This window comes from Lolium perenne, chromosome 4, assembly GCF_019359855.2.
Source record: "Lolium perenne isolate Kyuss_39 chromosome 4, Kyuss_2.0, whole genome shotgun sequence".
NCBI lineage: Eukaryota > Viridiplantae > Streptophyta > Magnoliopsida > Poales > Poaceae > Lolium > Lolium perenne.
The window spans coordinates 19,309,106-19,381,194 of NC_067247.2; the positions used below are offsets into that span (position 1 = coordinate 19,309,106).

Sequence of the window (72,089 nt, forward strand, 5' to 3'; positions counted from 1 at the left end):
CCAGCCGATATTTGGTCAGGAGCATCATAACTCGAGAATTGCCGAGGGAATCGTCGTCTATTTTGAAAATTTCGACTGCGGTCCTCCTCCGGTGACCTGTGTCGCTTATTGTGGACATCATCTTCTCCATCTGCCCATCTGTTTGCTATCTCCATCAATGCTGACACTGTCCTTGGGTTAGTTCTCCCCAAGTCTTCGACAAAATCTCCTCGTCAAATTCCTGCTACGAACGCATCTATTGCTCTCTTGTCAGATATGTTCTCTGCCGAGTTTTTAATGATGTTCCACCTCTGGATGTACTTTCTCATTGATTCATCATGCTTTTATCGACACGATCTCAACTCTTCTAGTGATGCGGGTTTTTTGCAGGTGGATCGGAAATTCTTGATGAATACATCCTCAAAACTGTCCCAGCTGTCGATGGAACCTGGAGGAAGCTTCTTTATCCAAGATCTTGCGGCTCCACTCAGGTGTACTTGAATACTCTGCATGGCTGTTGCTCTGGTTCCACCTATCAGCTTCACCGTCTCGAGGTAATCGACTAGCCAATCCTCGGGATCTTGCAGGCCGTCAATTTTTTTGAAATTATCGGGTAACTTAAACCCTGAAGGGACCCGAGTTTTCCGGACCCTCCTTGTAAAGCACGGTAGCCCACACATATCCTCGTCATCTATCTCTGGGGAATGCCGATGTTCTCTTCTATTTTGTCATGCTCTATCTACCCGTGCTTGAATTGCTGTGTCTCTTGCCCCACTTGTTCTCTCGGGACCTGGTGCTGCTGCAGTAGGTCGTGGACTATTTTGCCTTGCTGATCCTTCGGGAGGCGAATTTATAAACGCCGTTCCCATGGCTCCAACTCCTGCCATGGCCATATTGTACAATGCTTCTCTTGGATCTCCGGGAGGTGGCTTGGATGCGAGGATGAAAGCCTGCGTCGCCATGTACCCAGCTTCTGGTGTCTTAGGGATAATGTTCCCCCTCGTGTCTATCGACATAAAGGACATGTCGAGGTTTTGAACCAGATTCTCCCTATCTGCCTCAGGTATATTCTGCAGCCGCGATCTTGCTCTATTTCGAGTTGCTCTGTGACTATCTCCCGAAGTGTCAGATTGTCGACTCAAATCCGCCCTTCGCCTGCTTGACGCGGAAGCCGCTTCCTGCCTCCTGTCCAACTCGGTTTTTTGTTTCTCGAGCTCCCGCCTGATACGTGCAAGCCTATATTGATATGCTTGTAACTCCTCAGGTGTCGCCGTTACAGTCATTGGTTCTGCCATCAATGGCTCTCGCAACTCTATCCCATACTGCCTGCGGAAATTGTATCATCTGCCGTGCTCCAGGCCCAACATATTTTGTTCCTAAACCTCGAGTGAGATCTGCAGGGTCGACATACGGATTTCCCGCATCGTCGAAATTCTCTGACGTCTCCTCCTGTGGGTGACTTGTTTCTCCAATGGCATAGATCTGATGATATTTTGGATTCTGAACTTTTTCGGGTTTGGTGACACCATCATATAGAGTGGTGAAGACCTTCCCCACAACATTGGATCTGTCGATGAAGTTGAAGCTGTCTATGTTGCTCGGGTCATCGCTTATATCAGAGTCCGCAGATAACTCGAAAGACATGTCGCTGAAGATCTTGGCGAGTTTTTCGCTTGCCACAGTACTGATGAAGCGTGGCGACGAAGTCTCCTCGTCGCCTGACACGATTGACGATGCAGAACTCAAAAAATCAGGATCGACCGCTGATAATTCCGACGAGATCGGAATTTCGAGACGATACGCTCCTTCTTTCTCGACGCGGAAGTGGAACTTTCCGAACGTCATCTCCATGGGCTCCTCAAGATACGTATATGCATCCAAACGGGAGGGTGGGTGAGGAACAAAATCAATTAGACCAGTTTCAATCTGTTTACCTCTGTCCATCGCGTTGCTTGCAGTTGACGAAGTCGACAATCTTGAACGTGCCATCGAGATCGGATCCTTGACACCTCCAATTCCCACAGACGGCGCCAATTGACAAGGGATTAACTTATCAATGCCTACGGATTGTAGACTAGGGTTTTAGCGGAAGTAGAGGGCAAGTAGATCTCGAAGGTTTCAGCTGAAAAGTACTCGACGATGTAAAAGCTAAGGTTGCGTGAAACAATGAATCGATCCTTTCTTTGTCCCTCGACTCCCCCTTATATAGGAGGTGGAGTCGAGGGATTCAGAATACACATGTTACAGAGTCCGGGAAGGTTTCTAAGTCATCCCGTAAGATTACAAGTATGTTTTTCGTAATACAACTCTAGCTTTCCTTAATACTAACTTGGGCTTCCGAATCTTCATATTCATCGAGTCGTGGGCCTTCAGTAAACCCCGGGTACCATCTTCGGCAGGCCCATTGGGGATGCCTATGTCACCCGAGTCCTTCTCAGGCTTCTCTTTTTTCTTCGGCTGCTTCGGTGTTTTCTTTGCCTTAGTTGATTTCTCATTTATCTCCTTCCAAAATATGCCAGGTGGTATTGGTAAACACTGTGACCCGATATTTTCCAAAGCATCGGCTTCATCTTTGCTGAGTCTGCTGATATGGTTCACTTCGCATCCATCAAAGAGTTTCTGGACGCATGGCCCCGCAGGTCAGAGCCTGGTGGGATCCTTCTGTGACAGTTTTGGTGGGTCCGGCATGCCAGAGATCTGTGGGGTCCACATGTCAGAGCCTGGTGGTCCCCAGCATGTCCGATCTTGGTGTGCCCAACCTGTCAGAGTGTGGACCGAATATGTCAGAATTTGTGGGCCCGTATGTTAGATCTTGGTAGTCCCAAGTCCCATTCCTGTCGGGCTCACATGTAGCCGTGGGACATTCTGGATTCACTAGGTGTCCCACCTATCAGCTACGCGTCGTGGTGTCCTTGGGACAGGTTGGCTGACAAAAGGCTCAAGGCCAATTTATTCAGGTCGAAACAAGACATGCAGAGGCCAATTTATTCAGGTCGAAACAAGACACGCAGAGAAAACTGCTGGGCCTAAATTATTTGGCCCAATTCCAATTTATTTAGGTTGAAACAAGACACACAGAAGAGCCCAGAATATATTCGAAGCCGAATAATGGGCCCAAGGCCTATTCCTGGAAAGTTAAATCCCGGCCTAGATCTATTCAGCTAGATTCAGGTTCTTCTCAGAACGACTCGGCATGCTTTGGTCTTGTCTAAAAATAAAAATAAAAAATCGTGCCCTGCAAACTGTATTCGGCGGGAGGGCTTTCCCCCAAATTTTTGAATTACCAAATTCAGGCGGGCCAGGGCCGGGGTTGCGTGACCTGCAGCGCCGCCCACAACTACCTAGCTAGCACGGCGACGCAAGGTAGATCCATTGCCACCTGTGCCCCGTACAACTTCGCCGTACTCCTCCACGACATCTGTGGATTCCCCTCCGTCCCGTATATTGCCGCCGCTGGCACCCGAGTGGATCCATCACCCTCGTCCACCATTGCTTGCACCTCACCACATTCTCCAGCGTCCAGCCTGCTCCGAATAACCACTTCTTCAGGCCGGCAGGTTGCAGCCACGGAAGGCTCTGGCCTCTTTCTCTTTTTTTGGTTGTGTGCATCCATACTACCATTAGGATGTTGCGTTATTGGAGACGCTGGGTGTAATTGGTATCTTCTAATTTTAATATATTCCCTTTATCGAAAAAAAATCTATAAAATTATCATCCATATATTACTACATCTGTCCTAAAATAATTATCTCCGAGTAATGTGCAATTTTAGAACGCGCTGGAAGTATTTTTTGGACAATTTTCTAAAATTTGAAGCCTCCGAATATTGTGCAGATCAGTGTCACTTGATGGATAGAACATGGGTGAGGCATGGTTCGTGTTTTTCGAAAGAATACGTGGAAGGTCTGATTGGATTTATGAACTTTGTTCGAGATAGATTCCGTGGGAACGATAAAATACTCTGCCCATGTACGTTGTGTTTGAATCTTAAGTATAGTACTCAAATTCCTGTGGAGTGTCACTTGTTTGTAAAGGGCATGGATCCTACTTACCAGAGGTGGGTACATCACAAAGAGCCCTCTGATGCAGTTATTATTGTACATGGTAACGAGTTGCCTGAAAATCATGAAGAGGTGAATATTTTAGAGGACTTCAATGCAGGGGATATAGAACATCTTGTGGTGCCTGATGATGGAAGTGTAAATCATGCACTATAATTAGATACGAAAAGCATTGAATATCCTGTCGAGCTGCCTGACAATAGTCCTGATCATGGATTGGTGAATCATGTAGAGGACTTTGATGCAAATGTGATTGAGCATCCTACCGAGGTGCCTGTCAACAATGATGCTTATCATGGAGAGGTGAATCATACAGAGGGATTTGCGGCTAATGTCATTGAACATCCTCTCGACGTGCCTGACAATGATGCTAATAGTGGAGGGGCGAATCATGCAGAAGAATTTCTTGCAGATGTTATGGAACATACTGCTGAGGTGCCTGTCAATGATGCTGATTGGTGTGATGTGTTTTTTGTAGACCTACAAACTGCAACTGTCTATCAGGGACATAATCTATACTGCATTAACGCATACCTAGCTCTGAGTAATCATTCAGGGCGTACAGCAAGAGGATATGCTGCTTTTGTTCAGTGTGACAAGAATTGTGTTTCAAATCATCCAAAAGACCAAATTGCAGCAATAATCGAGTTAGCTCTACATTTACGGGAAGAAGAGGCGATGCTCCAAGCTCCTCTCCAATATAGGTGGAAGTTCCCAGCCGAGAAGTGGTTGTATGCTATAAAGCATGGTGTGAGGAAAAGTATCGACCTTTTTGGGCATGGAGTTAGTTGTACTTCTGGAAACGATTATGGATATTTTAAAGGTGAAATTGATGAAATAGTGTGGTTTGTGTTGGACAGCTATGATGAAGTTGAGCAATACAGAGAGTATGTTATTCACATCTATTACTTGCGTACCTTTGAACATGCTTATCTAGCTATTGACTTATTTTCAAATTTTGGCAGAATGTTCAGACAAGAGTTGAAGCAAGGAGGGGTGCCAGCCATTCAAAAAATGATGGCTATAGGGTTTGCATCATGGTTCAGATGCTATGTTAGTTTTCATTCTCACATTGTAAGAAGTCTTGGAACAGAGGTTTTATCAGCACATGGTGATATATTTCTTTGCTTGTGTTTTGGCAGATACTGAAGATTAAGAATGGCAATCTGGTAGATGATGATCTCTTCGCATTGGCATGTGGTCCTGATCACAGAATCACGAAATACTCAGCATGTATAGTGAATGGGGTTCGATTTTGCACGGTTGTAAGGGGTGCGAATAAGAAGCGAGAGAACAGTGGAATCATGATAGCAAGCACATATGGTGAAGATGAAGACCTGATTGCTTGCCATGGAACCCTGAAAGAGATTATTATGTTACAGTACCATGGTGATAGGTCTGTGGTTTTGTTTTGATGTGCCTGGCTTACACCGGAGGATAAAACTGCTCTAAAAAAATAACAGATCTTCGAAAAACACACCTGCAAGAAGTCGATGGACCAAGGATGATACTTTAGTTCTAGCTATGCATGCTAAAATGGTGTTCCCTTTTTCTGGCACTACCAATGGTGAGTACTGCAATGACAATTGTAGTTATGGCGAAATGAATGTAGATAGTGATCAGGAATAGATTCCCAACAAGAAATTATCATCTTGTTGTAATCGCATAACTTGCATTCTGGCCATGTCTCAAACTTATGATAGGTGCATCAACGTTGAATGAGTGTATTTATTTGTTTGTCTAATTACGTGTAATACCCCAGGTTTAGAGGCAATAAAATGAGAGAACACCAAAGTGTGCATTGCATTCATGCATAGAAAATTCGGGGAATTTTCGCGCTTTCAAATAAAACTTGCCACAGTAACTGAAGTTTCACTTGACATGCTGGAATAGAAGTAGATCATCAAGTCAAGCGCTATAAACTTCACTGTGATCTTTACTAAAACCTTGTTTTGGGTAGAGATGATTTGATCTAGGGACTAGATCAAATGGAATTAGCTTTACAACAAACAACACCTTAAGTCAGAATCAACTACAAGAGCTTATAAAGGATCTCAATATGACATTCCTTACAACAACACATGAATATTGATTCAACTATAAATCAAAGAACACAATCAATTAAGAAACTATTCTTTACTTATCTTTTCCATGTCTTTTACTAAATAAATGTTCCTACCATGATTCACATGGTATATCTTTTCAAATACAATATGGAATCCAAGCCAAAGACATTCATATTCATTCTGCATCAACCCTTGACTATTCAATCTTGTTCATTCAAATCTCTTCCTATTAAACCTTAGAGAAAGGAGAGGATCATCTTTATAGGTGTACACCATCCATTGAGTAGAACTCTAGGTTAATATTCAACTCCTATCTAAGTAAGGTAATTGCTGACACTAACTAATGCTACAAGAAATATAAGTCAAGTACTAAACCCTACTTGCCCTAGCTAACATTTGATGGTAAGTAAGAACTTGTTGGATTAGTGATCCAAGAGAAGTAAGTGTTGTGATCATTACACCTTGGTAATGATCATAAACCCTAGAGGAACCCTACCTATTCCAGTGAGCAAAAGCTAAAGAGGTATACCCAAGTATATGGACTTATACTTGATCTTGGAGAGGAGAAACATAATTCATTAATAAACCATTATGAGGTCAATACCTTGATCATTACAATTTGGGTAATGATCCTAAACCCTAAGAATCTAGGTGAGTGTGATGAGAGGAAAAATAAAGAGTGATTAGTGGGGAATAAGTGTATCATGTCTAATGCATGATCATACCTTGTGAATTTAGATGATAAGCTAAACCTATATGATCAATAGATCCCATCTATCACAAGAAATAATAAATATATCACTAGTAGTTAACCCCAGGCCAATCCTCATGCCTTGAGTGGAGAAGTAATGACATGGTACTTAAACCTTGTTTATCCAAACACTTGAGATAACCCAGCATTGCCTTGATGCATGAATCCTAACCTAGTGAGGAGGATAACCCTAGCCAATCAAACATAACTATAGCTTATGCCCATACCCTAATCCTAGTTGTGTATCACATGGGTGATCACCACTAAAACCCTAGACCACATTTGAATTGCAATCCAGGTACCACTTGGGATCATGAGAAGAACCCTGCCATACCTCATGCCTATTTATACTCAATTGGTGAAGCATCACCAACAGCAGAAACCCTTTCACATAGGAACCACCCCACATAAAATATTATGCCTAACTTGTGTATCATGGATCACAAGTATAACCCAAGCCATATATACCTAAAGACTAAATGCCATTTAGTGATTAGTGTAAAACTAATATTAAACCCTACACTTCCATCTTAGTGCCCAGAGTTGTCAAGTATTACTTAACTCAAGTATTTATTTTGGAAAATGCAGAACCTATGAGAATCAAATATTTTGATTAGGAGTCTCAAATCAATGTGTTAAGAAAACCCTATTAGTAACCTTAGAATAAACATAAGCTAAATTCCTAAGTCCTTAGAAATAATTATATGCATAAAATCATGATTTAAGCACCATCCTCATTACCATTTTTCTAAATCTTTAGAAAATATAAGCACATGAAATCATGACCATAACATCACCTCTCAATTAAGAAACCAATTTAGTATCAGCTTATAAATTGTTATTTGTAAGTAAATACAAAATGAAACTAATACTATCACTTGGTAATTAAAGTACTTTTTGAAAAGTAAATTGAAAACTTCAAGATTTAAAATCAAATTATACCTATGGGGAACATTATCTTCTCATACCCAATAATGTTAATAAGTATATATAAGTATTCCAACAAAGTATCTGTAATGTCCCAGGTTTAGAGACGATCGAGGGGTAGATTTTAGAAAGGGATGTGCATTGCATAGTAAATTCTGGGGAAATTTCGCGCTTTTAAACGAAAACTGCATCGAAGGGGGACAAGTTTCTCTCTCGACACCTTACAGGGTTAGGGTTTCGAGAGTGCGACAAACTTGCATCTCACTTCATTAACTTAGGGTTTTAAGAAGATAGGGGAGAGTGCATGATTGAATTCTTGATAAGTGACAGGGTTGAATTTAAACCAATGTTGAATTTGAATTTCAAATTCAAACATTAAATAATAACCCTAAATAATTCAAATATGAGGAAATTCATTAAGTAATTATACAATAATAAATAATATGAACAATTATAATAAGGTAAAGCTCATTAGAGAAAACTTTGAGCTTTATTGATCATCACACAATTTACATTGTCATTACAATATTCATAAGTGAAATAAATGATTAATACAACACATTACATAAATGGGCAGAATAGAAGAAAGAAAAATGAAGCAAAATTACAAGTTAATGATCTATCCTAAACTACACAAGATGATCATCATGGAGATCTTGCCAAGAGGATCTTGATCTTTATCCAGAGCATCACATTGTTCCCTGTAATTACACAAACAAAAACCAAAGACAAGTGTTATGCCAAGTGGCATTGCCACTTGGCAGGTTAGCAAGAAAATGTGAAGTAGAGAGGATATTATCAAGATCAGCCGAGCTGATCCACCAAATGGACCAAGTTCCAACCAGGAACTACACAAGCAGCTCACAAGGCAGTGTGCATGTCCACCAGCACATACACAGCCAGGAAGAGTCACCAAAATGACCAGACCAAGCTGTCGACCAGAGAGAGCAAGAGAGCATCATATATAACCTTTTTGAGCCAAACCCTAGCTCATTCATCGACAGGCAGCTTGGTAAGTCATCAGAGAGCAAGAACACTTAGAACAGGAAGAACACACAGCCAGAACCTCATCCAGGAACAGCTCAAGCAAAGAACTGTTTCCTGTTGAGAAGTAAACCATGGAGTAGATCAAGCACAAGCCACAAGGAGGAGCAGGGCAAGCCAAGAAATCAGCACGTAAGCAAGACCTCTACACCAACACACTATTTCTAGGAGCTGGAGTGAGGTATACACATCAACATGAACAAACCAGATGGTTTTGTTCATAATTTGCACAGGCATGCTCTTAAACACACCACAAGGGTAGAAACCCTATATGTGAGTCATCATATGGCTACTGGCCAAATTGGTGCAAGTGAACCAGAGGGAAACAAATAGGAAAGTACCCTGGGAACATTGGCTATGCCAAACCAGTGACATAATCAAAGAAATCCAACAAGGGATGATCCTATTTAGCTAGTCAGTTTCACTTAGCACCTATAGCCACTACACCATCGCAGATAGACTATCAAGTGTCTATTCATGTTTATCAACATCAAAGGGAACTGGAAAAACCACAAGGATTCTTCCGTGAGATACTTCCCAAATCACAAGCCAACATAGGAAGGAGCAACCATTTCTAAGCAGACGAGCCTCGCTAGGGTCACAACAGCTACCTATCCACTTAAGACATTTACTAAAGCAACACATCATTATCCAGGGGATTCAGTATGATCTAGGGTACCCAACTAGTGGTTGGCATCCCTTTAGCTACATCAAGATCATTCATATGATCATTACTGATAAACAGTTCACATCATTTATTTATCCAATAAAGCAAGGAGTTACAGATAAATGAACCAGATAAGTAACCAAAGCACCAACATCTTGTCAGTGACCAATGGTTCACTGCAAGCATCTGATGATGCTTGAGTAGGCATTTACACACCCCAGCACAAGTATCGTTGTCACACGTACACCAGGATGAGCACCAGATAGGCCGACATTTAAGCTCACCAATTAATCAACAAGCCACTGTTGATCACATGCTCACCAGTGCTTGCTAACATTTGATACAGATGATATAAGCAAGCATAGTACCAGATAATTAACTAGCCACTCATAACCAACAGTTGCTTCATAGATAATCAAATGAATGATTTATAATTGTATCCAGAAGCACATCAAATACATGATGTATCACTGGATCAATCTAGACAAGGATGGCACACACACATAATCAAGCCATAACAATAACCAGAGCCAATAAACAAGTAAAGCACTTAGTGCTTATCACTGAATCATTGAAACATACAGTTAACCAGCAGTAATGCTCAACCAAGCTTACCCATGAAATTAAGCACAAGGGACAGCATATCAGTGCCCTGGAACTTGCAAATTGCAAGGATTACACATGGTAATCATGCCAGAGCAGCCAAAGTGAATACACATGAATTTCTGGCAAGAATAGTAAATAGAACAGAGGCACAGGGAAGGTTCCAAGCCAAATATGCAAGAATCAACCAGCATGTGGCTCTGAAACATGCACAGAACTGTGCACAATCATGAACAGCATGAGCAAGCATGGCAATAGCGACACAGTAAGCAGCATATGTAGCAGCAGTAAGCCAAGCGCAGTAAAGCAGCAACAGCAGCATGGCAGACCTCCACAAGGAGGAAAACCATGGCCAGAGCACATGGAAGAGAAGAAGGTAGAACAGATAACAGAGGAGGAGCAACTTACTGGCGTAGCAGATGAGCACGACCGTGGCGGCACGGCGGCACACGCCCAGTGACGGCGGCGCCAAGCCAAGCCAAGCCAAGCCTGGTCGCCACACCACCGCAACGCCGGCATCTCCACGGCATCACCACGGCGCCAGGGACGCCGATGAACAGCGAACCTTCACGGATCCGGGCGGCCGAGGCGCAGATGCGTTGGGGAAGAGTCGAGGTGAACACGAGCGTCAAATCGACGCGGACCACCATGTCCGCCGTCGAGAGGCGGTCCAGATCCGCACTAGATCGTCGCCGATAATGGCCGGAGGCGGCCGGAGCAGGGCGGCGACGGCGGAGGCGATTTCAGTGTCGCGGGAGCCGAAAGAGGAATTAGGGTTACGGGGTGGAGGATGACGAAGCGACTGGGTCGGTTGGACCGAGCCCACTGGGCTGGTCCAACCTAACCAGCTCGGCCGCCTGACAGGTGGGCCCGAGGGGTATTTCGGACATTTCCAAAATACCCATTCAAATGAAAATTTCCAAGAATTTTATAAAATAAAATACAGCTCTAAAAAAATAAGTAAAAATATGAAAATTAATCAGCATAAAATTCTCTATTTAAATAAAATATCAAAGAGAATTTTTGAAGACAATTAAGAATAAGTCCTATTTTGATGATTTAAATAATCATTTAAATCACACACCTAATTTTCTATAATGAAAATAAGTCCATTAATGTTTTTGGACTTCAAAAACACCTTGACAACATTTCAAGGTTGTATCTTACTTTAAATCAAGGATCCTCAAATTGTTCCTAGTATTAACCTCTTACATGAAATAATAACGACATCGGAAGGGGGGAACAAACCCTAAAAATGGAATCATGCATAACTGCTTCTTTAACCATTGCCCTTATCGGACAATGATGCTATTTTTCAGAAACAGAGGACAAGGGTCAGTCCACAACTTCCAACTGCAAAACTTTGCAGTGTTCAGGCAAGTTCATCACTTGCTCATGTCAATTGAGTATTTTTATCAAATTACTTGCAAAGTATTATGGTTATCACTATTGCACAAAAATCAAAACCACTACTTTCATAACTATGAATATGACTATGTGGTGGGCAATGGAACCATGGATTGTGTTGATATGGTGGAGGTTCCATTGCACGGGTTTATATCCATCTAGGATTAAACAACAAATGTCGCCAGTGATTCTTGTGCCGTAATAACCGTGTTAACCATAAGATCCGGAGTGGGACGGAGTAGTCAAAAGTGTTTCCACCTCTCGTTCATCAACGGATGCGCTTTACCGTAGACACTTGTATCTGTCAGGGCAAGCGGTTGGCTGGGGAAGCCTTAAGTCCCCACGGCATAGTCCGTAGACACTTGTCGCTTGAAGTGCAAGCGGTTGGCTGGGGAAGCCTTAAGTGCCCACGGTATTGCGGTCTATGATGGGTTGCAGCTACCGGCGAAGGAGTTTGGTTCGATCCCAAACTGTCGTCGTGGTCGGGGTCCACCCGTGAGTGGGAATAATGGGACCGGCGAGGACCCAGGGTCGGGGCATGCAACAAAGGGTGGGTGTTCGAGGTAGCGGAGGAACATGATTGGCTAGACCTTATACCGGGCCTCACACCGAAGGAAGTGTGGACGGGAAAGCTGCCCGGTTGGCACCAAGGTTAAGATCTCTTATGGGTAAAGCAACACACCTCTGCAGAGTGTAAAGAACTGTGACCTGTCACTCCCTGTTCCGGGATTGAGGAACTGCGAACGCGGCCGGAAAGGAACTCCATGAAGTTCTAGTAAACCGGTGAAGGCTGACGGACATAGCTCTTTGAAATAAAAGCAATCTCTTGAAGAAATGTTTATCAAAACTTGCATTGGTATTAGACTTTCTGGTCTAATATCGTAGCTAGTGCATTAAACACCTCTTATCTATAATGAACTTGTTGAGTACGCTCGTACTCATACCACTCTTAAATCCCATGCTTAGATTGTCTGAACCGTCTGGAGGAGGACTACGACGACAATGAAGGAGCCGAGATTATCGGCTATGATGAACCTGACCTCTCAGGAGGAGTTGAAGGCGTAGACTATCTCATAGTCTACGGGACCGGGGAGGCTTCCGGTGGAAATCAAGCCTAGAGGAACCGAGCAGTAGTAGCCGAGCAGCACGAACTCTTAATATTTAGCTGCTCGAGGAAATAAATGTATCACTTAATGAGACTTATATATTGTAAACTAAGTTGGGTTCACCTCGAACCCAGGAGTATTCCTCTGAGGACCCAAGAGGAGCTCCGTGAAGACATGTGTATGTTAACTGTAATAATATGTGAACGTGTTATGGACCTTGCTATGTTCTGTTGTACTACTCTGAGGGATGTAATATTTGCGGAATGGTACTTCGCGAATGTTATATCAACGACTGGCATACTACAACATGCAGTGGTATGCAGGGTCACCACAGTTGGTATCAGAGCAAAAGCTTTGACCTTAGGTTGAAACCTAGTAAATGGGACCAAACGTTAGGAGTCAAATAGGATTAGAAAAAGAATTCTCTAAAAATATGGTGTATATTCAATTGAGAATACCACAATCATATTTTTTAGTGCGATAATTCTTTATTATCTCTATTATGATGCATTATTACTAATCTTATAATTTTTCTATTTCTACAGCCAACATGGCAAGTTCACGACCGGGAAGAAACGTGAAAGTTATGGATTCCACACTGAACGAATACCAAGGAGGACTTGCTGATATCCTACGAGCCATGTTACTGGAATTTGGGTGTGATCTCCAGATTCCAGTAAAGAAGTACATGTTCTATGATGGTCCGGTGTTGGCCAAGTGCAGGGTAGGACTGCGACTTCCCGAATCTTTGGGAATGAGCGTAGTCATGCCAGCTGGAGAAGCTAGGACAACCAACACAGCCTACCATATAGCTGTTATGAGAGCCATAACCAACATACGGGAACATAAGACAAAAGAGCTTATGGATTCCGAGTTCTCCCATATTCCTCATAATCAGGAGGAAGAAGATCCCATGCTCAACCACTACAAATATGCCAAACGCAAACCCATAGCAGCGGCAAAATATATGGATAATAGCCGTAACTTCATATCATTACTCTTTCAGTTGAACCATCATCTGATAGGAGCAATTGATATGATGCTTGAGGAATTTACTGAACCCAAGGAGGAGAGTAGGGGGAAAGAACCTATGGAGAATGTAGTGCACACACCAGTTTATTCAGCTGGTGACTACATCAGTATTGATCCACTTGCACGTGAACCTACACCTGCTACACCTGGGAACTACCTGGGTAGTTCCTATGGGGGATACGAAGGCGGAGAGGAATCCAGAAACAACCAGCGTTCCGAGACTCCTATCGAGAATTCCAGGGGTTGGCGTTGGGGAGATGATACAGGAACTCATAGTACTTCTGTGTATTATGATGGGGATATGAATGATGATGCAACAACCCAGAACCAGAGCTATCCTAGTAATGAAGGAGTGGATGGTGGATATCCGACACAAGTTGAGTCGGGTATGAGTTTTGGTAACCCTTATGGTGGGGCTACAGGGGAGTACACCCGATGGGTGGACTATGATGCACTCAACGATCAGTTTGTGAACACTGATTTCTCCTTAGGATCATCATCTGATTCGGATTACCAGCCAACGGGGAGACCTTATGTTCCAGGGTCTATCAGGAGGACGACACGTTCGACCGGATGGAAGCCTGGGATGTACCGGGAGTGAAGATCGACTAGAGTCCACCAAGGGAGGCGAGGCTATAATACACAAGTACCACGTGTATTATAGTTTGTAATATTTGTATAAATTTGTACACATACTTTAATAAGTGAGTTTGCATACTCACATCGACTTGAGTATTGTAATAAGACCACTTATGTATGTATATACAGGGTATATGTTTTGTATGATTTGGATTTGCTTCTTGATTTCCATTGCGTGACTAGTTCTGTGCACAAAGTTGAGCTCAGAAAACTTGCGCATGGAGTAATTATGAGTATCAACTTGTGTTGCAGAACTAGGGGGATTATGTCGGGAACGTTAGGAAACGAGACTGAAGCGCAGCGCATGGAGCGCGAAGCAAAAGAAAAGGAAGAGGCTGAGGGTGCAGCCAGAGATCAGTTTCCACCACCACCACCACCCATGACGCAGCAAAACTTTATCCAGTACATGCAGCTGGTAGAGGAGAGACAGCGTGTAACGCTGGAGCAGCAGAATAAATTCTTTCAAGAGTTGCTGCAGCAGAACAGGGTGGAGAGACCTGAGAACCCGGGAGTCACATTAGCAGACTTCCAAAACACCAAGCCGATATCTTTCGCATACGCGCCCGAGCCAATGGACGCGGAAGATTGGCTGATGGATACCGAGCGAAAGCTCAACACCGTTGGATGTAACGACCAAGAGAAGGTTCGTTATGCTACCCATCTGCTATGTGGACCTGCCGCATCATGGTGGGACAACATTGTAGCCGTTTATCCGGCTGGAAAGGTATTTACCTGGGAGGAATTCACGAGGAAGTTCAGGGAATCCAATGTCCCTGAAAGTATTGTGGAGTTGAAGCGTCGAGAATTTGAAAGTCTCGAGCAGAAGGACAAGGCAATCCTGACCTATGTCAGGGAGTTCTCTAAACTGTCCCGGTACGCTGTTGAAGAAGTCAACACCGAGGACAAGAAGAAGAAGAGATTTCTGAGGGGGTTAAGTCCCCAGTTCAAAGTACAGCTCCGTATGATGAGAGCGACGGAGTTTCAAGAGTTGGTGGATGCAGCCATCACTCTAGAAGATGATTTCAAGCAATTACAGGAGGAGAAGAGGAAGAAGGCCAAGTTTGAGCCTAAAAGATTTTCCAATAACAAGCCCAATACCAGCTTGAGTTTCAAGCCCAGATACAACAACAACAACAACAACAGCAACTACTACGGTAGTAGGAAGAATCAAGCTTTCCAGACCGCCAACCCAATGGTCTGTCGAATCTGTGGACTTCCAGGGCATTTTGCCAAGGACTGTAGAAAGCCAAGGGTAATATGCTTTGGATGTCGCCAGGAGGGGCACATGCTGAAGGACTGCCCCAAGAAAAATAGTGGAGGAGGTCAGTCAGGAGGAGGAGGAAGTCGAGGAGGAAACCCCGGAGGCAACTGGAAGAATAAGAAGCCCTTCGGCAAGCTGAACTGTACCAGTCTGGAGGAGGTGGTCAACTCTGACCAGGCGGTGATAGGTACGCTCCAGATACTCACTCATCCTGGCAAAGTACTTTTTGATACTGGAGCAACTACATCATTCATTTCTCAACAATTCATCACCAAACATGGGATTAGTTGCACTAAGTTAGATACACCCATAACCATACTATCTGCGGGGGGAACGATAGTAGTAACCCATGTCAAACAAAAACAAGTCATTATGATCAATAAGTGCGCTTTTGATGCGGACCTGTTCATTCTACCGATGAAGGACATTGATATCATTCTTGGTATGAACTGGTTAGAAGCTAATGGAGCATTGATCGACTGTGTAAACAAGACGGTATCATTGAAAAGCCCCTATGGAAGTAGAATGATCTACCAAGGCGACAAACATACACATATTGAAGTGGAGCTACAGCTGAACAGTATGAAGGAGGTGAAGTTATAATGTATACCTGTAGTAAATGAATTCCAGGATGTGTTTCCTGCGGAATTACCTGGTATGCCACCAGATAGGGAGATAGAATTCACTATCGACCTAATCCCAGGAACAGCTCCGATTGCCAAAGCACCATATAAGATGGGGCCTAAGGAATTGAAAGAACTTAAGGAGCAATTGGATGACTTGGAACAAAAGGGATTCATTCAGGAGAGTGTTTCACCATGGGGATCACCTGTGATCTTCGTGGATAAAAGAGATGGAGGAAGAAGGATGTGCGGAGACTACAGAAATCTGAACAACGTCACAATCAAGAACAAGTATCCACTTCCAAGAATACAAGATCTATTTGATCAAGTAAGAGGCGCGGGAGTCTTTTCCAAGATTGATCTAAGATCCGGTTATCACCAGATAAAGATCAAGAAGGAAGACGTTCCGAAAACTGCCTTTGTCTCAAGGTATGGACACCATGAATACCTTGTAGTACCTTTTGGATTGACCAATGCCCCAGCAATATTCATGAATCTCATGAATAAGATTTTCATGCCATATCTAGACAAGTTTGTCATCGTATTTATCGATGATATCTTGATATATTCCAAGAACAAGGCAGAACATGCCGAACATTTGAGGTTAGTGTTGCAGACACTAAGGGAACATCAACTCTATGCCAAACTTAGTAAGTGTGAATTTTGGCTAGATCAAGTGGAATTTCTTGGTCATGTTATTAGTAAAGATGGAATAGCTGTTAACCCGAGTAAGGTAGCAGCAGTTCTAGAATGGGAAGCACCTAAGACTGTCAAGGAAATCCGAGGATTCCTAGGAATGGCAGGTTATTATCGGAGATTCATTGAAGGATTCTCTAAGATAGCAGGACCAATGACAAAGTTGCTAAGGAAGAACACACCATTCGTGTGGTCCGAGGAGTGTGAGAAGAGCTTTCAAACTCTAAAAGAGAAACTCACCACGGCACCGGTGTTAGCAGTTCCGGAAGTTGGCAAGGATTACACCGTGTACTGTGACGCATCCAAACATGGATTGGGTTGCGTACTCATGCAAGATCGGAAAGTAATATCCTATGGATCGAGGCAACTCAGACCTCATGAAGTGAATTATCCAACACATGACTTGGAATTAGCTAGCAGCTATCGTATTTGCACTAAAAACTTGGAGACATTTTCTCTATGGAGCGAAGTGTGAGCTCTATACAGATCATAAAAGCCTCAAATATTTCTTCACTCAGAAGGAACTCAACATGAGACAGAAAAGATGGCTAGAATTGATCAAGGATTATGACCTGACAATCAATTACACACCAGGGAAGGCTAATGTAGTAGCAGACGCCCTGAGTAGGAAGAGTACCGGTGGAGTGGAACAAGAAATATCACCGGAGTTGAGGAAGGAAATAAGTCAAGCCCAAATACAACTTTGGGAGAAGGAATCCCATGAAGGATTATCGGCGTTGCAAGTAGCCGATGAGCTTAATGTCAACCTGAAGAATGAGATAATGATGGGTCAGATGGACGATCCATTCATTGTTGAGGAGATCAGAAGAATAGATGAAGGAAGACCCTCAGAATTTCATCGCGGAGAATCTGGATCTTTATGGTTCCAGAAAAGAATTTGCGTTCCGGATATTGCTGAAATTAAGGAAGTAATACTCCGGGAAGCTCATCAAACACCATATTCCATACATCCGGGAAGTACAAAGATGTACATGGACCTAAAGGAACTATTCTGGTGGAATAACATGAAGAGGGAGATAGCACAATATGTGGCAGAATGCCATACCTGCCAGAGAGTGAAGGCTGAACACCAGAGTCCGGCAGGAAAGTTACAACCTTTACCTATTCCAGAGTGGAAATGGGAGGAAATAGGGATGGATTTCATCACCGGACTACCCATGACCAATAAAAAGAAGGACATGATATGGGTAATCGTGGACCGGTTGACGAAGAGCGCTCACTTCTTAGCGGTAAACCAGCAGGATAAAGGAGAGAAACTCATCGATCTTTACATCAAAGAGATCGTGAGTAAGCATGGAGTGCCTAAGAAGATAGTATCGGATCGAGGATCCGTGTTCACATCAGCATTCTGGAAGCAACTTCACGAAGCGTTAGGATCCAAGTTGGATTATAGTACCGCTTATCATCCCCAGACCGGTGGACAAACCGAGAGAACCAACCAGATCTTAGAAGACATGCTTAGGGCTTGTGCCCTAGACTTCGGAGGATCATGGGAAGAGCACTTACCACTAGCAGAGTTTTCATATAACAATAGTTATCAAAGCAGCATCAAGATGGCACCATTTGAAGCTCTGTATGGAAGGAAGTGTAGATCACCGATATGTTGGTACGAAGCCGGAGCAAGCAAAGAGTTCAATCCTGATTATGTCAAGGAAAAACAACAAATCATTGACATTATCAGAGACAGGCTCAAGATAGCCCAAAGTCGACAAAAGAGTTATGCCGATCAGAAGAGGAGGACATGGGAGCCACGAGTTGGAGACATGGTTTATCTTAAGGTAAGCCCGATGAAAGGACTCCAGAGGTTTGGAGTAAAAGGAAAACTCAGTCCTAGATACATAGGACCTTTCAAGATACTGAGTCAGAACCGAGGTTTAGCCTTTGAATTGGATCTACCGGGAAGGTTAGCTCAAGTTCACAATGTATTCCATGTGTCACACTTCGGAAATGTTTGAAGACCCCAGATGAACCAATATCACATGATGAGCTCGAGTTACAACCAGACTTGACATACATCGAGAAGCCAGCCAAGATTCTCGAGGAGAGCTGGAAACAACTCCGAAATAAAGCGATCAAGTATTGCAAAATACAATGGAAGCATCACCCCGAGAGGGAAGCCACCTGGGAAAAAGAGGAAGACCTGAGGAAAACATACCCCGAGCTGTTCAGGTATTACAACCACAACTTCGGGACGAAGTTTTCTTTAAGGGGGAAAGGCTGTAATGTCCCAGGTTTAGAGACGATCGAGGGGTAGATTTTAGAAAGGGATGTGCATTGCATAGTAAATTCTGGGGAAATTTCGCGCTTTTAAACAAAAACTGCATCGAAGGGGGACAAGTTTCTCTCTCGACACCTTACAGGGTTAGGGTTTCGAGAGTGCGACAAACTTGCATCTCACTTCATTAACTTAGGGTTTTAAGAAGATAGGGGAGAGTGCATGATTGAATTCTTGATAAGTGACAGGGTTGAATTTAAACCAATGTTGAATTTGAATTTCAAATTCAAACATTAAATAATAACCCTAAATAATTCAAATATGAGGAAATTCATTAAGTAATTAGACAATAATAAATAATATGAACAATTATAATAAGGTAAAGCTCATTAGAGAAAACTTTGAGCTTTATTGATCATCACACAATTTACATTGTCATTACAATATTCATAAGTGAAATAAATGATTAATACAACACATTACATAAATGGGTAGAATAGAAGAAAGAAAAATGAAGCAAAATTACAAGTTAATGATCTATCCTAAACTACACAAGATGATCATCATGGAGATCTTGCCAAGAGGATCTTGATCTTTATCCAGAGCATCACATTGTTCCCTGTAATTACACAAACAAAAACCAAAGACAAGTGTTATGCCAAGTGGCATTGCCACTTGGCAGGTTAGCAAGAAAATGTGAAGTAGAGAGGATATTATCAAGATCAGCCGAGCTGATCCACCAAATGGACCAAGTTCCAACCAGGAACTACACAAGCAGCTCACAAGGCAGTGTGCATGTCCACCAGCACATACATAGCCAGGAAGAGTCACCAAAATGACCAGACCAAGCTGTCGACCAGAGAGAGCAAGAGAGCATCATATATAACCTTTTTGAGCCAAACCCTAGCTCATTCATCGACAGGCAGCTTGGTAAGTCATCAGAGAGCAAGAACACTTAGAACAGGAAGAACACACAGCCAGAACCTCATCCAGGAACAGCTCAAGCAAAGAACTGTTTCCTGTTGAGAAGTAAACCATGGAGTAGATCAAGCACAAGCCACAAGGAGGAGCAGGGCAAGCCAAGAAATCAGCACAGAAGCAAGACCTCTACACCAACACACTATTTCTAGGAGCTGGAGTGAGGTATACACATCAACATGAACAAACCAGATGGTTTTGTTCATAATTTGCACAGGCATGCTCTTAAACACACCACAAGGGTAGAAACCCTATATGTGAGTCATCATATGGCTACTGGCCAAATTGGTGCAAGTGAACCAGAGGGAAACAAATAGGAAAGTACCCTGGGAACATTGGCTATGCCAAACCAGTGACATAATCAAAGAAATCCAACAAGGGATGATCCTATTTAGCTAGTCAGTTTCACTTAGCACCTATAGCCACTACACCATCAGACAGATAGACTATCAAGTGTCTATTCATGTTTATCAACATCAAAGGGAACTGGAAAAACCACAAGGATTCTTCCAGTGAGATACTTCCCAAATCACAGCAAGCCAACATAGGAAGGAGCAACCATTTCTAAGCAGACAGAGCCTGCTAGGGTCACAACAGCTACCTATCCACTTAAGACATTTACTAAAGCAACACATCATTATCCAGGGGATTCAGTATGATCTAGGGTACCCAACCAGTGGTTGGCATCCCTTTAGCTACATCAAGATCATTCATATGATCATTACTGATAAACAGTTCACATCATTTATTTATCCAATAAAGCAAGGAGTTACAGATAAATGAACCAGATAAGTAACCAAAGCACCAACATCTTGTCAGTGACCAATGGTTCACTGCAAGCATCTGATGATGCTTGAGTAGGCATTTACACACCCCAGCACAAGTATCAGTGTCACACAGACACCAGGATGAGCACCAGATAGGCCAGACAGAAGCTCACCAATTAATCAACAAGCCACTGTTGATCACATGCTCACCAGTGCTTGCTAACATTTGATACAGATGATATAAGCAAGCATAGTACCAGATAATTAACTAGCCACTCATAACCAACAGTTGCTTCACAGATAATCAAATGAATGATTTATAATTGTATCCAGAAGCACATCAAATACATGATGTATCACTGGATCAATCTAGACAAGGATGGCACACACACATAATCAAGCCATAACAATAACCAGAGCCAATAAACAAGTAAAGCACTTAGTGCTTATCACTGAATCATTGAAACATACAGTTAACCAGCAGTAATGCTCAACCAAGCTTACCCATGAAATTAAGCACAAGGGACAGCATATCAGTGCCCTGGAACTTGCAAATTGCAAGGATTACACATGGTAATCATGCCAGAGCAGCCAAAGTGAATACACATGAATTTCTGGCAAGAATAGTAAATAGAACAGAGGCACAGGGAAGGTTCCAAGCCAAATATGCAAGAATCAACCAGCATGTGGCTCTGAAACATGCACAGAACTGTGCACAATCATGAACAGCATGAGCAAGCATGGCAATAGCGACACAGTAAGCCAAGCGCAGTAAAGCAGCAACAGCAGCATGGCAGACCTCCACAAGGAGGAAAACCATGGCCAGAGCACATGGAAGAGAAGAAGGTAGAACAGATAACAGAGGAGGAAAGAGGAGGAGCAACTTACTGGCGTAGCAGATGAGCACGACCGTGGCGGCACGGCGGCACACGCCCGGTGACGGCGGCGCCAAGCCAAGCCAAGCCAAGCCTGGTCGCCACACCACCGCAACGCCGACATCTCCACGGCATCACCACGGCGCCAGGGACGCCGATGAACAGCGAACCTTCACGGATCCGGGCGGCCGAGGCGCAGATGCGTTGGGGAAGAGTCGAGGTGAACACGAGCGTCAAATCGACGCGGACCACCATGTCCGCCGTCGAGAGGCGGTCCAGATCCGCACCAGATTGTCGCCGATAATGGCCGGAGGCGGCCGGAGCAGGGCGGCGACGGCGGAGGCGATTTCAGTGTCGCGGGAGCCGAAAGAGGAATTAGGGTTACGGGGTGGAGGATGACGAAGCGACTAGGTCGGTTGGACCGAGCCCACTGGGCTGGTCCAACCTAACCAGCTCGGCCGCCTGACAGGTGGGCCCGAGGGGTATTTTGGACATTTCCAAAATACCCATTCAAATGAAAATTTCCAAGAATTTTATAAAATAAAATACAGCTCTCAAAAAATAAGTAAAAATATGAAAATTAATCAGCATAAAATTCTCTATTTAAATAAAATATCAAAGAGAATTTTTTAAGACAATTAAGAATAAGTCCTATTTTGATGATTTAAATAATCATTTAAATCACACACCTAATTTTCTATAATGAAAATAAGTCCATTAATGTTTTTGGACTTCAAAAACACCTTGACAACATTTCAAGGTTGTATCTTACTTTAAATCAAGGATCCTCAAATTGTTCCTAGTATTAACCTCTTACATGAAATAATAACGACATCGGAAGGGGGGAACAAACCCTAAAAATGGAATCATGCATAACTGCTTCTTTAACCATTGCCCTTATCGGACAATGATGCTATTTTTCAGAAACAGAGGACAAGGGTCAGTCCACAACTTCCAACTGCAAAACTTTGCAGTGTTCAGGCAAGTTCATCACTTGCTCATGTCAATTGAGTATTTTTATCAAATTACTTGCAAAGTATTATGGTTATCACTATTGCACAAAAATCAAAACCACTACTTTCATAACTATGAATATGACTATGTGGTGGGCAATGGAACCATGGATTGTGTTGATATGGTGGAGGTTCCATTGCACGGGTTTATATCCATCTAGGATTAAACAACAAATGTCGCCAGTGATTCTTGTGCCGTAATAACCGTGTTAACCATAAGATCCGGAGTGGGACGGAGTAGTCAAAAGTGTTTCCACCTCTCGTTCATCAACGGATGCGCTTTACCGTAGACACTTGTATCTGTCAGGGCAAGCGGTTGGCTGGGGAAGCCTTAAGTCCCCACGGCATAGTCCGTAGACACTTGTCGCTTGAAGTGCAAGCGGTTGGCTGGGGAAGCCTTAAGTCCCCACGGTATTGCGGTCTATGATGGGTTGCAGCTACCGGCGAAGGAGTTTGGTTCGATCCCAAACTGTCGTCGTGGTCGGGGTCCACCCGTGAGTGGGAATAATGGGACCGGCGAGGACCCAGGGTCGGGGCATGCAACAAAGGGTGGGTGTTCGAGGTAGCGGAGGAACATGATTGGCTAGACCTTCAAACCGGGCCTCACACCGAAGGAAGTGTGGACGGGAAAGCTGCCCGGTTGGCACCAAGGTTAAGATCTCTTATGGGTAAAGCAACACACCTCTGCAGAGTGTAAAGAACTGTGACCTGTCACTCCCTGTTCCGGGATTGAGGAACTGCGAACGCGGCCGGAAAGGAACTCCATGAAGTTCTAGTAAACCGGTGAAGGCTGACGGACATAGCTCTTTGAAATAAAAGCAATCTCTTGAAGAAATGTTTATCAAAACTTGCATTGGTATTAGACTTTCTGGTCTAATATCGTAGCTAGTGCATTAAACACCTCTTATCTATAATGAACTTGTTGAGTACGCTCGTACTCATACCACTCTTAAATCCCATGCTTAGATTGTCTGAACCGTCTGGAGGAGGACTACGACGACAATGAAGGAGCCGAGATTATCGGCTATGATGAACCTGACCTCTCAGGAGTAGTTGAAGGCGTAGACTATCTCATAGTCTACGGGACCGGGGAGGCTTCCGGTGGAAATCAAGCCTAGAGGAACCGAGCAGTAGTAGCCGAGCAGCACGAACTCTTAATATTTAGCTGCTCGAGGAAATAAATGTATCACTTAATGAGACTTATATATTGTAAACTAAGTTGGGTTCACCTCGAACCCAGGAGTATTCCTCTGAGGACCCAAGAGGAGCTCCGTGAAGACATGTGTATGTTAACTGTAATAATATGTGAATGTGTTATGGACCTTGCTATGTTCTGTTGTACTACTCTGAGGGATGTAATATTTGCGGAATGGTACTTCGTGAATGTTATATCAACGACTGGCATACTACAACATGCAGTGGTATGCAGGGTCACCACAGTATCTTAAATGAAACCCAAAGTATTTCTAGATACTTGAGAGATTTAAGTAGGAATTAACTATTCTTAAAACCTGCAAAACAGAGAACAATTCAAAATCTGAATTCAAATGAATTCAAAAACAAAAAAAATAAACAAAAAATAAAAAGAGAAAAGGAGAGGAGAGAGGATTTACCTTACCTGGCCGTGCAGCCCGTGGGCAGCCCAACGCCAACAGCCCACCTAGCATTAGGTCGGCCCAAATACCTGTTCGCATCAAACAAAACACCGTGGCCATCGTCTTCGTCTTCTCCATCGCAGGGAGGACGACAGCGCGACCATGCCAGTCGACGACGCCCTCGTCGAGGATAAGCTCGGATTCGGACGCCAACAAAACGTTCTGAAGCAAGTACAAGGTCTTTCGTGCCCATCTCATCTGGAACCGCCGTGATTCATGCCCCAGTACACTGCCGACATGACCACCGCATCCCGGCCGTCGCCGACGACAAGAAGACGATTCCGCCCTCGCCTTGATCTATAAAAATAGCACAAGCTCCACTAGGAAACCCTAGAAACTCGCCGCCCCTTCATTTCCCCTCAATTCCTCTACATCTCTCGCAATCAACAAAAGTCACCGGCGGCTGTTCTCCGGCTAGCCGCCGATTAAGACCACCCCGGAGTTCAAGGTTGGGTCAAGGAGATGCGCCCGATCACGGTGGTCGTCCAGCTGAAAGGAATTGAGAGGGGAGGGCTCCAGACGCCGGGGATTCTCCGTTCCCTTTCGCCGGCAAGTCACGGAAGAAGCAACATCGTCGGCATCTCCGACCTCAATCCTCTTCGTCGACCAAACCAACGCAACCAGGGTACAATTACGCATCGATAGCCCTCTTATTCGCCTCATTTCGTTAGCTGTAGCCGATTTCAAGATTTGGCCGGCCGGCGCCGCCGTAGAGGAGCTCACTGGAGCAGCTCCGGTGACCATTTGGTGGTGCCGAGGATACCGTTTCACTCAGAGAGATGAGAGGATTCGAATGCGCTAAGTTAGGTAGTCTCTGGGGGTCCCTAGCATCATTTCCATCTCTCGCCGGAGCATCACCGGTGTCCTCTCCGGAGAGAGCGACGTGTCCCTTCCACCTCAGCCTCTGTTGACTGGTCGTTGCCGTCGTGGCAGCTGACCTAGTCAATAGGCCCACATGTCGGTGTCTAGGACTAAGTATGAATCGGTACATTTAGTTTTTCTATTTAATTTAAAAACCAGAAAATGACTGAGACTTTGTAGAAATAAATAAAATTCATTTTTGCTCAGAAAAATATAAATAATATATCAAAATGCTCACAAAAATAAACCCTACTCAATAAAAATATAAAATAAAAATGTGGGTCAAAATAAAAATTCACTTATTTTTAACTTCATTAATTATGTCTTTTCATTTGTTTTAAAACACAATTTGAATTCAATAAATTAGTTAAAGTTCAAAATTAAATAATAGCTATTTAGTAAGTAAATAAAATGTTAAGATTAATTTCCTTAATCACATTTTCATCAATTTAAATATTAGTGGTAATTCATAAACCCTAATTTGCAAATTACTATTTTCTATTTTCTTTAAATATTAATAAAGCAAGAAATATTAAAAGCCAATATTATTTTAGTAACACAAAGATTGTTGACTTAAATATTTTTAGTTCACAAGTTATTATTTTAAAACCTAACAATAACTATAAGACCCCAGTTTCTAATTAAACCCTAAATAATAATTATCTTAAATGTTAAATCTCTTAATATAACAAAATGCTAAGGCTATTATTAATTTTATTCCAATGTACTTAATCACATTAACTCTAGTACCAACTATTATTTTAAGAATGATATCACAATTTAGAAAACCTAGTACTAATATAAGTAAGGACCTAGATTCCATTATTTTATGTGATCATCCCACATTAGTTTCAATTCTATAACCCTAGAGGTCTATCACATGTGATCATATGAATGTCACTTTACTTGTAGAACCCAAATAAGCAACAAATGAATGCATGCTCATGATCCATCAAAATAAAACCAATTCACATGAAGTCCTCATTTCATGTCTTTATTTTTGATTAATACCTATGTGATCCACTAGTGCCACCTAAGTGCAAACCCTAACTTGTTACTCTTATTTAAACACCATTGATCACCATTCCTATATACCACACCATTGAAATCAACCTCAAGCATTATACCCTAGTAGAATCATGATGATGAACCCTAATACCTGTGGGGACCCCGGACTAGCTGTCCGAAATTCCCTGTTATGTATGCAGTTCACGATCCCATGATCAGTGCGCCGTGAACACATAACCGAACTGATATCAAATTACACCATCCATTACAAATCGGAATAAGAAAATTACAACATGGTCACATGACCAATGCTTACATAATAGCCTCGAAGGGCTTAACTAAACATCAGAGTAGCATCATCACTTCAGCAGCGCAGTACCCAAGTCATCTGCCATAACCCTACAGGCAACTGACTGGGAAGACGTTCCTAGCACGCATAGATGTCGCCAACTCCTTCTTCATCCGTCGTGTTCCTCCAAGTCTGGCCAAGTAAATAGCCAGGGACAAAGCCGTGAGTACATTTGGAATTGTACTTGCAAACCATCAAGAAGATACTAACAAGAGCTAACTAAAGAGACAAGAGAGGAAGAGTAGTTTCTCTTGTGGATATAGCATGCATAAGAGAATCAGTTTCTCTTGTGAATATAGCATCTAGGAGAGATGTAATTTCTTTGGTGGAGATAGTATCCCAACTTCTCGGTCGAAGGGGATACTTAGGAGTGTTCTATGACATCTCTATATCTTTGTTAAAGAAGATACTTCAAAAGAGTTCTACAACATAAAACACTAGGATGGGAGTAACCCAATTTGTTTCCTTTCCGACCATCTCCATATGGTCAACCAAACCATTCCCGTACCCTTCCGGTACTCCGAAAACAATTTCCTTTCTTTCATTTTCCAAACAATTTTTGTAAACCAAAAACTCATCAGGCTAAGCAACAGCCATTCCAACCGTCCATGACCGCGGACGCGGCTATTCGAATAGATTTTACTCTGCAGAGTTTGCACACTTTCCCCACCTCTATCCGGATACCTATCGTGTGGGCATCATCCCCGCATAACAACATATGCCACGACGGATACCCGAACATAGCCTTTCGCCCATTCGACTTAGCAAGAGGTCCTACCCTATGGAGTATGTACCTCCCCGGCACTGTGGCAGCTCACCTCCCTTTGAGCGTGGCTCCACCGCCAAGCCAGGAGACCCATAGTGTCTTCCGGACGGGTCAGCCCCGAAGGCCTCCCGTTATACTATTGTCCCAACCATGACAACCCGGACTCGGGGGTAACCGTACCCTTGTATAGTTGTGCGGTGCCTCATGCTAAGAAGAACAAACGTCAAGCTAAGCTCCGTGCCCACGTTGGAGTAGATGTGGTTGCGCGGGTTAATTGTCACGGGTGAATACTTAGGCGCCAAAGTTTTCGAAAACAAGATTTTCTTTCCAACCATCTTTGCCAAGATCCTTTCCTTTCGTAAACACACGCTTGGGTAAGTCCAACTCACCCAAGGTTTTCAAAAATTCTTTTCGACAAGGTATTTTTCCAAGGGGGTTCCCAACCTATAGTTTTATGGGTGAACTAAGATACATCAAGGCATGATGCTAGCCATCATACCACTAAGGATATGATAATTGAGGTGTCAAGGGGATCATACATACTTAGGATAAGCATGCATGGGGACATCATAACTAAGATGATTCAACAAGGGTCATGATGTTAATCATCATACCACTAAGAAGGTGACAATATAAGTGGTCAAGGGGGCATACATGCTTAGGGTAAGCATGCCTAACATCAACAAGGGGTTCAACATACTTGGGAATAAGTATGCATAGAGTAGAGGACCAAACATCACACATGATACAAGGAACCAAGTATATAATGGAACAATGAACACAACAAGAAGGATAAATAGCAAGAGATCAAAAGATGGCTTGCCTTGGCTTATTTGTCCCTGTACTTTTTCTACTCCATCAATATAAGAATCCCAACAACATAAATAAAATCCTCGTCCGATTCCACTTCTTCTTCTTCTCCGGAATTGTTCGCATCTATCGCTGGAAAATATAAAAGGAACACAATCAATCACATTGCACCAACAAAACAAACATACAACAACCATAATTTAACCATTCAATAAAGAGCTACCATACAAAGGACTTATAGAGACCACAAACAACTTAAAGAGAACCCATTTTATCTACCTAGTAAAGGTATGAGAGTATCACAACTTAGCAATTGCCTCTCTCGGTTATCACCATGGTATAAACCAAACATCCCCTGGTAGATAACATCATAAAGAGGACAAGAGCATTAGTTTGACATCAAATACATTCACAAAACATTTTCAAACATTTTTGGAAATGTAGAAAACAGTTTTCCTAAATTAAGTTGTTCACATATTCCTACATCCAAAATAGGAAGCAAACCATATCCCACATCATTTTAAAACTTAAGAAAAACAATAGGGCTAAAGTTGAGTTGCAGAGGTTTTGTTTTGCAAGCATAAAACAAAGGTTGCCCATCTCTACTAAAAAGAGTTGGTCAAGGGTTTTGAATAAACCGAAAAGTTTTGCTTCAACAATGCATGTCACACATATACATTACTAACAGTAACAAATATATATGATCAGAGACTAATAATATTTTTCCTACATAGCCAGTACTAATACAAGACTAACCCAATTGGAAACACCCAAAAATATTAAACCTACAATTTTAGGAATTTCTTTGAATCTGACTGTACAGAAAACAAGATCTGTAAGCCATAAATCGTAGAAAAATCCTAAAAATATGAGGCCATAGGCATTGGAAAGGTAATTAAACAGAGAAGCATACACAATTGGATTTGGGTTCAAATTGTTTATGAAACTCTCACAAATGGATTGACAAGTTTACTGCATGTTTTCACCATTTGCTTGAACTATGGAGTTTCACAACAGATAAAGGTTTGAAACTTGTTTGAGATGATTAAGAAAACATTCAGTAATCCTACAGAATTGGAACCACTCAATTAGGTTCAAAATTGGATTTTTGATGAATTAAAAGCTAACAGCCATGTCTGCAGAACGCACAGAACAAGTTTAATTCACCACAAATCGTACATAAATCATAAAAATATGAGGTCAGCTTCATACGAAAGGTATTGAATAGGTGGTTCTTACCCAACTGGTTTCATTCAAAAATTCGTCTCCAAGCTCCTGGTTTAATTCGACAAAGTCAGATCTGACCAGATCTTGATCTGTAAACCATTTCTGTTTCAGGAGGTCAATCGAAGTGAAACCAACGCCAAAATGAAGGTACTGAAGAGTTATTTCACCCACAGTTGAGTTTTCTCAAAAAGATTTTGTAAAACGGAAGAAATCTAACAAACAGTGATTCTGCATGTTTGCAGAACTTTATTTACCATGCAAAATCCGTAACGAATTTGAGAATGAGACCAACGCCAAGTTGTGGATCTTTTCAGTACCTATCTGTGGAACTTTGAATCACTCGATTTGGATCTGCACACAAGATTTGACGGATTTTACAAAATCGTACCAGAATCTGAAACAGCAAGATAGCAGAAATTACTGCAAGGTTTTGGACGAAATTGGGTCAAGAGTTTCAGATCTGAGGATTGCTCAACCTTCTCCATGCTTGGACCAACATGCACCTGCATCAAGATCCAATCTTGTGAGAGGGGAAAAGAGAAAGGGAGCTGGATTCATCAAAGATTAGGGGAGAAGAGAGTGAGAGAGATGCTCTCATGGTGAGGATGAGCTTGAGGGAGGAGAGAGCTTCATCTTGGAGTGGTTTCCATGGCCATGGCCGGCCATGGGAGCAAGGGGCAGCACCATTTCGTGGTGGAGGGCAGGAGGAGAGTGTGAGAAAGTGGAGAGTGAGAAGAAATGAAGCAAAGGGGAGGAGGTGGCCGGCCAAGCTCTTATATAGAGGGAGGATGGGTGGCTGCCTCCATTTTGATTGGCTAAGGTGGGTGGCTGCCCATTTAATTGTTGGGGTAGTTGGGAGGCAAAGCTTGCAAGAGAAGAAAGTGAGGAGCACAATAGCTGGCCGAATTTGTCATGCCAACACAATGGCCGGCTCCATTTTCTTGCCAAACACAAGTGAACAATGAGAGAGGTGCACAACATTCATGTGCATAGACCAAGGCATGATGTTGAGAAGATAATGTCAATGAGTGACTTTGATAAAGATAAAAATAGGAGTAGATACATATAGATAAAAAGGAGTATGAAGGTGACATGTGCCATGAGAATAATCTCCACCACTTTGGTTGAGACCAACTTATGATGAAGATGGTTCCCAAGGTATAGTTGATGAATAAAAGTTTTTATTTGAATTCAAAATTGAAAGATTGGGGTTGGCCACATGCAACAATGCATGAGCATGTCAAGGTAGATGGGATGGTGATGGTGGTTTAGTCAATGATAGGGCAAGGTTAAGAGAGATGATGAGAGAAGTAACCATATACCCACAATGATGAATATGGTGACATAAATTATGAATTCATGAGGTCAAGGTGATGATGGAAAAGAATATAAATTGTTCTACAAATAAGAGGTCAATTGGGAGTGGTTTGAAAGTATCAAATGATCATCCATTTGATCAAGAATTGGAGGATGAAGGAACATTATGGGGTAGATCAGAGATGTACACAAGATGTGCAAGAGTTGTCATTTGAAATAGAACTTATTGGAAACGTATTTGAAACACCTCAATTGTCTAGGGACAATTGGGAATGAACTCAAGTGGGGTGAAATTTGAAAGTGTTGAGATAAAACTAGTTGGAACATAGGGGTTCAAAATATTCTACCTACTTTCTCTAGTAAAGTAGAGTTTTTCTCCAATGTAAAAAAAAATAAGCAAGAGGGAAAACAAGAAATGGTATAGGTATCATAAACAAGCCTTTTGCTAAAAAGAAAGCAAGATAGAAAATAATGTTTTAGAGATCAGTACTTGGTAGAAGTGGGATGAAAAACAAATCCCATTTCAGTTCCTTGTTTTCCTTGAAGAAATATCTTGAAAAGATTTAGTAAAACTAGAAGTAGTTTTGTGATCAAATCTAGAGAAGGAAAATCAATAGGATTTTTGAGAGAGAAAACTAACTTAGGGAGAAGTGTTCTCAAGGGTAGATGGTGGCTACAAAATGTACCCATCATTCCCACTCTTGGTTTTGTGAAGATTAAACTTGGATTAAAATAAAAACAAGAAGCAAAAGAGGAAGAAGTGATCTAGTGATGAAACACTGGATAGGGTATAAGATCAAGTTGAATATATGAGCTGCAAGGATTGACTGAGACACGCAAGACGTGGAGGTTGAAGAGGGTGTTGCATAGATGGGATCCAGGCACTGAGATCACCAATAACAGTTGTGGTTGCTTAGAGATTAACTGCCAAAGTCTGGACATTTTAAGCCTGTCAACATAGATGGTCGACATGGCCTCAAAACCAACAAGGATGAGTGGGCATAAGAGAGGGATGTAGCTAGGGGTAGATGATCCCAAGTTATGAATTAAGGATGATTGAGCTATCTTGTACCACCAAGAGAAAAATCAAGATGGCACACTCATGTTGCCATGAGGAGAAGTGTTTGATGTAGTAAAAAGGAAAACAATTTTTCCTAAGTCTCAAATGTGTTTTATTAGGTGAGTTGTTTGTCTAACCACTAGAGGTGTTGTTCTTTGAAAAAGCTCAAGACAAAACTCAACAAGCAAAACAAGACAATACATCTACCTACAGATCAAAGTCATTCATCTTAACAGACAGATCAAGGCAATTCATCTAATTAGTCCTTAGAAAAAGTTTTTGTTCCCCCTGATTTTTGCATTAAGGACAATTAATCAAGGTTGCAAAAGTTGGGGTGTTACAGATCTTCCACCCTTAAAATAATCTCGTCCCGAGATTACCGAGCGTAGAACTAGAGGGGTTGTAAAGCTTAACGAAAGTTAGACTCCATTCTTCTGTTGGCGCGCCGTTGTGGAGAGGGTCGCAACTTCAGCTTCTGAGAGACATGATGGATTCCTGCCGATGGCGAGCTTCATGAAGAGGTTGACTACTCCGTGCAGATGTTAGACCTGTAGCTTCTTAATGACCCTAGTGGAGCTCACGACTTCAGAAAATTTAGTGCACTCCAATGGTGCCTTAGCGGGGTTGAAAACTTTTTAGTGTTAGCTTAAAGTTTTAGTGGAAGACGAAGTCTTCCACCCTTAAAATTGTTCACCGGGGGTCTTTGAAAACTCTAAGCTCCCGCCACGGGTCTTGTCGGGCGCTCCTTGCAGAAGTTAACGATCTCCTGTCTTGAGTTGAAAACATCTTCAGAGGGCGTTGTGTAGTCCACGGCTTCAAGAGGGGTTAGTGCATCCTACGTTTCCAACGGTGTGTTAGAAAGGTTTAAAATGTTAGGGTTAGCTCCAACTTTTAGTGGAAGGCGAAGTCTTCCACCCTTAAGATTTTTCATCGGACTTTCGGAAATACTTAGAGCTTCTGCCTTGCGGTCCTGTCGGGGGCTTCTGAAGAAGTCGTCGATCTTCCTTGTTTAGTTGAAGAATCTTCGGGGGCGACGTGCAGACCACCACTTCAAGAGGCACTCACAGTGTTAGCTAAACCATAGGGGACGCGCAGTGAGTTAGTAAGTCGATGAAACGCCTGGTTGGTACCCATATGAAGCAGCAACAGGGGTCGTTGAAGACAATCTTCAGCTTGAGGGTCGGTGCTGACTTAAGTAACAGCTAAGAAGTTAGCGGGTAAACTACGCCTAAAGTCTTGAGTCTTGGAGTATCTTCATGAGCTTCACTTGATGAGGACCAGATGAACCATGTGATGTAGGCGTTGGCGCTATTTTTCTCTCAGCTGGTTAGACGGTGTGTTAGGGGGTGGTTTCAAGAAGATATCCTCGAGGGTAGCGCGATTGTACTCCAAGGTTAGACCAAGTTAGTAGGTCTTCTCGCAGAGGTGCAGTTACTCTTGAAGGTGGGGCTTCTTCTTTCCTGGCGTAGTGGAGATGCTCTAGCTGATCTTGAAGGTATTGGCTTTTGCTTTGTTGGCGTAGTAGAGATGCTTCAGATGACCTTGAAAGTAGTCGGCGTAGATAGGGGTCTGAGTTAGTTTCCCTGACGGTTGAAAAACAACTGCTAACGGGTTTAGAGTTAGAGTCTTTCGGTAATCTACCCAACTAACTAGCAGTTAGCAGTACATCGGCGAGGCAAACTTTAGTCCTATTATAGCATGTGACACCCATACAACCATAACCAGAAACAAAATACCACTAACAGAGGCTACTGGTATTTTTCCTAGATGCACAGTAACAAAACAAGATCAACACAATTGGAATCATTCAAAAATATTTATTTTTCAATTTTTGAGACTCAAAATACTAACCAGAAACAGTGATCAAGTTCTATTTATTAAAAATCGCACAAAAATCCTAAAAATACAAGGTCAGTGGCATCTGAAAGATAATTTCACACTGGTTCTAGTGCAATTGGAATCACATCAATCGGAGCTACCAAACTATTTTTATTAGCAAAACAGTACCCTGGCGGATTTCCATTTTTAATTTCTGTTTTACAAATTCCAAGCAATTAAAAAGGGCGGGAACGTCTAAGTAGCAAGACATACATGCACACAGCAAACAGATACAAACACTCAAGGTAGCACACTAGGGAACTACAAGCAATCATCAAACCAGACATGGTACTCTAAGGACCCAGAAATTCCTAATGCGTAGGGGTGGCTCAATCAAAGCGATTGAGTTTGTCCTATCCATCCTATAGGTTTAGGGCTGGTCGCATATGTTGATGTCTTCATACCGCCGGCATCATCTTCAACTTGAATCCTTGTAGCAGTTGGTGGTGAAGGGCCCGGGTGTTGAGTCGTTGAGGTTGAGGCGGAGGAGAAAACTGTGTAGAACTTCTAGTCTCGACATCCCGGAAACATGAGGTCTTCGAAGATGTAGTTGTTGAGGTGCTCCCGAAGTCGATATCTTCTCGTGGCTGGCCTAAAAATTACTAGTCAAGAAACTGAGGACTTGATCCCTGACGACTGCAAAAAGTGCGAGTCCATGGAGGAAGAAGGTCAGCTCCTTGACAGACTTTGGTGACAACCAAAGGCATGATCTTATTATCCCTTTATGTGCAGGACTAAGTCGGCGTCCGATCCTCAATATTTGTCGTTGGAGATACGTGAGACTTCATAAAAGGTTGATCCATCTTCGACTTCGAGTCTCTGGTCTGAGTTGGGGACATCGTCCAACATGTAGGTTTGAAGTGGATGAGACAATAGAGCAAGAATTTTCAAACCTTTTTATAAAGCGGAGAGATAAGAATTTAGAAGCTTTGAATAAATAAGGGGAGTAGAAGCTATACTTCCGACTAAAGAAACAATTTGTTTCATAAATAGTTTTCCCCAAGTAATTGCTTCCTAACTAACGTCCATGCTAACTAAGGTCTCCTACAGTCAGGATGGCTCTGATACCAGCTCTGTGGGGACCCCGGACTAGCTGTCCGAAATTCCCTGTTATGTATGCAGTTCACGATCCCATGATCAGTGCGCCGTGAACACATAACCGAACTGATATCAAATTACACCATCCATTACAAATCGGAATAAGAAAATTACAACATGGTCACATGACCAATGCTTACATAATAGCCTCGAAGGGCTTAACTAAACATCAGAGTAGCATCATCACTTCAGCAGCGCAGTACCCAAGTCATCTGCCATAACCCTACAGGCAACTGACTGGGAAGACGTTCCTAGCACGCATAGATGTCGCCAACTCCTTCTTCATCCGTCGTGTTCCTCCAAGTCTGGCCAAGTAAATAGCTAGGGACAAAGCCGTGAGTACATTTGGAATTGTACTCGCAAACCATCAAGAAGATACTAACAAGAGCTAACTAAAGAGACAAGAGAGGAAGAGTAGTTTCTCTTGTGGATATAGCATGCATAAGAGAATCAGTTTCTCTTGTGAATATAGCATCTAGGAGAGATGTAATTTCTTTGGTGGAGATAGTATCCCAACTTCTCGGTCGAAGGGGATACTTAGGAGTGTTCTATGACATCTCTATATCTTTGTTAAAGAAGATACTTCAAAAGAGTTCTACAACATAAAACACTAGGATGGGAGTAACCCAATTTGTTTCCTTTCCGACCATCTCCATATGGTCAACCAAACCATTCCCGTACCCTTCCGGTACTCCGAAAACAATTTCCTTTCTTTCATTTTCCAAACAATTTTTGTAAACCAAAAACTCATCAGGCTAAGCAACAGCCATTCCAACCGTCCATGACCGCGGACGCGGCTATTCGAATAGATTTTACTCTGCAGAGTTTGCACACTTTCCCCACCTCTATCCGGATACCTATCGTGTGGGCATCATCCCCGCATAACAACATATGCCACGACGGATACCCGAACATAGCCTTTCGCCCATTCGACTTAGCAAGAGGTCCTACCCTATGGAGTATGTACCTCCCCGGCACTGTGGCAGCTCACCTCCCTTTGAGCGTGGCTCCACCGCCAAGCCAGGAGACCCATAGTGTCTTCCGGACGGGTCAGCCCCGAAGGCCTCCCGTTATACTATTGTCCCAACCATGACAACCCGGACTCGGGGGTAACCGTACCCTTGTATAGTTGTGCGGTGCCTCATGCTAAGAAGAACAAACGTCAAGCTAAGCTCCGTGCCCACGTTGGAGTAGATGTGGTTGCGCGGGTTAATTGTCACGGGTGAATACTTAGGCGCCAAAGTTTTCGAAAACAAGATTTTTTTTCCAACCATCTTTGCCAAGATCCTTTCCTTTCGTAAACACACGCTTGGGTAAGTCCAACTCACCCAAGGTTTTCAAAAATTCTTTTCGACAAGGTATTTTTCCAAGGGGGTTCCCAACCTATAGTTTTATGGGTGAACTAAGATACATCAAGGCATGATGCTAGCCATCATACCACTAAGGATATGATAATTGAGGTGTCAAGGGGATCATACATACTTAGGATAAGCATGCATGGGGACATCATAACTAAGATGATTCAACAAGGGTCATGATGTTAATCATCATACCACTAAGAAGGTGACAATATAAGTGGTCAAGGGGGCATACATGCTTAGGGTAAGCATGCCTAACATCAACAAGGGGTTCAACATACTTGGGAATAAGTATGCATAGAGTAGAGGACCAAACATCACACATGATACAAGGAACCAAGTATATAATGGAACAATGAACACAACAAGAAGGATAAATAGCAAGAGATCAAAAGATGGCTTGCCTTGGCTTATTTGTCCCTGTACTTTTTCTACTCCATCAATATAAGAATCCCAACAACATAAATAAAATCCTCGTCCGATTCCACTTCTTCTTCTTCTCCGGAATTGTTCGCATCTATCGCTGGAAAATATAAAAGGAACACAATCAATCACATTGCACCAACAAAACAAACATACAACAACCATAATTTAACCATTCAATAAAGAGCTACCATACAAAGGACTTATAGAGACCACAAACAACTTAAAGAGAACCCATTTTATCTACCTAGTAAAGGTATGAGAGTATCACAACTTAGCAATTGCCTCTCTCGGTTATCACCATGGTATAAACCAAACATCCCCTGGTAGATAACATCATAAAGAGGACAAGAGCATTAGTTTGACATCAAATACATTCACAAAACATTTTCAAACATTTTTGGAAATGTAGAAAACAGTTTTCCTAAATTAAGTTGTTCACATATTCCTACATCCAAAATAGGAAGCAAACCATATCCCACATCATTTTAAAACTTAAGAAAAACAATAGGGCTAAAGTTGAGTTGCAGAGGTTTTGTTTTGCAAGCATAAAACAAAGGTTGCCCATCTCTACTAAAAAGAGTTGGTCAAGGGTTTTGAATAAACCGAAAAGTTTTGCTTCAACAATGCATGTCACACATATACATTACTAACAGTAACAAATATATATGATCAGAGACTAATAATATTTTTCCTAGATAGCCAGTACTAATACAAGACTAACCCAATTGGAAACACCCAAAAATATTAAACCTACAATTTTAGGAATTTCTTTGAATCTGACTGTACAGAAAACAAGATCTGTAAGCCATAAATCGTAGAAAAATCCTAAAAATATGAGGCCATAGGCATTGGAAAGGTAATTAAACAGAGAAGCATACACAATTGGATTTGGGTTCAAATTGTTTATGAAACTCTCACAAATAGATTGACAAGTTTACTGCATGTTTTCACCATTTGCTTGAACTATGGAGTTTCACAACAGATAAAGGTTTGAAACTTGTTTGAGATGATTAAGAAAACATTCAGTAATCCTACAGAATTGGAACCACTCAATTAGGTTCAAAATTGGATTTTTGATGAATTAAAAGCTAACAGCCATGTCTGCAGAACGCACAGAACAAGTTTAATTCACCACAAATCGTACATAAATCATAAAAATATGAGGTCAGCTTCATACGAAAGGTATTGAATAGGTGGTTCTTACCCAATTGGTTTCATTCAAAAATTCGTCTCCAAGCTCCTGGTTTAATTCGACAAAGTCAGATCTGACCAGATGTTGATCTGTAAACCATTTCTGTTTCAGGAGGTCAATCGAAGTGAAACCAACGCCAAAATGAAGGTACTGAAGAGTTATTTCACCCACAGTTGAGTTTGCTCAAAAAGATTTTGTAAAACGGAAGCAATCTAACAAACAGTGATTCTGCATGTTTGCAGAACTTTATTTACCATGCAAAATCCGTAACGAATTTGAGAATGAGACCAACGCCAAGTTGTGGATCTTTTCAATACCTATCTGTGGAACTTTGAATCACTCGATTTGGATCTGCACACAAGATTTGACGGATTTTACAAAATCGTACCAGAATCTGAAACAACAAGATAGCAGAAATTACTGCAAGGTTTTGGACGAAATTGGGTCAAGAGTTTCAGATCTGAGGATTGCTCAACCTTCTCCATGCTTGGACCAACATGCACCTGCATCAAGATCCAATCTTGTGAGAGGGGAAAAGAGAAAGGGAGCTGGATTCATCAAAGATTAGGGGAGAAGAGAGTGAGAGAGATGCTCTCAAGGTGAGGATGAGCTTGAGGGAGGAGAGAGCTTCATCTTGGAGTGGTTTCCATGGCCATGGCCGGCCATGGGAGCAAGGGGCAGCACCATTTCGTGGTGGAGGGCAGGAGGAGAGTGTGAGAAAGTGGAGAGTGAGAAGAAATGAAGCAAAGGGGAGGAGGTGGCCGGCCAAGCTCTTATATAGAGGGAGGATGGGTGGCTGCCTCCATTTTGATTGGCTAAGGTGGGTGGCTGCCCATTTAATTGTTGGGGTAGTTGGGAGGCAAAGCTTGCAAGAGAAGAAAGTGAGGAGCACAATAGCTGGCCGAATTTGTCATGCCAACACAATGGCCGGCTCCATTTTCTTGCCAAACACAAGTGAACAATGAGAGAGGTGCACAACATTCATGTGCATAGACCAAGGCATGATGTTGAGAAGATAATGTCAATGAGTGACTTTGATAAAGATAAAAATAGGAGTAGATACATATAGATAAAAAGGAGTATGAAGGTGACATGTGCCATGAGAATAATCTCCACCAGTTTGGTTGAGACCAACTTATGATGAAGATGGTTCCCAAGGTATAGTTGATGAATAAAAGTTTTTATTTGAATTCAAAATTGAAAGATTGGGGTTGGCCACATGCAACAATGCATGAGCATGTCAAGGTAGATGGGATGGTGATGGTGGTTTAGTCAATGATAGGGCAAGGTTAAGAGAGATGATGAGAGAAGTAACCATATACCCACAATGATGAATATGGTGACATAAATTATGAATTCATGAGGTCAAGGTGATGATGGAAAAGAATATAAATTGTTCTACAAATAAGAGGTCAATTGGGAGTGGTTTGAAAGTATCAAATGATCATCCATTTGATCAAGAATTGGAGGATGAAGGAACATTATGGGGTAGATCAGAGATGTACACAAGATGTGCAAGAGTTGTCATTTGAAATAGAACTTATTGGAAACGTATTTGAAACACCTCAATTGTCTAGGGACAATTGGGAATGAACTCAAGTGGGGTGAAATTTGAAAGTGTTGAGATAAAACTAGTTGGAACATAGGGGTTCAAAATATTCTACCTACTTTCTCTAGTAAAGTAGAGTTTTTCTCCAATGTAAAAAAAAATAAGCAAGAGGGAAAACAAGAAATGGTATAGGTATCATAAACAAGCCTTTTGCTAAAAAGAAAGCAAGATAGAAAATAATGTTTTAGAGATCAGTACTTGGTAGAAGTGGGATGAAAAACAAATCCCATTTCAGTTCCTTGTTTTCCTTGAAGAAATATCTTGAAAAGATTTAGTAAAACTAGAAGTAGTTTTGTGATCAAATCTAGAGAAGGAAAATCAATAGGATTTTTGAGAGAGAAAACTAACTTAGGGAGAAGTGTTCTCAAGGGTAGATGGTGGCTACAAAATGTACCCATCATTCCCACTCTTGGTTTTGTGAAGATTAAACTTGGATTAAAATAAAAACAAGAAGCAAAAGAGGAAGAAGTGATCTAGTGATGAAACACTGGATAGGGTATAAGATCAAGTTGAATATATGAGCTGCAAGGATTGACTGAGACATGCAAGACATGGAGGTTGAAGAGGGTGTTGCATAGATGGGATCCAGGCACTGAGATCACCAATAACAGTTGTGGTTGCTTAGAGATTAACTGCCAAAGTCTGGACATTTTAAGCCTGTCAACATAGATGGTCGACATGGCCTCAAAACCAACAAGGATGAGTGGGCATAAGAGAGGGATGTAGCTAGGGGTAGATGATCCCAAGTTATGAATTAAGGATGATTGAGCTATCTTGTACCACCAAGAGAAAAATCAAGATGGCACACTCATGTTGCCATGAGGAGAAGTGTTTGATGTAGTAAAAAGGAAAACAATTTTTCCTAAGTCTCAAATGTGTTTTATTAGGTGAGTTGTTTGTCTAACCACTAGAGGTGTTGTTCTTTGAAAAAGCTCAAGACAAAACTCAACAAGCAAAACAAGACAATACATCTACCTACAGATCAAAGTCATTCATCTTAACAGACAGATCAAGGCAATTCATCTAATTAGTCCTTAGAAAAAGTTTTTGTTCCCCCTGATTTTTGCATTAAGGACAATTAATCAAGGTTGCAAAAGTTGGGGTGTTACAATACCAATCTTATGTAGTAATTCACATCACATGCTCCTATTCAACTAAACCCTACTTAGGAAATAATAAGCCACCTAGTTTAGAAACCATTAGTGATTACTTAGTAAAGCAAATGTAAAGTCATAGTAAACCCTAATAGCTAACTTATGGAAACACCTGGATAACCATCCTTTGATATGATGCTTATGAGAAACCATAGTAATAAACCTGCCAAAACTTTCAACATATAAACCCATTGTAATTAAGAACCCAACTAATCCCCCTAATAGAGAACTAAATGAATCCAATAGTAAACCCTAGAAGCACATAGCTCCTATTTGTAATAGTCCTTCTTCTTTATTAAACATGTTCTTCAAAAGTTATTCTTTTGAAGAAAATATCAAGGCAACTATAGAAGCCAATAACTCTTAGTTGAAATACTTCTTATTTATTATTTCTTAATTAACCTGTTCTTCAAAAGTTATTCTTTTGAAGTACAAATGTCAAACAAACCATAGAAGCCATAGTTCTTATTTGAAATACTTATTATTTCTTAATCAATATGTTCTTCAAAAGTTATTCTTTTGAAGTATAATATAAGTAATCATCAACCATATCCTGTAGAACTTAAAACTGACAACTACTCTTTACATGTTATGCAACCACAATTCCTGTGTGTGTATGATTGTTATGATGCATTGTATCATTTGCTTATGCTAAGATAACCAAACCCTAATAAGAATCTTGTTTGGAGAACCATCCTAAAAGTGCAACACACCCTAAAGAAATCTTTACAACTCATCAATCCTAAATCATCGAGGTTAGGTTATGCTCGGAACGATTGCATCACATATTATGCATTATAGCATGTTTGCCAATTCTTTAAACATTGTCCTTACCGGACAATGATGGTATTTCAGAATTTGGAGTTCTCACGTATCGAAGCTTTTGCCTGCATAGTCTTGCAGTCAAGAAAGGCAAGTTCATCGCTTGCTCATGTCATTTGATTATTTTTATCAAACTATATGTAAAGTACTATACTTATCACTCTTGTATTGAAAAGCAAAGTATTATTTTACAATTATGAATATGACTATGTGGTGGGCAATGGAACCATGGTATGTGTTGATTGGTGGAGGTTCCATTGCAAGGGTACTACTCATCTAGGATTAAGTACCAATGCCGTCCAATGATTCTAGCGCCGTACATATCGCGTTAACCATAAGATCTATAATGGCTCTGGGGAAGTCAGCTGTATCTTTTCCCTCTTGCATATCAACGGACTTGATGGAGCCTGGCTGGGTGTTGGGGATAACACTGCAGTAGGTTGGGAAATCCTTTAAAATCCCCATCCGTGTGGATGAGAGGCTCTATCGTCTATGAGGGATTGTCCATAGTACACCGGGGGTAAAGTCGTATGATCGGGAGATGTCTACCGGGGGTGTACGGATGGACAAAAGGGTGGGTATGCAAGGTTACGGAGAAGGCAGTGATTGGCTTGGACCTTACACCTGGCCCCACACCAAGGAAGTGTGGACGGGAAAGATCACCCGGTTGGTATCAAGGATAAGTTCTCTTATGGGAAAAGTAACTCACCTCTGCAGAGTGTATCAAATTGTGGCTGTCACTCCCTGTTCCGGGAAGGGAACTACGAACGCGGCAGGAAAGGAACTCCGTGAAGTTCTGTTCAACCTGTGAAGACTGACGGGCATAGTTTTTAGAATAAAATAAACCTTTTGAAGAAATGATTATGAAAACTTGCATTCGCCTATGACTTTCTGGTCTGTGGCTGTAGCTAGAGCATGATACACCTATTTCCTAATATGAACTTGCTGAGTACGCTCGTACTCATTCCCTCCCATTTGAACCCCCTTCTTAGATCAAAGTCACCGAAGGAGAACCTACCGTGGAACTCAAAGACAAAGGAGTCAACTGCAACAAGATGAAGAATCCAATCAAAGAAGTCAAGGGAGTCAACTTCTGCACCAGCTTAGTGGAAATTTAGACTAGTAATAGAAGGGAACTTTTCCCTAATCCTAGCACCTAAGTAGCTAGAGTTCTATAGCAAGCCAAGTATCTCTAGAGCTAGAGTTAGCAATGAGTTAGTCTACGAGTTGTTCTTCTGGAACTTATTTGAAGTTTTACCTCACTGTAAAGTAGGTGGCTGTGTTGATCTTCTGTAAACAGTTCGTGTATCCTTCTATAGACATACCTTGGACTCACATATGTTTCTGTTGTACCACTCTGAGGGATGTAATATGAGTGGAACGGTGTTTCACTTGTGTTATATCAATGACTTGTGTACTACACCATGCAGTGGTACGCTAGGTCACCACAGCTGTTATCAGAGCAAATGCTTTGACCCCAGGATTGAAACCCTTTAAAGGAGACCTATAGGTTTGGTAGTGTCTATAGGAAGTTGTCTTAGCTAAATCAACTATTCTTTTGACTTGAGATGGGTATTCACTTGAGAATAATCCTGACACACTTGAGTCAATCTTTCTTATCTATATTTCTTAAGTAAAGTTAATTAGTTATCTTGCTTCATTCCAAATTAGTCGAACACCATTGGAGCTTAAGATAATTGGGTGGTAGTGGACCACAGTTGGTATACAATACATAGTAGTCCAAAGAAAGGGTATAACCATAAGGAAAATATCCCATTGGAAGAAGTATACCAATACAAGTATGGTTAAGTAAGAGTCATTTAAAAAGCCAAATGACAGACATTAAGTAAAGGAGATAAGTTATATGAGGTAGTATATGCCTATGATGAGTCAATCATAGGAGGTAAGGAAGAGTGGTAGGAGTATTTAAGTCTACTTTTCATGGTAGAGTAGGTAATCATACATGATTCACTTGAGAATCATGATCTGCCGGAGTAGAACATCATGAGTGAGACAACAAGAGTATGATGAGGAGTAAGATTTTAAGGAAGAGTTCAAAAACTTAGGCCTTAAAACCATGTCAACTATGACAAGTATGCTAGAACCATAGTCCATAGCTTGAAGAAGGCTTTATTAGAGCATAATTTATATAGAAACCCTGGAATTATATGTGTATACTCTAACAATCCTTTGTTTAGAGTAGCCATCATTATGGTCTCGAGAGATCATGAGAGGTTAGTCTTCAACAGAAGGGAGGTTAATGTAGTACTTTCAAAGGAAATTAGGTTGACCACAACTATTCTGGACCAAGTTGCTCAAGTTTATTTGATTGCAAGTGAGCAATTGAGGTAAATATTGAGACCAATATTAGGAATCCATATATACGTGCTAAGTATCATGACATAAATCTATCATATGTGGTGTTATATACTACACATCTGAGCCTGATGTTTAGGGATGTCTTACCCAACTATTATATTCGGGCATATAAGGATGTGTATTATAAACACAAAGCTGAATCTTCCTGGATTTTATTGGATTTTCATTGATTGACTAGATCCATACATGAAGTTTGACTTTGATATGCAAATGCATGTTGCAATATCAAGCTCTTACTTGATCTTATAGATCTAGAGGGCAAAGGTATTCGTGTGAGGAAGTGACGAATTCAGAAGATTTTGAATACAAGATGAAGGTTTATTAGAAGAAGGAAGTCAAGTTGTGGGAAGCAACCACAATAATCTGAAGGTAGGACAAATCAATACTCACTTTTATCATTAATTAAGGGGTACTTCAACATGGAAGTACCATGAAGGTGAGAAAAATAGTGCATATGGAGCAGTAGAAGTGGAGCCATGTTCATTATGGAAGAGGGAATGCAAGTAAAGTCACTTATGATACTACTTTGATAGCGTCAACGAGTGGATTTCTTGCAAAACAAACCCTGGAAGAAGGAAAATGGACAAGTGAAGTCGCAACTGATATACTAAGAACGCAGCTGATATAGGTTAATTATGAAGAGGAAGCATTGGAAGTGAGGTGGATTTTAACTAAAATTATAAAAGTATCCGAAGCTGTTAGGTAGATGTTGACTAGAACCATAAAATAGTTCACAGCTGGTATCAGATAAGCCACATCTGGTATCAGATAGTCCGCAGCTTAATCATCTCTTCACTCTAAAGGAAAGAGGGATTCCGCAGCTGGTAAACATTTAGTCGGAGGATTCACATCGGATACCCACAATTGTGTCGATACACCGCAATAATTTTTCATGAGACTTTAGAAAAGTACAAACTCTAAACCAGACCAAGACCAATTCTCTAACCTTGGAGTTTAATGATTAGAACAAAAGGAGTTTGAAGACCATTAGTAAACTCCAAGGGGGAGAGGAAGGCTGAATGAGAAGCATTAAGATATGCTTTGGAGTAGGACAGACGAAGAAAAGAGTCTGAATTGAGAGGAAGTTCGATCTTATTTTCATAAGGTTGTTGGGAAGTATCCATATAAAAGTACTCTCAAAAGGATGTCAGACTAGAAGCCGAGGTTTATATCTCGAAGAAGTAAGCGTTAGACCCTAACTTGAGCGGGTAATTGATAATTACTCACCAGTAAAAGATCTCAAGTAAGCCTAAGCTAATGAAGTTAGATGAAGAAGATATCGGAGGACAATCAAAGTTTTAGAAGGCTCAAGACCAAAGGAGTGTCACTATACCAAAATTAATGATTATTAGAATGATTCCTTTCCTGGAACCTAAAGAAACCAAAAGGAGAATAACTAGCATAAACTAGAAGCCATGATTGGATGGACTAAATGAGTCTAATCCATTCGTAGTATTAAACCACCAGAACCATGCTTATTGTAAATACCTTACTTAGTACCATTACTATAGTTATGGTAATAAGGGAAAATAATACCCTACCTTAAACAAATCTTTTAGAATCAAGCTTTGGATCACCGCAACTGGAAGAACCAAGCTTTGGGTACCCAGATAGGAAGCTATCACCACAACCATTAGTAAAGTCCATTAGCACAAGGAGATGTCCTAATCCAAGGATCTTTGAAGAACAAGACAATAAGATTAGAGTGTTGGAAGGAAATCATAGAATTTAAGAAAGTATCAGCGTCAGACATCAGAAGACTCCAGGAAGGATCTGGACAAGGGATATATCCAATTGTATCTAATGAGATCACCATGGAGTTTGGTAGGATCGTGATCTGTTCAAGTCCGTTCCACATTCCGAAATGTGAGAGCGTTCGAACTTCGGGACGAAGTTCAGTTTAAGGGGGAGAGGCTGTAATACCCCAGGTTTAGAGGCAATAAAATGAGAGAACACCAAAGTGTGCATTGCATTCATGCATAGAAAATCCGGGGAATTTTCGTGCTTTCAAATAAAACTTGCCACAGTAACTGAAGTTTCACTTGACTTGCTAGAATTGAAGTAGATCATCAAGTCAAGCGCTATAAACTTCACTGTGATCTTTGCAAAAATCTTGTTTTGGGTAGAGATGATTTGATCTAGGGACTAGATCAAATGGAATTAGCTTTACAACAAACAACACCTTAAGTCAGAATCAACTACAAGAGCTTATAAAGGATCTCAATATGACATTCCTTACAACAACACATGAATATTGATTCAACTATAAATCAAAGAACACAATCAATTAAGAAACTATTCTTTACTTATCTTTTCCATGTCTTTTACTAAATAAATGTTCCTACCATGATTCACATGGTATATCTTTTCAACTATAGTATGGAATTCAAGCCAAAGACATTCATATTCATTCTGCATCAACCCATGACTATTCAATCTTGTTCATTCAAATCTCTTCCTATTAAACCTTAGAGAAAGGAGAGGATCATCTTTATAGGTGTACACCATCCATTGAGTAGAACTCTAGGTTAATATTCAACTCCTATCTAAGTAAGGTAATTGTTGACACTAACTAATGCTACAAGAAATATAAGTCAAGTACTAAACCTTACTTGCCCTAGCTAACATTTGATGGTAAGTAAGAACTTGTTGGATTAGTGATCCAAGAGAAGCAAGTGTTGTGATCATTACACCTTGGTAATGATCATAAACCCTAGAGGAACCCTACCTATTGCAGTGAGCAAAAGCTAAAGAGTTATACCCAAGTATATGGACTTATACTTGATCTTGGAGAGGAGAAACATAATTCATTAATAAACCATTATGAGGTCAATACCTTGATCATTACAATTTGGGCAATGATCCTAAACCCTAAGAATCTAGGTGAGTGTGATGAGAGGAAAAATAAAGAGTGATTAGTGGGGATAAGTGGATCATGTCTAATGCATGATCATACCTTGTGAATTTAGATGATAAGCTAAACCTATATGATCAATAGATCCCATCTATCACAAGAAATAATAAGTATATCACTAGTAGTTAACCCTAGGCCAATCCTCATGCCTTGAGTGGAGAAGTAATGACATGGTACTTAAACCTTGTTTATCCAAACACTTGAGATAACCCAGCATTGCCTTGATGCATGAATCCTAACCTAGTGAGGAGGATAACCCTAGCCAATCAAACATAACTATAGCTTATGCCCATACCCTAATCCTAGTTGTGTATCACATGGGTGATCACCACTAAAACCCTACACCACATTTGAATTGCAATCCAGGTACCACTTGGGATCATGAGAAGAACCCTGCCATACCTCATGCCTATTTATACTCAATTGGTGAAGCATCACCAACACCCTAAACCCTTTCACATAGGAACCACCCCACATAAAATATTATGCCTAACTTGTGTATCATGGATCACAAGTATAACCCAAGCCATATATACCTAAAGACTAAATGCCATTTAGTGATTAGTGTAAAACTAATATTAAACCCTACACTTCCATCATAGTGGCCAGAATTGTTAAGTATTACTTAACTCAAGTATTTATTTTAGAAAATGCAGAACCTATGAGAATCAAATGTTTTGATTAGGAGTCTCAAATCAATGTGTTAAGAAAACCCTATTAGTAACCTTAGAATAAACATAAGCTAAATTCCTAAGTCCTTAGAAATAATTATATGCATAAAATCATGATTTAAACACCATCCTCATTACCATTTTTTTAAATCTTTAGAAAATATAAGCACATGAAATCATGACCATAACATCACCTCTCAATTAAGAAACCAATTTAGTATCAGCTTATACATTGTTATTTGTAAGTAAATACAAAATGAAACTAATACTATCACTTGGTAATTAAAGTACTTTTTGAAAAGTAAATTGAACACTTCAAGATTTAAAATCAAATTATACCTATGGAGAATATTATTTTCTCATACCCAATAATGTTAATAAGTATATATAAGTATTCAAACAAAGTATCTTAAATTAAACCCAAAGTATTTCTAAATACTTGAGAGATTTAAGTAGGAATTAACTATTCTAAAAACCTGCAAAACAGAGAACAATTCAAACTCTGAATTCAAATGAATTAAAAAATGGAAAAATAAACAGAAAATAAAAAGAGAAAAGGAGAGGAGAGAGGATTTACCTTACCTGGCCGTGCAGCCCGTGGGCAGCCCAACACCAATAGCCCACCTAGCCTTAGGTCGGCCCAAATACCTGTTCGCATCAAACAAAACACCGTGGCCATCGTCTTCTTCTTCTCCACTGCAGGGAGGACGACAGCGCGACCATGCCAGTCGGCGACACCCTCATCAAGGATAAGCTCGGATTCGGATGCCAACAAAACTTTCTGAAGAAAGTACAAGGTCTTTCGTGCCCGTCTCATCCGAAACTGCCGTGATTTGCGCCCCAGTACACTGCCGACATGACCACCGCATCCCGGCCGTCGCCGACGACAAGAAGATGATTCCGCCCTCACCTTGATCTATAAAAACAGCACAAGCTCCACTAGGAAACCCTAGAAACTCGCCGCCCCTTCATTTCCCCTCAATTCCTCTACATCTCTCGCAATCAACAAAAGTCACCGATGGCTGTTCTCGGGCTAGCCACCGATTAAGACCACCCCGGAGTTCAAGGTTGTGTCAAGGAGATGCGCCCGATCATGGTGGTCATCCAGCTGAAAGAAATTGAGAGGGGAGGGCTCCAGACGCCGGGGATTCTCCGTTCCCTTTCACCGATAAGTCGCGGAAGAAGCAACATCGTTGGCATCTCCGACCTCAATCCTCTTCGTCGACCCAACCAATGCAACCTGGGTACAATTACGCATCGGTAGCCCTCTTATTTGCCTCATTTCGTTAGCTATAGCCGATTTCAAGATTTGGCCGGCCAGCGCCACCGCAGACGAGCTCACCGGAGAAGCTCCGGTGACCATTTGGTGGTGCCGAGGATACCGTTTCACTCAGAGAGATGAGAGGATTCGAACGCGCTAAGTTAGGTAGTCTCTGGGGGTCCCTAGCATCATTTCCATCTCTCGCCAGAGCATCACCGGCGTCCTCTCCGGCGAGAGCGACGTGTCCCTTCCACCTCAGCCTCTGTTGACTGGTCGTTGCCGTCGTGGCAGCTGACCTAGTCAACAGGCCCACATGTCGGTGTCTAGGGCTAAGTATGAATCGGTACATTTAGTTTTTCTATTTAATTTAAAAACCAGAAAATGACTGAGACTTTGTAGAAATAAATAAAATTCATTTTTGCTCAGAAAAATATAAGTAATATATCAAAATGCTCACAAAAATAAACCCTACTCAATAAAAATATAAAATAAAAATGTGGGTCAAAATAAAAATTCACTTATTTTTAGCTTCATTAATTATGTCTTTTCATTTGTTTTAAAACACAATTTGAATTCAATAAATTAGTTAAAGTTAAAAATTAAATAATAGCTATTCAGTAAGTAAATAAAATGTTAATATTAATTTCCTTAATCATCTTTTCATCAATTTAAATATTAGTGGTAATTCATAAACCCTAATTTGCAAATTACTATTTTCTATTTTGTTTAAATATTAATAAAGCAAGAAAATATTAAAAGCCAATATTATTTTAGTAACTCAAAGATTGTTGAATTAAACATTTTTAGTTCACAAGTTATTATTTTAAAACCTAACAATAACTATAAGACCCCAGTTTCTAATTAAACCCTAAATAATAATTATCTTAAATGTTAAATCTCTTAATATAACAAAATGCTAAGGCTATTATTAATTTTATTCCAATGTACTTAATCACATTAACTCTAGTACCAACTATTATTTTAAGAATGATATCACAATTTAGAAAACCTAGTTCTAATATAATTAAGGACCTAGATTCCATTATTTTATGTGATCATCCCACATTAGTTTCAATTCTAAAACCCTAGAGGTCTATCCCATATGATCATATGAATGTCACTTTACTTGTAGAACCCTAATAAGAAACAAATGAATGCATGCACATGATCCATCAAAATAAAACCAATTCACATGAAGTCCTCATTTCATGTCTTTATTTTTGATTCATACCTATGTGATCCACTAGTGCCACCTAAGTGCAAACCCTAACTTGTTACTCTTATTTAAACACCAATGATCACCATTCCTATATACCACACCATTGAAATCAACCTCAAGCATTATACCCTAGTAGAATCATGATGATGAACCCTAATACCAATCTTATGTAGTAATTCACATCACATGCTCCTATTCAACTAAACCCTACTTAGGAAATAATAAGCAACCTAGTTTAGAAACCATTAGTGATTACTTAGTAAAGCAAATGTAAATTCATAGTAAACCCTAATAGCTAACTTATGGAAACACCTGGATAACCATCCTTTGATATGATGCTTATGAGAAACCATAGTAATAAACCTGCCAAAACTTGCTACATATAAACCCATTCTACTTAAGAACCCAACTAATCCCTAATAGAGAACTAAATGAATCCAATAGTAAGCCCTAGAAGCACATAGCTCCTATTTGTAATAGTTCTTGTTCTTTATTAAACATGTTCTTCAAAAGTTATTCTTTTGAAGAAAATATCAAGCCAACTATAGAAGCCAATAGCTCTTAGTTGAAATACTTCTTATTTATTATTTCTTAATTAACCCGTTCTTCAAAAGTTATTCTTTTGAAGTACAAATGTCAATCAAACCATAGAAGCCATAGTTCTTATTTGAAATACTTATTATTTCTTAATCAATATGTTCTTCAAAAGTTATTCTTTTGAAGTATAATATAAGTAATCATCAACCATATCCTGTAGAACTTAAAACTGACAACTACTCTTTACATGTTATTCAACCACAATTCCTTTGTGTGTATGATTGTTATGATGCATTGTATCATTTGCTTATGCTAAGATAACCAAACCCTAATAAGAATCTTGTTTGGAGAACCATCCTAAAAGTGCAACACACCCTAAAGAAATCTTTACAACTCATCAATCCTAAATCATCGAGGTTAGGTTACGCTCGGAACGATTGCATCTCATATTATGCATTATAGCATGTTTGCAAATTCTTTAAACATTGTCCTTACCGGACAATGATGGTATTTCAGAATTTGGAGTTCTCACGTATCGAAGCTTTTGCCTGCATAGTCTTACAGTCAAGAAAGGCAAGTTCATCGCTTGCTCATGTCATTTGATTATTTTTATCAAACTATATGCAAAGTACTATACTTATCACTCTTGCATTGAAAAGCAAAGTATTATTTTACAATTATGAATATGACTATGTGGTGGGCAATGGAACCATGGTATGTGTTGATTGGTGGAGGTTCCATTGCAAGGGTACTACTCATCTAGGATTAAGTACCAATGCCGTCCAGTGATTCTAACGCCGTACATATCGCGTTAACCATAAGATCTATAATAGCTCTGGGGAAGTCAGCAGTATCTTTTCCCTCTTGCATATCAACGGACTTGATGGAGCCCGGCTGGGTGTTGGGGATAACACTGCAGTAGGTTGGGATATCCTTTAAAATCCCCATCCGTGTGGATGAGAGGCTCTATCGTCTATGAGGGATTGTCCATAGTACACCGGGGGTAAAGCCGTATGATCGGGAGATGTCTACCGGGGGTGTACGGATGGACAAAAGGGTGGGTATGCAAGGTCACGGAGAAGGCAGTGATTGGCTTGGACCTTACACCTGGCCCCACACCAAGGAAGTGTGGACGGGAAAGATCACCCGGTTGTTATCAAGGATAAGTTCTCTTATGGGAAAAGTAATGCACCTCTGCAGAGTGTATCAAATTGTGGCTGTCACTCCCTGTTCCATGAAGGGAACTATGAACGCGGCAGGAAAGGAACTCCGTGAAGTTCTGTTCAACCTGTGAAGACTGACGGGCATAGTTTTCAGAATAAAATAAACCTTTTGAAGAAATGATTACGAAAACTTGCATTCGCCTATGACTTTCTGGTCTGTGGCTGTAGCTAGTGCATGATACACCTATTTCCTAATATGAACTTGCTGAGTACGCTCGTACTCATTCCCTCCCATTTGAACCCCATTCTTAGATCAAAGTCACCGAAGGAGAAACTACCGTGGAACTCGAAGACAAAGGAGTCAACTGCAACAAGATGAAGAATCCAATCAAAGAAGTCAAGGGAGTCAACTTCTGCACCAGCTATAGTGGAAATTTAGACTAGTAATAGAAGGGAACTTTTCCCTAATCCTAGCACCTAAGTAGCTAGAGTTCTATAGCAAGCCAAGTATCTCTAGAGCTAGAGTTAGCAATGAGTTAGTCTACGAGTTGTTCTTCTGGAACTTATTTGAAGATTTACCTCACTTTAAAGTTGGAGGCTGTGTTGATCTTCTGTAAACAGTTCGTGTATCCTTCTATGGACATACCTTGGACTCGCATATGTTTCTGTTGTACCACTCTGAGGGATGTAATATGAGTGGAACGGTGTTTCACTTGTGTTATGTCAATGACTTGTGTACTACACCATGCAGTGGTACGCTGTGTCACCACAGTTGGTATCAGAGCAAATGCTTTGACCCCAGGATTGAAACCCTTTAAAGGAGACCTATAGGTTTGGTAGTGTCTATAGGAAGTTGTCTTAGCTAAACCAACTATTCTTTTGACTTGAGATGGGTATTCACTTGAGAATAATCCTGACACACTTGAGTCAATCTTTCTTATCTATATTTCTTAAGTAAAGTTAATTAGTTATCTTGCTTCATTCCAAATTAGTAGAACACCATTGGAGCTTAAGATAATTGGGTGGTAGTAGACCACAGTTGGTATACAATATATAGTAGTCCAAAGAAAGGATATAACCATAAGGAAAATATCTTATTGGAAGAAGTATACCAATACAAGTATGGTTAAGTAAGAGTCATTTAAAAAGCCAAATGACAGACATTAAGTAAAGGAGATAAGTTATATGAGGTAGTACATGCCTATGATGAGTCAATCATAGGAGGTAAGGAAGAGTGGTAGGATTATTTAAGTCTACTTTTCATGGTAGAGTAGGTAATCATACATGATTCACTTGAGAATCATGATGTGCTGGAGTAGAACATCATGAGTGAGACAACAAGAGTATGATGAGGAGTAAGATTTTAAGGAAGAGTTCAAAAACCTAGGCCTTAAAAACATGTCAACTATGACAAGTATGCAAGAACCATAGTCCATAGCTTGAAGAAGGCTTTATTAGAGCATAATTTATATAGAAACCTTGGAGTTATATGTGTATACTCTAACAATCCTGTGTTTAGAGTAGCCATCATTATGGTCTCGAGAGATCATGAGAGGTTAGTCTTCAACAGAAGAGAGGTTAATGTAGTACTTTCAAAGGAAATTAGGTTGACCACAACTATTCTGGACCAAGTTGCTCAAGTTTATTTGATTGCAAGTGAGCAATCGAGGTAAATATTGAGACCAATATTAGGAATCCATATATATGTGCTAAGTGTCACGACATAAACCTATCATATGTGGTGTTATATACTACACATCTGAGCCTGATGTTTAGGGATGTCTTACCCAACTATTATATTCGGGCATATAAGGATGTGTATTATAAACACAAAACTGAATCTTCTTGGATTTTATTGGATTTTCATTGATTGACTAGATCCATACATGAAGTTTGACTTTGATATGAAAATGCATGTTGCAATATCAAGCTCTTACTTGATGTTATAGATCTAGAGGGTAAAGGTATTCGTGTGAGGAAGTGACAAATTCAAAAGATTTTGAATACAGGATGAAGGTTTATTAGAAGAAGGAAGTCAAGTTGTGGGAAGCAACCATAATAATCTGAAGGTAGGACAAGTCAAAACTCACTTTTATCATTAATTAAGGGGTACTTCAACATGGAAGTACCATGAAGGTGAGAAAAATAGTGAATATGGAGCAATAGAAGTGGAGCCATATTCATTATGGAAGAGGGAATGCAAGTGAAGTCACTTATGATACTACTTTGATAGCGTCAACGAGTGGATTTCTTGCAAAACAAACCCTGGAAGAAGGAAAATGGACAAGTGAAGTCACAGCTGATATACTAAGAACGCAGCTGATATAGGTTAATTATGAAGAGGAAGCATTGGAAGTGAGGTAGATTTTAACTAAAATTATAAAAGTATCCGCAGCTGTTAGGTAGATGTTGACTAGAACCATAAAATAGTTCACAGCTGGTATCAGATAAGCCACATCTGGTATCAGATAGTCCGCAGCTTAATCATCTCTTCACTCTGAACAAAAGAGGGATTCCACAGCTGGTAAACATTTAGTCGGAGGATTCAGATCGGATACCCACAATTGTGTGGATACACCGCAAGAATTTTTTGTGAGACTTTAGAAAAGTACAAACTCTAAACCAGACCAAGACCAATTCTCTAACCTTGGAGTTGAATGATGAGAACAAAAGGAGTTTGAAGACCATTAGTAAACTCCAAGGGGGAGAGGAAGGCTGAATGAGAAGCATTAAGATATGCTTTGGGGTAGGACAGACGAAGAAAAGGGTCTGAATTGAGAGGAAGTTCGATCTTATTTTCATAAGGTTGTTGGTAAGTATCCATATAAAAGTACTCTCAAATGGATGTCAGACTAGAAGCCGAGGTTTATATCTCGAAGAAGTAAGGGTTAGACCCTAACTTGAGCGGGTAATTGATAATTACTCACCAGTAAAAGATCTCAAGTAAGCCTAAGCTAATGAAGTTAGATGAAGAAGATATTGGAGGACAATCAAAGTTTTAGAAGGCTCAAGACCAAAGGAGTGTCACTATACCAAAATTAATGATTATTAGAATGATTCCTTTCCTGGAACCTAAAGAAACCAAAAGGAGAATAACTAGCATAAACTAGAAGCCATGATTGGATGGACTAAATGAGTCTAATCCATTCGAAGTATTAAACCACCAGAACCATGCTTATTGTAAATACCTTACTTAGTACCATTACTATAGTTATGGTAATAAGGGAAAATAATACCCTACCTTAAACAAATCTTTTAGAATCAAGCTTTGGATCACCGCAACTGGAAGAACCAAGCTTTGGGTACCCAGATAGGAATCTATCGCCACAACCATTAGTAAAGTCCATTAGCACAAGGAGATGTCCTAATCCATGGATCTTTGAAGAACAAGACAATAAGATTAGAGTGTTGGAAGGAAATCATAGAATTTAAGAAAGTATCAGCGTCAGACATCAGAAGACTCCAGGAAGGATCTGGACAAGGGATATATCCAATTGTATGTAATGAGATCACCATGGAGTTTGGTAGGATCGTGATCTGTTCAAGTCCGTTCCACATTCCGAAACGTGAGAGCGTTCGAACTTCGGGATGAAGTTCAGTTTAAGGGGGAGAGGCTGTAATACCCCAGGTTTAGAGGCAATAAAATGAGAGAACACCAAAGTGTGCATTGCATTCATGCATAGAAAATCCGGGGAATTTTCGCGCTTTCAAATAAAACTTGCCACAGTAACTGAAGTTTCACTTGACTTGCTGGAATTGAAGTAGATCATCAAGTCAAGAGCTATAAACTTCACTGTGATCTTTGCTAAAACCTTGTTTTGGGAAGAGATGATTGGATCTAGGGACTAGATCAAATGGAATTAGCTTTACAACAAACAACACCTTAAGTCAGAATCAACTACAAGAGCTTATAAAGGATCTCAATATGACATTCCTTACAACAACACATGAATATTGATTCAACTATAAATCAAAGAACACAATCAATTAAGAAACTATTCTTTACTTATCTTTTCCATGTCTTTTACTAAATAAATGTTCCTACCATGATTCACATGGTATATCTTTTCAACTACAATATGGAATTCAAGCCAAAGACATTCATATTCATTCTGCATCAACCCTTGACTATTCAATCTTGTTCATTCAAATCTCTCCCTATTAAACCTTAGAGAAAGGAGAGGATCATCTTTATAGGTGTACACCATCCATTGAGTAGAACTCTAGGTTAATATTCAACTCCTATCTAAGTAAGGTAATTGTTGACACTAACTAATGCTACAAGAAATATAAGTCAGATACTAAACCCTACTTGCCCTAGCTAACATTTGATGGTAAGTAAGAACTTGTTGGATTAGTAATCCAAGAGAAGTAAGTGTTGTGATCATTACACCTTGGTAATGATCATAAACCATAGAGGAACCCTACCTATTCCAGTGAGCAAAAGCTAATGAGTTATACCCAAGTATATGGACTTATACTTGATCTTGGAGAGGAGAAACATAATTCATTAATAAACCATTATGAGGTCAATAACTTGATCATTACAATTTGGGCAATGATCCTAAACCCTAAGAATCTAGGTGAGTGTGATGAGAGGAAAAATAAAGAGTGATTAGTGGGGAATAACTGGATCATGTCTAATGCATGATCATACCTTGTGAATTTAGATGATAAGCTAAACCTATATGATCAATAGATCCCATCTATCACAAGAAATAATAAGTATATCACTAGTAGTTAACCCTAGGCCAATCCTCATGCCTTGAGTGGAGAAGTAATGACATGGTACTTAAACCTTTTTTATCCAAACACTTGAGATAACCCAGCATTGCCTTGATGCATGAATCCTAACCTAGTGAGGAGGATAACCCTAGCCAATCAAACATAACTATAGCTTATGCCCATACCCTAATCCTAGTTGTGTATCACATGGGTGATCACCACTAAAACCCTACACCACATTTGAATTGCAATCCAGGTACCACTTGGGATCATGAGAAGAACCCTGCCATACCTCATGCCTATTTATACTCAATTGGTGAAGCATCACCAACACCCTAAACCCTTTCACATAGGAACCACCCCACATAAAATATTATGCCTAACTTGTGTATCATGGATCACAAGTATAACCCAAGCCATATATACCTAAAGACTAAATGCCATTTAGTGATTAGTGTAAAACTAATATTAAACCCTACACTTCCATCATAGTGGCCAGAATTGTTAAGTATTACTTAACTCAAGTATTTATTTTAGAAAATGCAGAACCTATGAGAATCAAATGTTTTGATTAGGAGTCTCAAATCAATGTGTTAAGAAAACCTTATTAGTAACCTTAGAATAAACATAAGCTAAATTCCTAAGTCCTTAGAAATAATTATATGCATAAAATCATGATTTAAACACCATCCTCATTACCATTTTTCTAAATCTTTAGAAAATATAAGCACATGAAATCATGACCATAACATCACCTCTCAATTAAGAAACCAATTTAGTATCAGCTTATAAATTGTTATTTGTAAGTAAATACAAAATGAAACTAATACTATCAATTGGTAATTAAAGTACTATTTGAAAAGTAAATTGAACACTTCAAGATTTAAAATCAAATTATACCTATGGAGAATATTATCTTCTCATACCCAATAATGTTAATAAGTATATATAAGTATTCAGACAAAGTATCTTAAATTAAACCCAAATTATTTCTAAATACTTGAGAGATTTAAGTAGGAATTAACTATTCTAAAAACCTGCAAAACAGAGAACAATTCAAAATCTGAATTCAAATGAATTCAAAAACAGAAAAAATATACAGAAAATAAAAAGAGAAAAGGAGAGGAGAGAGGATTTACCTTACCTGGCCGTGCAGCCCGTGGGCAGCCCAACACCAACAGCCCACCTAGCCTTAGGTCGGCCCAAATACATGTTCGCATCAAACAAAACACCGTGGCCATCGTCTTCTTCTTCTCCACCGCAGGGAGGACGACAGCGCGACCATGCCAGTCGGCGACGCCCTCGTCGAGGATAAGCTCGGATTCGGACGCCAACAAAACGTTCTGAAGCAAGTACAAGGTCTTTCGTGCCCGTCTCATCTGAAACCGCCGTGATTCATGCCCCAGTACACTGCCGACATGACCATCGCATCCCGGCCGTCGCCGACGACAAGAAGACGATTCCACCCTCGCCTTGATCTATAAAAACAGCACAAGCTCTGATACGTCTCCGACGTATCGATAATTTCTTATGTTCCATGCCACATTATTGATGTTATCTACATGTTTTATGCACACTTTATGTCATATTCGTGCATTTTCTGGAACTAACCTATTAACAAGATGCCGAAGTGCCAGTTGCTGTTTTCTGCTGTTTTTGGTTTCAGAAATCCTAGTAACGAAATATTCTCGGAATTGGACGAAATCAACGCCCAGGGTCCTATTTTGCCACGAAGCTTCCAGAAGACCGAAGAGGAGACGAAGTGGGGCCACGAGGTGGTGACACCATAGGGCGGCGCGGCCCAAGCCCTGGCCGCGCCGACCTAGGGTGTGGGCCCCTCGTGCCGCCTCTTGACCTGCCCTTCCGCCTACAAATAGCCTCCGTCGCGAAACCCCCAGTACCGAGAGCCACGATACGGAAAACCTTACTGAGACGCCGCCGCCGCCAATCCCATCTCGGGGGATTCAGGAGATCGCCTCCGGCACCCTGCCGGAGAGGGGATTCATCTCCCGGAGGACTCTACGCCGCCATGGTCGCCTCCGGAGTGATGTGTGAGTAGCCTACCCCTGGACTATGGGTCCATAGCTGTAGCTAGATGGTTGTCTTCTCCCCATTGTGCTTCATTGTCGGATCTTGTGAGCTGCCTAACATGATCAAGATCATCTATCTGTAATTCTATATGTTGCGTTTGTTGGGATCCGATGAATAGAGAATACTTGTTATGTTGATTATCAAAGTTATGTTTATGTGTTGTTTATGATCTTGCATGCTCTCCGTTACTAGTAGATGCTCTGGCCAAGTAGATGCTTGTAACTCCAAGAGGGAGTATTTATGCTCGATAGTGGGTTCATGCCTCCATTGATATCTGGGACAAAGGATGTAAAGTTCTAAGGTTGTGGATGTGCTGTTACCACTAGGGATAAAACATTGGTACTATGTTCAAGGATGTAGTTACTGATTACATTACGCGCAATACTTAATGCAATTGTCTGTTGTTAGCAACTTAATATTGGAGGGGGTTCGGATGATAACCTGAAGGTGGACTTTTTAGGCATAGATGCATACTGGATGGCGGTCTATGTACTTTGTCGTAATGCCCAATTAAATCTCACTATATTCATCATAATATGTATGTGCATGGTCATGCCCTCTTTATTTGTCAATTGCCCAACTGTAATTTGTTCACCCAACATGCTATTTATCTTATGGGAGAGACACCTCTAGTGAACTGTGGACCCCGGTCCAATTCTCTATACTGAAATACAATCTACTGCAATACTTGTTCTACTGTTTTCTGCAAACAATCATCTTCCACACAATACGGTTAATCCTTTGTTACAGCAAGCCGGTGAGATTGACAACCTCACTGTTTCGTTGGGGCAAAGTACTTTGGTTGTGTTGTGCAGGTTCCACGTTGGCGCCGGAATCCCTGGTGTTGCGCCGCACTACATCCCGCCTCCATCAACCTTCAACGTGCTTCTTGGCTCCTCCTGGTTCGATAAACCTTGGTTTCTTTCTGAGGGAAAACTTGCTGCTGTGCGCATCATACCTTCCTCTTGGGGTTCCCAACGAACGTGTGAGTTACACGCCATCAAGCTCTTTTTCTGGCGCCGTTGCCGGGGAGATCAAGACACGCTGCAAGGGGAGTCTCCACTTCTCAATCTCTTTACTTTGTTTTTGTCTTGCTTAATTTTATTTACTACTTTGTTTGCTGCACTAAATCAAAATACAAAAAAATTAGTTGCTAGTTTTACTTTATTTGCTATCTTGTTTGCTATAATAAAAACACACAAAAAATTAGTTACTTGCATTTACTTTACTTAATTCATCATGTTTCCTTTTAATTTTACCACAAAAGACATACCGGTAGGACGTGGGTCTATAGTTGGGAGAAATAATATAGAAGAATTTTTCAATCATGTTAGTACCATTGAAGATTTTGAAGATAGACACTTGGTAGACGTTGCGCCTACTTATGAAATTGCTGCTGCACATTTAGTTCGCCTGTTGGAAACTAAATTTGTTAATCTTAATCCTATAATCCAACACATGTTCCTTACACTTGGTGATATGGAAGAAGGGGAAAAGAAAGATTTTGTTTTAGAAACCCTTCTTAGAGAATTTGGTGGTCTAGCAAGAGAAGCTAGAAAGGTCTTTGCTAAATTTAATATGCTTGGTTCTCATACTAATTTTGTTAGTCTCCTTGAAAAGATAGACATGGATAGAATAAGATACACTAATAATATTGATGATGGTGGGGAGATCAAAGCACCAATACCATGTAAACTCCTAGCTATGAATGATGCACTAGAAAATAACTATGCTTGGCTTGTTCCTGAAAATTTGTTTGATGAGAGTAGCACGCCTAAGACTAATGAAAAGGGAGATGCTAAAACTTATGTATCTAATATACTATGCCTGGTTGAGAAAAATCCACACCCTGCTGTAGAAGTACTACCCTTCGATAATACTTGATACACACTTTCTGCGCCTAGCTGAAAGGCGTTAAAGAAAAGCGCCTATGGGAGACAACCCATGTTTTTACCTACAGTACTTTGTTTTTATTTTGTGTCTTGGAAGTTGTTTACTACTGTAGCAACCTCTCCTTATCTTAGTTTTGTGTTTTTTTGTGCCAAGTAAAGTCGTTGATAGAAAAGTTCATACTAGATTTGGATTACTGCGCAGTTTTAGATTTCTTTGCTGTCACGAATCTGGGCTAAATTCTCTGTAGGTAACTCAGAAAAATATGCCAATTTACGTGAGTGATCCTCAGATATGTACGCAACTTTCATTCAATTTGGGAATTTTCATTTGAGCAAGTCTGGTGCCATTTTAAAATTCGTCAATACAAACTGTTCTGTTTTGACAGATTCTGCCTTTTATTTCGCATTGCCTCTTTTGCTATGTTGGATGAATTTCTTTGATCCATTAATGTCCAGTAGCTTTATGCAATGTCCAGAAGTGTTAAGAATGATTATGTCACCTCTGAAAATGTTAATTTTTATTGTGCACTAACCCTCTAATGAGTTGTTTCGAGTTTGGTGTGGAGGAAGTTTTCAAGGATCAAGAGAGGAGTATGATGCAACATGATCAAGGAGAGTGAAAGCTCTAAGCTTGGGGATGCCCCGGTGGTTCACCCCTGCATATATCAAGAAGACTCAAGCGTCTAAGCTTGGGGATGCCCAAGGCATCCCCTTCTTCATCGACAACATTATCAGGTTCCTCCCCTGAAACTATATTTTTATTCCATCACATCTTATGTGCTTTGCTTGGAGCGTCGGTTTGTTTTTGTTTTTGTTTTGTTTGAATAAAATGGATCCTAGCATTCACTTTATGGGAGAGAGACACGCTCCACTGTAGCATATGGACAAGTATGTCCTTAGTTTCTACTCATAGTATTCATGGCGAAGTTTCTTCTTCGTTAAATTGTTATATGGTTGGAATTGAAAAATGATACATGTAGTAATTGCTATAAATGTCTTGGATAATGTGATACTTGGCAATTGTTGTGCTCATGTTTAAGCTCTTGCATCATATACTTTGCACCCATTAATGAAGAAATACATAGAGCATGCTAAAATTTGGTTTGCATATTTGGTCTCTCTAAGGTCTAGATAATTTCTAGTATTGAGTTTTGAACAGCAAGGAAGACGATGTAGATTCTTATAATGTTTACAATATGTCTTTTATGTGAGTTTTGCTGCGCCGTTCATCCTTGTGTTTGTTTCAAATAAACCTTGCTAGCCTAAACCTTGTATCGAGAGGGAATACTTCTCATGCATCCAAATACTTGAGCCAACCACTATGCCATTTGTGTCCACAATACCTACCTACTACATGGTATTTCTCCGCCATTCCAAAGTAAATTGCTTGAGTGCTACCTTTAAAATTCCATCATTCGCCTTACAATATATAGCTCATGGGACAAATAGCTTAAAAACTATTGTGGTATTGAATATGTACTTATGCACTTTATCTCTTATTAAGTTGCTTGTTGTGCGATAACCATGTTCACTGGGGACGCCATCAACTACTCTTTGTTGAATTTCATGTGAGTTGCTATGCATGTTCGTCTTGTCTAAAGTAAGAGAGATCTACCACCTTATGGTTAAGCATGCATATTGTTAGAGAAGAACATTGGGCCGCTAACTAAAGCCATGATCCATGGTGGAAGTTTCAGATTTGGACATATATCCTCAATCTCATATGAGAAAATTATTAATTGTTGCTACATGCTTATGCATAAAAGAGGAGTCCATTATCTGTTGTCTATGTTGTCCCGGTATGGATGTCTAAGTTGAGAATAATCAATAGCGAGAAATCCAATGCGAGCTTTCTCCTTAGACCTTTGTACAGGCGGCATAGAGGTACCCCATTGTGACACTTGGTTAAAACATGTGCATTGTGATGATCCGGTAGTCCAAGCTAATTAGGACAAGGTGCGGGCACTATTAGTATACTATGCATGAGGCTTGCAACTTGTAAGATATAATTTACATGATACATATGCTTTATTACTACCGTTGACAAAATTGTTTCATGTTTTCAAAATCAAAGCTCTAGCACAAATATAGCAATCGATGCTTTTCCTCTATGAGGACCATTCTTTTACTTTCATTGTTGAGTCAGTTCACCTATTTCTCTCCACCTCAAGAAGCAAACACTTGTGTGAACTGTGCATTGATTCCTACATATTTGCATATTGTACTTATTATATTACTCTATGTTGACAATATCCATGAGATATACATGCTATAAGTTGAAAGCAACCGCTGAAACTTAATCTTCTTTTATGTTGCTTCAATGCCTCTACTATGAATTATTGCTTTATGAGTTAACTCTTATGCAAGACTTATTGATGCTTGTCTTGAAGTGCTATTCATGAAAAGTCTTTGCTATATGATTCACTTGTTTACTCATGTCATATACATTGTTTTGATCGCTGCATTCGCTACATATGCTTTACAAATAGTATGATCAAGGTTATGATGGCATGTCACTCCAGAAATTATCTGTGTTATCGTTTTACCTGCTCGGGACGAGCAGAACTAAGCTTGGGGATGCTGATACGTCTCCGACGTATCGATAATTTCTTATGTTCCATGCCACATTATTGATGTTATCTACATGTTTTATGCACACTTTATGTCATATTCGTGCATTTTCTGGAACTAACCTATTAACAAGATGCCGAAGTGCCAGTTGCTGTTTTCTGCTGCTTTTGGTTTCAGAAATCCTAGTAATGAAATATTCTCGGAATTGGACGAAATCAACGCCCAGGGTCCTATTTTGCCACGAAGCTTCCAGAAGACCGAAGAGGAGACGAAGTGGGGCCACGAGGTGGCGACACTATAGGGCGGCGCGGCCCAAGACCTGGCCGCGCCGACCTAGGGTGTGGGCCCCTCGTGCCGCCTCTTGACCTGCCCTTCCACCTACAAATAGCCTCCGTCGCGAAACCCCCAGTACCGAGAGCCACGATACGAAAAACCTTACTGAGACGCCGCCGCCGCCAATCCCATCTCGGGGGATTCAGGAGATCGCCTCCGGCACCCTGCCGGAGAGGGGATTCATCTCCCGGAGGACTCTACGCCGCCATGGTCGCCTCCGGAGTGATGTGTGAGTAGTCTACCCCTGGACTATGGGTCCATAGCTGTAGCTAGATGGTTGTCTTTTCCCCGTTGTGCTTCATTGTCGGATCTTGTGAGCTGCCTAACATGATCAAGATCATCTATCTGTAATTCTATATGTTGCGTTTGTTGGGATCCGATGAATAGAGAATACTTGTTATGTTGATTATCAAAGTTATGTCTATGTGTTGTTTATGATCTTGCATGCTCTCCGTTACTAGTAGATGCTCTGGCCAAGTAGATGCTTGTAACTCCAAGAGGGAGTATTTATGCTCGATAGTGGGTTCATGCCTCAATTGATATCTGGGACAGTGACAGTAAGTTCTAAGGTTGTGGATGTGCTGTTGCCACTAGGGATAAAACATTGGTGCTATGTTCAAGGATGTAGTTACTAATTACATTACGCGCAATACTTAATGCAATTGTCTGTTGTTAGCAACTTAATACTGGAGGGGGTTCGGATGATAACCTGAAGGTGGACTTTTTAGGCATAGATGCATGCTGGATGGCGGTCTATGTACTTTGTCGTAATGCCCAATTAAATCTCACTATACTCATCATAATATGTATGTGCATGGTCATGCCCTCTTTATTTGTCAATTGCCCAACTGTAATTTGTTCACCCAACATGCTATTTATCTTATGGGAGAGACACCTCTAGTGAACTGTGGACCCCGGTCCAATTCTCTATACTGAAATACAATCTACTGCAATACTTGTTCTCTTTTTCTCGCAAACAATCATCTTCCACACAATACGGTTAATCCTTTGTTACAGCAAGCCGGTGAGATTGACAACCTCACTGTTTCGTTGGGGCAAAGTACTTTGGTTGTGTTGTGCAGGTTCCACGTTGGCGCCGGAATCCCTGGTGTTGTGCCGCACTACATCCCGCCGCCATCAACCTTCAACGTGCTTCTTGGCTCCTCCTGGTTCGATAAACCTTGGTTTCTTTCTGAGGGAAAACTTGCTGCTGTGCGCATCATACCTTCCTCTTGGGGTTCCCAACGAACGTGTGAGTTACACGCCATCAAGCTCCACTAGGAAACCCTAGAAACTCATCGCCCCTTCATTTCCCCTCAATTCCTCTACATCTCTCGCAATCAACAAAAGTCACCGGCGGCTGTTCTCCGGCTAGCCACCGATTAAGACCACCCCGGAGTTCAAGGTTGGGTCAAGGAGATGCGCCCGATCACGGTGGTCGTCCAGCTGAAAGGAATTGAGAGGGGAGGGCTCCAGATGCCGGGGATTCTCCGTTCCCTTTCACCGACAAGTCGCGGAAGAAGCAACATCATCGGCATCTCCGACCTCAATCCTCTTCGTCGACCAAACCAATGCAACCAGGGTACGATTACGCATCGATAGCCCTCTTATTCGCCTCATTTCGTTAGCTGTAGCCGATTTCAAGATTTGGCCGGCCAGCGCCGCCGCAGACGAGCTCAACGGAGCAGCTCCGGTGACCATTTGGTGGTGCCGAGGATACCGTTTCACTCAGAGAGATGAGAGGATTCGAACGCGCTAAGTTAGGTAGTCTCTGGGGGTCCCTAGCATCATTTCCATCTCTCGCCGGAGCATCACCGGCGTCCTCTCCGGCGAGAGCGACGTGTCCCTTCCACCTCAGCCTCTGTTGACTGGTCGTTGCCGTCGTGGCAGCTGACCTAGTCAACAGGCCCACATGTCGGTGTCTAGGGCTAAGTATGAATCGGTACATTTAGTTTTTCTATTTAATTTAAAACCCAGAAAATGACTGAGACTTTGTAGAAATAAATAAAATTCATTTTTGCTCAGAAAAATATAAATAATATATCAAAATGCTCACAAAAATAAACCCTACTCAATAAAAATATAAAATAAAAATGTGGGTCAAAATAAAAATTCACTTATTTTTAACTTAATTAATTATGTCTTTTCATTTGTTTTAAAACACAATTTGAATTCAATAAATTAGTTAAAGTTCAAAATTAAATAATAGCTATTTAGTAAGTAAATAAAATGTTAAGATTAATTTCCTTAATCATCTTTTCATCAATTTAAATATTAGTGGTAATTCATAAACCCTAATTTGCAAATTACTATTTTCTATTTTCTTTAAACATTAATAAAGCAAGAAAATATTAAAAGCCAATATTATTTTAGTAACTCAAAGATTGTTGACTTAAACATTTTTAGTTCACAAGTTATTAGTTTAAAACCTAACAATAACTATAAGACCCCAGTTTCTAATTAAACCCTAAATAATAATTATCTTAAATGTTAAATCTCATAATATAACAAAATGCTAAGGCTATTATTAATTTTATTCCAATGTACTTAATCACATTACCAACTATTATTTTAAGAATGATACCACAATTTAGAAAACTTAGTTCTAATATAAGTAAGGACCTAGATTCCATTATTTTATGTGATCATCCCACATTAGTTTCAATTCTAAAACCCTAGAGGTCTATCACATGTGATCATATGAATGTCACTTTACTTGTAGAACCCTAATAAGCAACAAATGAATGCATGCTCATGATCCATCAAAATAAAACCAATTCACATGAAGTCCTCATTTCATGTCTTTATTTTTGATTAACTAGAAAAGTGGCCCGCGCAGATGCGCGGGCAACCATCTTTAATCGATCTATTTTTTGTGCATCTGAAATCCTATTAAAAATATTTTCTTTGTATATATACATTTAATAATATAAGACATATATTTATTATTGTCATGAATTTAAAAAAAAGACTCTAATACCTAATATATGAAAAATTACATGGCCAAGAAAATATAACCTTGCATATACCTTGTAAAATAATTTCATGATATATGTGTTCATTATAAGTGAAAGTCATTAATTGGAGACCTAAAAAGTCAAACATGTCTTATACTCGTAAATGGTCATGTAGTAGTACACATAATCAAGGTTTACAACCATTATCATAGAAATCCTAGAGAATCGGCTAAAATATATATTATTTTTATATAATTTTTTTCATGAAAATTACTGATATATACATATTACATGGAATCGAATTTATGGTTGTTCTATTATTAATATCAAAACAATATTTTCTCGGAATAAAAGCTCAAAGGAACACATGAGCATTCACTTAGATAAACCTTATTTAAGTACTTCGACTATATAATTTTGCTAATGTGTTAACCCATAAGCATGACAAGCATACATAATGTTGTTAATCCATATAATATGAGCATTCAGAAACTATGAAGTTCCTTTGGGGATGCATATCATCTTCAATATCAGTGAAGAGCTCTTCGAAGTGCAGCTCTGGATTTTCAATGTAAAATGGTTGATTAGTAGATGCTTGCATTGTAATGTTTGTGAGCATATATGAAAATAAAATTGAAAGAAAATCAGCAGGGGAGGAAATGATGCATGCACATCTCGATGTAACTATTGTATGCCACAGTTCCCCGATGAATTATCTTGAATGATAATTATATTTAATCAAATTATTATAATGTAATCAGAATAATAGATCATAAATACTTTTTAATTTTGATAAAACTGTTGTAGAGAGAAACTGAGCTTGGACTGAAATGTAATAAATATAAACTTACCCAAATATGCTCAATAAGCCCAGCTCAGATGGGATGTTTAGTAAGGATTAACACAAAACCTTGGTACAACGAATACAAAAAGATTGTGATATCTCTAAATTGCCAAGTATAGGAAATTTTAATAGTCATCCATGAGGTAGTATATTCCTTCTAATCCACGTTACTTGAATAAGATATGCAACATAAGTACTAAGTTGAAGAATTACCAATCCAATATCTGACATCATTCTCCGTTAGTTGAAGGTAAAATACGTTATTATTGTGTATAACTCTTAACATCCAAAATTCCCCGCTAGTGTTCCAGAATATCTGATGAAATGATAATATTGACCAAACAGATAAGTAATAACTATATGCAGCAGTAAAAAAGGCATTGGTATGTATAGGTCCTTACGTGCAAATTTCCTTCGAGAATCCAAGAATATCTGGTGATATGACAATACTGACCAAGCGTTCTAGTAATAATTGTATGGAGCAGTGAAGTAATACTACTCATTCGAGATAATACATCGTGGTCAGAAACGAACATGACGTTGCTGAAGTTTCTGAACATGACGTTGCCGAAGTTTCTTGACGTTGCTGAAGTTTCTGAGCATCAGACAATTCTTTTGCCTAACTGAGTCCATGCACGCAACTTGCAGCCGGTGGATCGGATGATTTGATGATCTTTGGGATATCCAGCTCGTGATCTTGGCGACGGCGAGCAGGCTCTTGTTTCCATTTCGTCCCCTGATGTATGTCTAACACAGTACTGAATGCCCCTTGGAGCCTTGATACCAGAAGGAACTTCAATCTAGAAGCCAATAGAAAATAACTTGAGTGCGTTGAACTGATCAGCATATTCCTACATGATGACTAAACATTAGAAAAACAAAATAAAGCTGATCACCCGAGCATGATCCTGCATCTCATGGTTTTCCTGCTGGCACTTCTTCCGTTCCGTCCGGGCGCAGGTTATAACCTTGTTAAATTTTCATCTTGAATTCATGCAGAGACACATGCGGAACAACTGAGGCTGGACCCTGGCAGTGGTCTGTTCAGTTCGGTTGCTCCGTTGGAGCTGCAAATTAGCAATCATTGAGGCTGGCCACTGGAGCCGGACTGCTCACTTCCATTCCTCACGTTGAAGCTGCAGATGCAGACGACGACCTTATGGCGCCGAGCTGCTCGATCACACGCGAGATCAAGGAGAAGGCCTGAGGGAAACTACAGGTGGGTGTGTCAGCAGCGTGAGAACATAATGTAATGATGTGCTAATTAACCGAAGAAATCTACAGGAGGCACCATACCAATGTTTTTTTTTGTTCGATTCATCAGCTGCAGAGCCTTGATGCCAAGAGGAACTTGCATCTCAGAAGCCAATAGCAAATAACTTGCTAGCGTTGAAATGATCATCATCCTACATGACTAAACATTATAAAAACAAAATAAACCTAATCACCTGAGCATGCACTTGCATGCAATGGTTTTCCTGGTGGTACTTGTTCTGTTCGGCCCGGTTGCAGGTTGCTGTCTCCTGAAATTTTCATCTTGAATCATGCAGAGACACATGCGGAAAACCTGAGACTCGACGCTGGCACTGGACTGCTCAGTTTCGTTCGAGCTACAGACCTAGGCGAGGATTCTATGGCACGGTGCTGCACGGAGATGCTCAATCACACGTGATATCGAGGAGAAGGCCTGAGGGAACCTAGAGATGGGCATGTCGGCGGCGTGAGAACATGGTAGAGTATTGAAGACTTGCATCTAAAGATTGTAAGTATTGTGTGGAGGAATCTTATACAAACCATATCCAAATTTTGACACTGGAACATATATCGATATACCTTGGAGCTGACGTAAGTCTTTCATCAACATCGAACCAACCTCACCTCAACCTATTTTATTTTAGAATCTACAATTGTAAAGCACAGTCAAGTTGTGAAAAAAAATGCACTTGCAATACTGGCATGACGCACAAATTTGTATGTCTGATATTAATTGAAATTCATGCACCTAGATTAGAAAAAATAAACAACTATTTGGCTAACATTTGCAAGAAACCTGTGTTCATCCTATTGATGATCAAGTGATCAGTCCGCACCTTTGTTTTCTTGACGATTCCAATTTGTTGATATGTATGTATGCATGTATCCATCCAGCTTCAGTTAATGGAAATTTCTGAACCATGTCTTTCTGACACAGCTGCCGATTCCTATTGGTGAGCGCAACAACAACACTGGTCCTCGCGAGCGATGAGTAGATAGCAATTCATGTCCGATCCACGACGGCCCTCGCGATCGTCTATTCCCCATGAACTCCAAAAAAAAAAATCCTGCAAGTCAACCGGTGAGTAATTAGCTTTGTTTTAATTCCATGGATCCAACCATCTTGCATGGATGCATGATTCGCATGTTATATTCCTGTTGTGTGCATCATATTAGCATCACCTGCGGAGCATCGGTGTATTCACTAATCGCGTTCCATAAAATAATTAGATCAAACAGTATTGTAATATACAATTAGATCAAACAGTATTGTAATATATAGCAGGAAGGGAACCGATCGATCAAGCACTCGACCTGCGGCTGGTCGGCCGGCGACCACATGGACGTGGACCTGGTGCAGCTTTAGACACAGCCCTTCCGTCCATCTACCATCTCGATCCCATCTACCTGCAAGCAGAGCAAATCGGAAGGAATCAAAATCGATCTAAGAGAGGCAAGGGAAAGATGAATCACCAGAAAACGGATTGACAAACAATATCAACAAAAAGGAGAGCCACAGACGGTGGCGGCGGGATGTACTTCTGATCAGAGCAAATAACCGAGAGGGCGCTGGATTAGGCGTACATACACTGGTGGTTTATTGTCCTGACCTCGTTCGTCCAGGAGACGAACTACGGCCGGGTGAATCTTCCAATCAGAGGAACCCATGATTTATCGATCGTGCACCATGATAGAGGAAGGAAAAGCCTGGGACCTTGGAGACAGGCAGGCAGAGATGCATTGGCATGTTGAGCGTTGAAGACGGCTCATCGGCGCTAGGGCTTAAAAATCTGTTTTTTCTTTGACTCCAAGAGGATGCGCTGAAGGCTACACGTTGTGGAAAAAACAAAAGGTAACGGTGAGGGGACATGTACAATGGCAATGGTGGGTAATTTTCAGCCTTAAGTTTAATCTAATGGCTAGAGATTGTCTGTCTATTAATTAAATGGCCAGATGTTTCTGATTTTTGTGGGATTTTCTAGCGATTTCTTTATTTTCTGGTGAGTCCGTAATTTACTTTTAATATATAATAGATAGATACCTATGTGATCCACTAGTGCCACCTAAGTGCAAACCCTAACTTGTTACTCTTATTTAAACACCATTGATCACCATTCCTATATACCACACCATTGAAATCAACCTCAAGCATTATACCCTAGTAGAATCATGATGATGAACCCTAATACCAATCTTATGTAGTAATTCACATCACATGTTCCTATTCAACTAAACCCTACTTAGAAAATAATAAGCCACCTAGTTTAGAAACCATTAGTGATTACTTAGTAAAGCAAATGTAAAGTCCTAGTAAACCCTAATAGCTAACTTATGGAAACACCTGGATAACCATCCTTTGATATGATGCTTATGAGAAACCATAGTAATAAACCTACCAAAACTTGCTACATATAAACCCATTCTACTTAAGAACCCAACTAATCCCTAATAGAGAACTAAATGAATCCGATAGTAAACCCTAGAAGCACATAGCTCCTATTTGTAATAGTTCTTGTTCTTTATTAAACATGTTCTTCAAAAGTTATTCTTTTGAAGAAAATATCAAGCCAACTAGAGAAGCCAATAGCTCTTAGTTGAAATACTTCTTATTTATTATTTCTTAAGGAACCTGTTCTTCAAAAGTTATTCTTTTGAAGTACAAATGTCAATCAAACCATAGAAGCCATAGTTCTTATTTGAAATACTTATTATTTCTTAATCAATATGTTCTTCAAAAGTTATTCTGTTGAAGTATAATATAAGTAATCATCAACCATATCCTGTAGAACTTAAAACTGACAACTACTCTTTATATGTTATTCAACCACAATTTCTTTGTGTGTATGATTGTTATGATGCATTGTATCATTTGCTTATGCTAAGATAACCAAACCCTAATAAGAATCTTGTTTGGAGAACCATCCTAAAAGTGCAACACACCCTAAAGAAATATTTACAACTCATCAATCCTAAATCATCGAGGTTAGGTTACGCTCGGAACGATTGCATCTCATATTATGCATTATAGCATGTTTGCAAATTCTTTAAACATTGTCCTTACCGAACAATGATGGTATTTCAGAATTTGGAGTTCTCAAGTATCGAAGCTTTTGCCTGCATAGTCTTACAGTCAAGAAAGGCAAGTTCATCGCTTGCTCATATCATTTGATTATTTTTATCAAACTATATGCAAAGTACTATACTTATCACACTTGCATTGAAAAGCAAAGTATTATTTTACAATTATGAATATGACTATGTGGTGAGCAATGGAACCATGGTATGTGTTGATTGGTGGAGGTTCCATTGCAAGGGTACTACTCATCTAGGATTAAGTACCAATGCCGTCCAGTGATTCTAGCGCCGTACATATCGCGTTAACCATAAGATCTATAATGGCTCTGGGAAGTCATCTGTATCTTTTCCCTCTTGTATATCAACGGACTTGATGGTGCCTGGCTGGGTGTTGGGGATAACACTGCAGTAGGTTGGGAAATCCTTTAAAATCCCCATCCGTATGGATGAGACGCTCTATCGTCTATGAGGGATTGTCCATAGTACACCGGGGGTAAAGCCGTATGATCGGGAGATGTCTACCGGGGGTGTACGGATGGACAAAAGGGTGGGTATGCAAGGTCGCGGAGAAGGCAGTGATTGGCTTGGAGCTTACACCTGGCCCCACACCATGGAAGTGTGGATGGGAAAGATCACCTGGTTGGTATCAAGGATAAGTTCTCTTATGGGAAAAGTAACGCACCTCTGCAGAGTGTATCAGATTGTGGCTATCACTCCCTGTTCCGGGAAGGGAACTACGAACGCGGCAGGAAAGGATCTCCGTGAAGTTTTGTTCAACCTGTGAAGACTGACGGTCATAGTTTTCAGAATAAAATAAACCTTTTGAAGAAATGATTACGAAAACTTGCATTCGCCTATGACTTTCTGGTCTGTGGCTGTAGC

At 40.5% G+C, this 72,089-nt stretch overlaps 2 long non-coding RNA genes across 3 annotated transcripts; both read right to left on the reverse strand.

Annotated features, from left to right (window-relative positions):
- Positions 1-27,987: 27,987 nt before the first annotated feature.
- Positions 27,988-30,191, reverse strand: LOC139830814 (uncharacterized). 2 transcript variants are annotated; one of them, XR_011744295.1, is made up of 4 exons: positions 29,725-30,191; positions 29,420-29,496; positions 28,460-28,535; positions 27,988-28,306 (listed from the first exon to the last, which is right to left on the reverse strand). It is a non-coding gene; the product is annotated as an uncharacterized lncRNA (long non-coding RNA). The 2 variants fall into 2 exon arrangements; XR_011744294.1 differs by having other exon boundaries at positions 29,662-29,735.
- A 6,125-nt stretch (positions 30,192-36,316) lies between these two features.
- LOC127323687 (uncharacterized) lies at positions 36,317-37,833 on the reverse strand. The gene is made up of 3 exons (XR_007865888.2): positions 37,749-37,833; positions 36,789-36,864; positions 36,317-36,635 (listed from the first exon to the last, which is right to left on the reverse strand). It is a non-coding gene; the product is annotated as an uncharacterized lncRNA (long non-coding RNA).
- Between the last annotated feature and the right edge of the window lie 34,256 nt (positions 37,834-72,089).